Source organism: Hylaeus volcanicus, chromosome 7 (genome assembly GCF_026283585.1).
Source record: "Hylaeus volcanicus isolate JK05 chromosome 7, UHH_iyHylVolc1.0_haploid, whole genome shotgun sequence".
NCBI lineage: Eukaryota > Metazoa > Arthropoda > Insecta > Hymenoptera > Colletidae > Hylaeus > Hylaeus volcanicus.
The window spans coordinates 824339-896427 of record NC_071982.1 but is presented as its reverse complement, the minus strand read 5'-3'; the positions used below and the strand labels follow the sequence as shown (position 1 = coordinate 896427).

Sequence of the window (72089 nt, the reverse complement as noted above, 5' to 3'; positions counted from 1 at the left end):
TGAATTCTTTCATGTGCTCAGTGGATTGTTCAGATGTGAGATAAGGGTGTCTTAGTAATAGCATATTTTGTTCCTGTATTTCGAGATCCTTCCTAAGTCGTATTAAATTCTTCATAGTTGGTGGTCTTTCGAGACGGTGCTTCCTATATGGCATAGTATCGAAGTTAACCTTTAAATAAATGTTAGAAGTATTAGAGAGTCATATTCGTACGTACCCTCGATATCGATACGGTATTTTACGAGGTGAAATAAAATAAAGGAGTGTAGCTGTGAGACGCATTTTTAGTACAACAATGCTATTTTCCTCTTGTACGATTCATTCGTTGCTGTTACAGAAGGTTGTTTTTTACTTTCTTTGGTCCACAGTGTAGACTCTACACTCTAGAGTTGCCTAGAGTAGCCGGAGTAGCTTACATGTGTACAGTGTGTGGGGACGCGCCTTAAGGCTCTACCCCCACTCCTTCGCTTTCCTCTCGGATTGTGAGAGGGGAGTAAGTGCTGCGCGGGCCTTGCCGGGAAGCCCAGAACTGTGTGAACCCATGTGAATCAATGTGAACCGTTGTTGAGAGTAGTAAGAAGGTTAAAGAGTTTTATAATAAAGCACGTTGGCTTTATCCTAAATACGGCTAAGAGTTATTTTGCCTATACCATCCTTCCGCGGCTGACTTATCAGGAGTGGGCCTGAATACAGATTCATCATCTGTGATTATCCCACGAGTGTACACCAGGACTCAGAGGATCGTAGCGCCACGTGGGAAAAATTCAGCCAACTAAAATGCGGTAGTTCGGGCAATCTCGGTGAACCTCGGTTAAGTTCGTCATCCGACGCAGCATCGGTTTCAACCATTTTCCATTTTGAACAGATACTTACACAGTAATAGATTACCCTTCAAACAAATCTAATAGAATATATCTAATTTTTGACGCAAACATGTATTCTAAGTTGTGTTGGAATCGAAAAGGATATTGGATTTTGTTAGCGATGGACAGGATTATCGTGCAATAAAACAGTATTCTTGTCCGAGGATTGAAAATAAGGTTAGAACGTTACATTTCCATGAAAGAATTGATCTATTTTATAGCATTTCAAATTGAAGACAAAAAGAAAAGGTGATTCTTATAATTATTAACAAACACGTCGTCAAATTACGAAGGAGGTTTACGCATTCGGTTTCCGCGTTAATAAGCGAAACTCTTTGGTTTTAATCAGCACTATTTTTTTTTTTTTTTTTATTATTTATCGTTTGCCAATCTCTCTTTCTCTCTGTCTCTTCTTGGACTTGGCTATTCAGCTCTTGAAACTTTCGTATCTGCAAATTGCATGATTTTCGTTTGAAAAATGTTGTAAAGGTAAAACTAAACGAGACATAAACGCGCAAATATATGTGAACAGGCAAACAGGCGAACAGGCAGATAGACAGACAGAGAGATAGAGAGGCAGGCAAGTAGACAAATTTCCGGATAAATGGTGGTTTGCGCTACTCGATACGTATCGTGTAGCGTTCCATCGGCTTTCGCGATCTACGCGCATCATCGTACCTCTCTCTCGCTTCCTCTTATTTCAAATATAGAACGAATTTATAATCCATTTTGCTTCGACACCTTTATCAAGCCATAATCACGAAAACGATCTCGCTGTCGCGGTCGAGTTCGAGTAGTCGCTGTCGCTGTCGCTATCGTATCGCAAAGCACGTTCGTTTCGTTCGCTTTCTTTCGAATGTCGATACGCCTCCCGTTAATTTTCCGATCTTTGAACACTCTGTTTTTTATATACTTTTTTCTTTTTTTTTTTCTAATCGGGGAAAAGCTGGGTGCCAGACTCGCCACTCTTTCCGCTAAAGGTTATCATAAAAAATAATTAGAAAAATGTACAAAAATTCATAAAAATAGTAATAGTTACATAGTACAAATTACATCTGGGTAATTAGAGTAGTGTGATCGAGAAACGAGCATGAAAAATTACGATTCCCTACTAGTGTCACATTCGTAACACGCTTTGTTTTCCGTGTGTTGGCGTACGCGTGTTTACAACTTTTTTTTTTGTCGTCGTCGTCGTCGTCGCGTCGTCGTCGTCGTTGTCACTTTCCGATGTATTTGTTTTTGTCTTTTTTTTTTTGTTAAATCATCGTCGCGTTCGACCAGAGAGAAAACGTCTCGCGGAATAATTTAATTCGTAACTAGCAATGTTGTTGCACGCGTACTTATGCAAACACATGTACCGGTATACCTACTCCAAATGTTTGTCGTCTGAGTTTTTTTTTTTTGTTCTACTTTTCTCCATTGGTACACAACTTTTTCCCCCGTTCTTCACTTTCACTGGATTCTCTTTGCGATAGGTCACGTTACATACAATACATCTACACGTACATCAGCGTAAAGTGAGTTTCGGCCCGCTGTAGCCGTCTTTTAAACTACCGGTATCGGTACAAAATTACTTAAAAAAAGGTTCCAGTTATTATTAATATAATAATTGCGTCCGTCGATTCCGACGCTGACGGTTCAACGTGGATCTATGGAAATATAGATCGTACATGGTTTCATCTTTCTCCGTACTTCGTTTTCTCTATACGCGCTTGTATCGACGGTTTCGTTACCGGTGATAACATATTTACCGACTAAGGTACATTACTTTTTGCGCGTAACCCGCAAGCCAAGAAAAAAAAAAACGAGAGAAAAGAAAAAGAAAACGAAGAAGAAAAAGAAAATTCACGTCGAATATTTGATATATCGTTTACGATACGATTTATTATATTAACGATAACGGGAATTCTATCTGCGCTTACTAGTCTCAGGAGTTGTTTACGATTTCTACCAAAGAAATGTATAACATTAATGTTAACGACAAGTGATCGATGAAAATGCGAGCACAGCAGAGCGAATAATAATTCCTGCGTGGTACCGCACGTGTATCGGCCTCGTTCGCTAAATTTAAACGATCTTAATTTTATTAATGCCACAATACATAGCCAGGGACCGGACTGATTTTCTGCAACGTGGACGCAATGCGTACGAGCAGTTTCGATCTCGATCCTTATCCTTACCCTTATCCGCGGATACCAAGGAACTCGGCAAACAGCGAACCAACCGACGATACCTTCGTGTATTCTTTCTTTCGTCTATACTTTCGATTGTTCGAAATCGACGAGATGAGAATAACAAGGATCGTTTTTCGTTCTACCGGTCCCTTGGTCTCTTTGAGCGTTAGCTCGCACGATGAGATATTTCCTACCTTTTGTAAAAAGATTCTAAACACTTGTCCCGTGAGGTATGAAAGAACATAGAGAAAGAATCGCGTGTAGTCGAGGAGATTAATCGTTCGTCAAGTAGAGAAATTTCGAGAACTACGATTAAAGAATCGCGCGTCGCGAAGATGAAGCTACCGCTGGTAGTATATCCATGTTCGATCGGTAAGAATATACCGCGAATCAACGGTTGAATTAGCTACTCGATACTTTGAGCAGCCTAGACGGAACGCGACACGATCTTGGACAATTCGACTCTAACACGTAATCGTGCCGATCGCGTTTTAGATCTCTTCCACATTCCGGTATTCGAGCGTTCCGAGTTACTGCACGCGTAACGGCTGCTCACAGAAAGGAATAATTCCTAGCAGTGGATTCTGCGTTCCATGTTTCCCTCGTTTATCGTTGTGGCGTAAAAATCAGCGGAAAAGCGACGCGGAATTTCGCGCGTTTGTAGAGTTACGGTTAAAGTTAGACGCACAACGAAACGCGATTAAACACAGCCACCACGCGTCGAGAGCATTTTCGATCGGTTGCTTCTCGAGGCGTGCCACCCTTCCATCGCCTTCTAGTTTTTATCGTTAGACATTTTTCGTTCGCGACTCCTTTCCGTGAAACGAACTTATTCGATCGACGAACAAACCGGTTGTCCTCTATTTGATACTTTTCAAATTGGAATTGGAGCTCGTAGGAGTCGAGAGCGACTCAGTCTATTCTCTATCGTAACATTGTAAGAATTTCCGGTATACGCTCGCTACGCAAACTCACTCGATAATAACATACAGGTATTCGATATCCCGCCGCGCGGTCATCTCGCTTTCGCTTCCTTCTTTCTTGGTTCGTTTCTCGATCTCTCCCGCCAATCACCGACGATTCTGTATCCACTCCGTCGGCGTCGGCGTCGGCGTCGTCCGCACGCAACACGGATTAAATACAAGTGACTGTATAGTATAGTATGTACCTGTAACAATATTTTCTGCGACCAAAAAAATAAACTCTATCGTGTGTGTTATCGGCTAATTAAGCTAGAACGATCGATCGCTTCACAGCTACGATTACGTTTAATCGATTACGAAGGTATGTATCTCGTCGAGGTCGAAGTGAATAGCGAATACGAATACACATTGCACGATCTCGCGTTCGATGCCGCGGTGTTGCGTTACTACGATATTTTACACGTCTTCGCTTCTCTCGCGTTGTTCGGTTTCTCTGAAAGGCAAACCTTTGCGTCCTTTCTATTCTCTATGCAGTTGAACCGAAGAGAGCCAAACGACAGTTCCCAAAGACTATTCGAAGAAGGGAAAAGAAAGTTGCGCGAACCCGAAGAATGCCGTCCGATTTCAACCGTTTGCAACGACGTTTTTGTTCGTGCGATTTTCATACTCCAATTTCTTCTCCCTTACTTTTTCGCACTTTCCTAATACATACGTTGGCTTTCGTCAAGCCGATCACAGCGCAAATTCGAAAGCAATCGCGACGAGGGCGACGCGACGTAGGTGTATGGACGACAGACCAGCGAACAGGGATGCCTGGAATGCTTTATTTAGATACAGAAATTTCGAGTAACGAGTCAAAGGTCAGCAAACAGATATAAATTTCGGCGACGCCGACGTCGCGTCATCCTCGAGTACGCGTTTCGATACAACGAAATTACAGCAGACCTGAACGTTTGATTGGTACGGTAAAAATGTTGGAACCGTGCGCAGAAGAAAACGAACCTAGACAAAATTACACACCGCGTTTTCAATTCTCTCGATTATTCTCTTCTCGATTTTCTTCCTATGTTTGTTGTCTCTTACGAATTGTTTACGAATTCGAGCAACGCGACAATCGTCGAACATCGAAACGACGAAACTTGTCGCACGGATTTCGTTTGTCAGTCGCAGATTAAAATTCCAAAGCTCGTACGTTCTATCCTATTTTTTCCTTTTATTTCTACCCGGGAATATTTATTTAAAAAATAAAAAACCTTTTAAAAAATTGCAACTGTTTCTTCTAAAATCAAAGGACGCGCAAAGTATAAAAGTTTGATTGTCCCAGCTTTGAAATTCTATTCTCGCATCTCGCATCTCGCATATCTACGCTAAACACATTCGCGGAATCGAAACAAAGTTTCGCGATCCTAAGGTATCCGTCGAATAGTTTTGCACGAAATAGACAAAGAAGAGATTCTAGGAAAGAAAATCGGTATCAACGAATTAGTTGTATTACGATAAACATATCGTATAAAACGCACTTTTCGTTATTCGGTAACGATGAAAGGCGATCGATCGATTGCAACGAATGCCACCATTTTTTTTCTTCTTTCAAATTGTTTCCGTTTCCATTCCGTAACTCGTTCTTTAGATTTCGATTAACGCTAGGATCAAACGATGATGCGATCAAATGTGTACGGATGTGTGTTTGCGTGTATACAAATGTACGTTGATAGGTAATTTTAACAAGGAAACTATATTAGGTCTGACAAAGCTGTTGGCCCATACTACGTTCACTTTTGGTTCGATCGACGACCGCCCGTTTACATTGAAAATAACAATTTGAACACCATGTATATATCAAAATTAATTTCGTCGTCGTCGATTTTTATCGTAATTTCGCATGGCTAGCAAAAGAGTCGTCTTTGTACTTTCTCTGACCCGCTCTCCTTCCAAACATTCTATTAGACATAATCGCGTCTCGTTTTAATTTCTATGCTCGTTTTTATCATTGGATTTTTACACGTACGCACGGCCACGCACGCTCCTCTCGATATCGAGTTTCGACTATTCCGACAATTTTTCCGTGTACCTTTCTCTGACGCGTCGTAGAAAAAGTGTGTAAAAAATCATCTTCTTGGGATACGGGATTTTCCTGTTTCGTCGTTTCCTCCTTTCCGTTTTCATCCGCGCGCATCAACCATAATTCCCCTTGTTCCGACTTTCCGTCGGCTTTCCACTCCTTTTGCTCCGCGTCTGGAGAAGTCTAGCTAGACGCACGGTAAAAAAATATCTGGACGTATGAAAATCGTCGGTTTCGATTGCGTTCGCGATGCTTCTCTCAGGATTCTTCGGTCCGTCGGATCGATCGTGTTATCATTGCGACGGATACGTTTGGATTTCGCGCGGTGTGTAGCCGGTACGCGGATCGCTCGGCAAATACTTGGCAAAAGCTCAAAAATATTGTCTGTGAGTGAAATTTTGGGTTTTCGTTCTGACATGGGAGGCTCTCGTCGAGAATCGGTGGTAGAAAAGTTCTCGCGGTGCATTTTCTTTCGGTGACCGTAGTCTTTCTCTCGGTGGTCCTCGAGAACTCTTCCGCCTTTGTCCGCACTCGTTGTTAGAAAATACGCTTCGAGTTGGAAATCTCGTGTACTCGATAACGGGAGAAGACGTTTTATCTAGATCTTTCGACGTAAAAAATATCGCATAAATAGTATTGCTTCGACGTACTTTAAACGCTACTCTAACACGATAATGTGGTATTTAAAATTAGTTTACGTATTCTTACACGATAATTTTAATCACGGATAAAGAGAAGGTGTTGCTTTAAAAACGTTATTCGAAATGGTAAAATCGGAGATATACATATGTATACGAACGCGAGAATCGTTCTGTAAACGATACAATTCTCCGTATGAATTCACCTATTTATTTAAACTGCTACAACGATTTAAATATACGTGTCTATGTAGTCGAGTTTCCACCACATAATTTTCATTTATTCGTTACTCGTTACCTTGTAGTGAAAGGGAATGCATCTAATCGAGATGTACCGTTCCGGCGATATACATATAAATCTTGTCCACGTCGAAGACTAGCAATATTTTCACCGACTACTTGGCGATAACTTGGATCTCTTCGTTTACACGTGTAATAAAATATAAATCGTACCAGTACAATAATTAATATCTGAAAGGTTCGATAAAAACAGGTTGCTTCAAAATTGTTCTAAATCGGTTGCTCGCGTCGCGCAAAAGAACGCGCCCGTAGCTTTTGTCCGTCATCGCTAACTTTTCATTTTTTTTTTTGTTTGATCGCTCGATAAACCAAATTCGAGGAACGTTGATTGCGTACTCGCGCGCGCGCGCGCGTGTGTGTGTGTGTGACGAAACTAAATCACGACTGAAAGTTATACGTGTCGCCACACTTGTATATATACATATCGAGGTATAGCTCGGTCCATCGGCTACGCAGCGTGTTCCAAGTTCCAAGGTAATAAGCGCATCGAGACCGGTCCACGTGTACAAAAAGTTTCTTCTTCTCTTCTAAGCATAGAATAGAACATTACGCGGTAAATGTCTATATAAAGGGACTATTTCGAAAAAAGGACTGGTAAGAGCGAATTAACTAGCAACGCGACCAGCCGCGTTCGCAGACTCGTTTTGTCGATTAAACGTTCTATCGATATAAATATCGTATTATCGTCGCTACGCTAAACGCTACGCTAAACGAATAATTATCGTAAATCTACGATAATAAACTTTTTCTCTCGTTTACGCATACCCGCGTTCGTTTGTATCCCTCGTTCCTCCTCGATCTCGAGAAAAATCGTAATATCGAGTGATTCGGGGAACTGAACCGAATCAAGTTGCGTAAATAATTGTTGATCGTTAGTTCCATCAAGTGTTGATCTTTATTAAAAATTCTTAATGTAAAGTTATTCGAAAGGTAAACAAGAGGACAATTTTTTCGGTTTTCTCGTTTTTTTCGTTTTATCGTAGAATTCGGCTATCGCGCAAGTGTGGATACCGTATGAAAAATGTCTACCATTAACGGTAACAGCCAAACGGATGAATCGAGTTAACCATTAAACAGAGCAAAGTGTTGTTGTTCCACTCGAGTGTAGCTACTTACATAAGGTTACGTTAAGCGTAATGTGTGCAATATCCTAAATGTTGCGGCGGCAAATTTCCATTCCGGAAACGCCGTTACAACTTTGAATCTAACAATAAGCCTCGGACTTGTCGTTAGAATCTAACGATAAACCATGGATGATGCGTCAGTTAGCGTCGCGTTGCCTCGTGACATTGGTTAGACTCGAACTCGATTCGTCTATCTGTCGTATTAAACGATTTACCATTTGTTATTAAATACTGTGTCGAACGGTCACTGGGATGTCGTAAGAATCGTAGCGGCGGAAAAATGGAGATGTAAGAAAAGTAGCGGTGTGTAGGTACTTTTATCCCAAAAACTAATTAGATCCATCGTTGTTGATCGAGTCGAACCGTCGAACCTCGATGTCGCGTCGAAGCGCAGTCGATCGTTCCCCGAAAGCAGCGACGCGATCGAACGTGGACTTGATTCGAGTCAGTTCCGAGCCGCTAATTAAAACGCTTAAAAAAGGACAGACAGACGATGAAATAATTTGTTCGGCGACCAGTGAACGAGCGATCGTTTAGGTTTACACCGACGCCGACTCGGAACTACCCCGAGTCGTTATTCCTTCGCGTACATTTCCTCTTGGGATTATTCGCTGTTCTCTACCACGATTGCTCAACGGATTCGCTGGAACCAGAGGAGAAGGTGTAAAGGATGCCGATGGAAAGCGAAAAATGTGAAGAAACAATCGATCGAATTCGGTCATTCGGTGACCAGTGGGTGGGGTAGTTTGCATTCAACGGGAAAACAACGAAAAAGAACGTGTAAACAAAAGAGAAAAACACGAATGAAAGTAAATAAAATGAACGTTGTTATAGCCGAGTACAATATTACAAAGTAAGTAAAACTTTCCTAAACTGACGTCCAGCCGAACGAATGCGACCTCGACGTTCACGACGTTTTCGACGTTATTAAAAATCAATGAAAGAGTAAGATCGACGATACGCCTGTGACAACCATGTCGACGGACAATGTTAAATTACAGACGAACATATGTAGAAATAACGTAGAAAAAGGATCTCTCGGATCGTGTAAATATCTAGTCCCTAAATTATCATAGTAGGACATATAAAACGCTTTAACAGCTATCGATTTTGATGAAAGTTCAAGGATCGAAGATACAAACGAAGCGTCTTTTGTGAAACGAAACTAAAAACGTTCTCTCGTTCGTTCGTTCGTTCGTTCGTTCGTTCGTACGTAACTTCCGTGCAACTTTCATAGATCGAGGATTGACTAGTTAGAATCTTGCTTTCCTTTTGTCTTTTTCCATCGTTTCAGCCGCTTCTCTTTCGTTAGCGTATACGCTAGGAAAAACCTCTGTCGGTATTCAAGACGCGACCATCGATGATTTATTTACAAGACGCGACGAGCGTTTATTGCGTTTATTCTTGTCGTAGTTAACCGATGCAGCGAAACATGAAAAAGCATACGTTATGAAAAATAGAAATGCAATGTAAAAGGTGCTAGGGTGAGACGGAGGAGGATGTGGGGTGGGGTTGGAGGAATCGCGTCTTGCATAAGACAGACGTTGCGTTCGTTTCTCGTTTCTCGTTTCACCCAGAGGTGGGCAGGATACTATCATTGGTATAAAAAAATAAAGATGATCGTTCAAACGAGCTCCGCAAAAAGTTGCTTTAATAAAAAATTATATCCTTCGAGTAAGAAAACCTCGCAGTTTGGTAACTTCAAGTTAGGACTTAAGTTGCACTTGTAAGTTTCCTCTAATTGCATTATCGTTTATATTACAAAATCATAGAAATTTGCGTTCACAATTATACGCTAGGACAAAAGTGGATATCTTAAGTAATAGTTATTAGTAACAAGAGGGTTCTACGATAACTTACGAATGTAAACGGCGAAATTTTTACAATAAAAACAAACGTCGACGTATAAATGTACATAAAAAGATAGGTAGAAATCCGAAACGACATATTAAAAAATCCAGTTCCGTTATCGCTATTACAACTTTCGTTCCACCTATTTCTCCTCCTTTTAGCTTTCTCCGTTTCATTTTCTTTGTCGGTTTCTTCTCGTTTCTATGTTATATAGTGTATCTAACAGACGTTTACTATTCTCGTAAAAATTTCCACGAAACAAAAGCAGTCAGAGTTTCTATTTCTACGTTTAAAAAAAAAAAAAAAAAAAAAAAAGACATGCACTGTGCCCGCCTCTGGGATGCACTTTGCTCCGTATTTTCTGCCTTCCGCTCTTTCTCTCCCTCCCTCTCTTTTTCGCACGCGCACTCTATCTCTCGCTCTCGCTCTCCCACCTTTTTCACCTATTATCTCTTGCGTGTAAAGTCTATTTTTCGTTTCCAGGCTTTCGTTAAAAAAATAAAAAAATATCTTCTCTTTCCTTTCTTCTAGCAATGCTTCTTCGCTCCCGACATCGCGTTTCCCTCGTTCTCTCCCGCTCTTTCACTCCCTCTCTCGCACACATTCGCATTCTCTTCCTTCCGTTTCTCTCTCTCTTTTTTTGTTTTTCTTTCTTTTTTTTTTTGCTTGTCGCTTTGTTGCTTTCTTTCGTCTGGTAAGAATATTGCACGGCTCCCAGCTCCAGTTTACACTGTGTCTTATAGCCTTATCACGTTTTACGTTTTCTAAGTGTCTCCGTTAAACATATACATGTACATACATTAAGTTTATCTAAACTAGCTCTAGACGCGCGGCCAGTATCGCGGGCGCAGTGGATTGACCTCGCTCGATGTACTAATTCATTCATCGATTCGTTAATCGATCGAAATGAAAGAAAACACACGGTGTGGTATATTTGTTCCGTATGATGGTTCGATGGGTCTTGGATCAAACGGTCACGCGTCGATTAGGATAGCAGAATCGTTGGATAAGTGACCGCGTACGGATACAACCGAACCGACCGCGACCGTACCGCGAAACCGTTTACCAATTTTCTACCAAACAAACGTCCCTCTAAATCGTTTTCGACGTTCGATCGACGCGGTTTTACGATTCAGTTGCGATCCACGGTCAAAATTTGGTACCAAAAAAGAGAACGGAACTTTTGGACGATCCGAAAAGACGCTAGAGGCGCGGCCGCCGAAAAATCGTGAGCCGATCTACGCTTACGATCGATCGCGTTTCGCCGCGATTGCCTTTGCGTCCCTTCGTATCGAGTACTGCTTTCTACCCGTCTCGATTTCTGCATGCGTGTACGCGTGTACATGTGTACGTGTATACGTGCACGTGTCCATGTATATATCGGTGTCAAAATGTGTGTTTGACTATTTCTTTGGTACATGGAGATATACATACGCATATATATCTATAATAGATGCTATAATAATAATGATAATAATAATAATAATAATAATATATCTTCGTCGTCGTCATCATAATAATTATCATCATCGTTATCGTTCGGATCGTAATCGAATAATAGTAATAGTGATAACGATAATCGAAATAATAACGGCGTTAATATTAATCGCGTCAGAACATTATCAACTAATAGTAATAATCGTAGCGACAATATAGAAATTCGCAAAACGGAGGAAGGAAAGACGGGACGCGCTCGCCCGGTCTTTAGGATTTTTGAGAACAGGAGAAACTAGAAGGATGAAAAGGGGTGCGCGTTTCCAGTGGGAATAGAGCACCCGCTTCGATAGTCGATCGTTCGCGAGATGCGAAGACGGGCTCGCGCGTCGATTTTCACGCCGCGATGATCGCGACGAGTCCGCGCGATCGATAAAAATTTTTTTAAAAATTTCTTCGCTTCGACTCGATCGCGATCGGCAGCAGTAATTCCCCGTTGCGTTGCCTCGCCTCGCCTCGCCTCGCCTCGCCTCGTTTAGCCTCGCCTAGCTTCTGTCCGGTTCGCGTTCGTCCACGGTGAACGACGTCTTCGTCTACGAGATAACTCGAGAGAAAGATCAACGATAACGAACTGGAAAACTTTGTAAACGAAACACCAAAGGAACAAATGACAAATTAAACTGGAAATAGACACGTAACTTATCCCTACGAACACTATGAATGTTTGTCTCCGTTAGAATGCCAAGTATACAAGGACGACGTTTATTTAAAAAAATAAAAATCAATCGAATCGTATGCGGAACACGGTACATCGGAGGGTGAGCAAGGAAGTTGTATACGGTTATTCGAGTAGGTGGTGCGTTGTACGTCCGGCGAACGTAACGATAACCAGAAAGTAGACGTGTCGTGGACGTGTCGTTGGCTCGCGCTCGCTCAAACTCTTCGCGTTCCGTTTGTTCCGAGTTTTTACGACACAACCTTCGGAAAAACCCGTTCCTCGGGAAAGGCTTGCTCGCGAGGAATCGCAGTCGGGTTTCGTACATAGCTCGCGTTCGTCGACGATGTTCGCGAAGCGTGTACGGAGCGAATACGGTCTCGATGCATCTTCACAACAAAAATACTCGCTATACGTGTCGCGTTTATCCGAAGAATGACGACAACTCGCGCGCGGCTATTTCTAAAGTCACGCAATCGGAGACAAGTAGTATCTTGTCGTAATCGACAGGTGATGGTTTACAAAGCTTCGTTGCGTAACTCGGAAGTATCGCTCGCGGAGTGTGACATTTTACAAATGTACACGCGTGAATCGTATCAACAGACACCCCGCGTTTGCGAACCACGCAACGTCCACGAACGGCTCTTTACCGTTTCTTCCGATTCCGTCGAATATTATTTGGTTTCGCATCTGCGGACGTGACGCACGCGAGTACGCGTCAAAAGTACGTTTCTTTTTTTTTTTTACGGCTCTTTTCCGTGGTAGAAAATGCAAACCGGTCGCCGGGCCGTCAAGGATACGAGTCTCGGTTCGTCTCGTTCGGGAGAAAGAATTTCGGTACGTTGGAAACGTTCCGTCCCACGGACCGGTTTGCATTTTTTCCTAGCAAACGCAAAACGCTACAAATCCGTCGGCGACGACTGAACACTTTCGATTACATCGCGATGCGATGCAATCGGTTCGATTTCGTCGCTCGTACGATATCGCGTTCCACGCGATAATCCGTCCAACATTTTTACGCCTAGATTTTTTCTTTCGTCTCGCTCGCTACCCTTTCTCGATCAACCGTTTAACGCTTTCTCTCCCATATTTTCTCTCTCTCTCTCTCTCTCTCTCTCTCTCTCTCTCCATTGCACTCGCCACACTTGTACGAGCCTAATCGCATGTACGCTAAAATACACACAACTCTTCTCTCACGCATTCTTTCCGAACTAAGATATTTAGACAAGAATATAACAGCGGTATAAAAAACTTCTCAACACTGAAAAATACAAATCTATCGTAAATGACTACCATTGTTACTCGTTCCCCTCCCCCTCCCTCCCTCCCTCCCACCCACCCACCCACCCACCCACCCCAAATTTTTATCTTTTTTTCATTTTGTTTCGTTACCTTTCCTTTAATTATACACGCACACACACACACACACACAGACACAGACGTATTACTCGAACGACAGTATACGCGCGATACATTATAACGTTAGCATGGATTCGCGTGGAAATTCCGGCCTACAGGTCTCGCGCTTTTCAATCTTTCATCCTCTCACGAAACTATCCGGGCTCTTTTCCAACGTAAACGTTCCGCCGCAACGGTTCTTCGCGCCCTTTCTCGCCGCACTCTTCCCTTCTTTCCATTACGCTCTCGCTTCTCTCTTTTCCTTCCTACTGTCGTATCGCGCAATCGGTATATATTTTCCAATTACATACATCCGTTACTTTTGTTTTCAAGTCTGTCACAATATATTAGATATTTGAATCGTTATTATCAATTATATATTAGTACTTTATATAGATATATTATATATATATCTATAATATATATATCTATATATCTATATAATTGTCATTATATTATATATTATGCTTTATCACACATATTACAAAGGAGGTGAAGAATCATACCTAACATATTTAATATTCTGTTGTTGTTGATGTTGTAGTTGTAGTTGTAGTTGTTGTTGTTGTTGTTACTTTTGTTACTAGCGATATCGAACGATAATCCCGCTGTAAATGTAGCTCATCATCGACACCATCGTTATTGATATTATTATTATTATTATTATTATTATTATTATTATTATTATTGTTATTATTATTTTCTTTTTTGTTTCAAATTGTTTGCGCGTCACGTTTACGGATGCGTCACATCGAATGTACACGTGAGCGTTCGTATGCATAAGTTTCGCTACACGACTGCGATAAGCAATCCATTCGCTCCTACACATTCTCGCGGTCTCTTCTTTTTCGCGAACGACGAACTAGAGACTTCGAGATTGCAATTTCCGTGCGTCTACGACGACCAGACCGTTTTCGTCTACCTATTCACAAAACTGTCGAAATTATACGATATTTTGGAAAGCGAGAGATAAAGCGAGACGACGCGCGTACTCTCGCGGAAAATGAAAACACCAAGTGATATGTTCGCGTCAGCGATTATCGTTCCTGCCGCGGTCGAACGTTCGATTTCGAGAGGGCGATCTCGATCCGGATCAACGCGAGATAGGCGTACCTAATTAATTTCACTAAATTCGCATTCGACGATCTGCGATTATTTTTAACTAACTATCAGAAACATTTCAACAGCTTCGAACTCGAGTCGACGATTTTCCTTTAATAAATTATTCGTCGCAATTATACAAATTTACCGAACGAAAGATATCGTTTTAGTCTCGGTACGTACGCGTAATAAAATTAATCGAAAACATCCAATTACTGGTGCGTCGCGGATCTCGTCTGATCGCCGATCAAAGTTCTACGAACGCATAGGACACTCGTTTCGTCCAGCGATCGACGTACGAATATTTTTTTAATCGTCGTCGTCGTAGAGGCACACGAATATCGAAAACAACCGCCGACTCGCGGGTAATTTACGAACACCTCATTGGAACACTTAATACGTTTCTTGTTCCTGCTTTCGTTTCAATTTCCTATCGTGTGTATACGTGTGCCTGTGTCTGCGTGTGTGTGTGTGTGTGTGTGTGGGTGTGTGTGTTACGAGTAGCGTGTAGCGTGTTCGCGATAAAGGAACGTCGCGCCGCGAAAGAAATTCGTGGAAGGCTGCGCGAAATTACAAAACGCGCGTTCCGCAAAATTTAGCTAAATAGTTACGTCGAAGCAGTTCCGCGTACAAAAAGACGCTTACACGCGGCTTTTCCGTATCGTGTACTATGTCAGCGTAAGTGCGTGGTGTGTTCGTGTAGGTGGATTGGCATGATTCGCCGCGCCAGAAAAATGACGGTGAAAATTACGTCCGTTCCGGCGCGACCACCGTGTACGCCAATAGCAGGTTCTCCGCGTTTCGGAGTAGAACATTCTTTAACGAATAGAAAAATTTGTCTAGAAAAATCTCGGTCTCGGTCCTCGTCCAAATACTCGGTCCGTTCAAGTACTGGAACGATACTATTCTCTATATATATGTATACTTTTTCTTTAATTATCAATTGATTTAGGTGAATTGGTACCTAGTTAAGTTTCGCTACAACTATATCGATCGATTAGTGGGAGATCCTGTCCGTACGCGCGAGCGTACACGCGTGTGGCAGCGCGTGCGACAGCGATTCGGACGCATACTTTCTTCTCGGTTACGAGTAACAGATTTTTCTCTAATATACGAACCGCGTTATCGCGAGAATGCTTCGAGGATTCCTCGGAATTTCGGAATACATCGAGTTGCCCCGCTCGAAACTTTGTCGCCTCAAAGTTTTTCCGTTCGTAGCGATCAATGTTCGCGAAAGAGCGTTTCAAAGTCTTCGGAAGCAATTTTCGTGGCGGTCGATCGGATCGGAACAATCCTACCGTTAAACAATTAACGAAAAGTGAATGACAACGTTGAAAGAAACATGAGCGCGCAACAGTGATCGCAACAAAATTCGGGACAACAAGCTAGTCGAGAGGTTTCATCTTCGAAGCAATCGAGAAACCACACTCGCGCTATCAAATTTATTATTTACCGGTTGCACGCCGTACGGACTCGTTCCATCGCTTTTCGTCCACATCGGAACGATGCCTCGCGACGAAAAATTACGCTAACTAATGTTCACCTCCTTTTCTCTCGCTCGCTCGATCGTCCGCCTTTCCTTGTCTCTCCGTTCCTACCTCGATCTCTCATCCTTTCGATTTCACCTCTTCTCGCTATTCGGTCTCCGATGAACAACGTTAAATTTGTCGAGTGCGCAAGAAAAGATTAACCGTTATTTAGAATATTACCGTAGCAACGGATAGAAAAAATTCAATGTGTTTGTTCCGTCGACTCGATAGTGCATACATATACACCTATATACATAATACATATCTCGACGAGCTTCGCGTGCATTTCGACACGAAATTTCTTTTCTCCTGTATCGCACACTTCTAATCTGTAATCGTTGCCGACGTTTCATTCTTTTCCCCTTTAGTACGTTATTTTGTATCGCCTTGGGACGATCGCGGCATGTTGCGTCTAAGTAAATACCTTTCGTCTCTGCCAATGCTTTCCCAAGGGAGGTGGGCGAATGTCAAACGGGATACTCGTCTCGACGGATTATCGTTCAACAGTTATTTTCATCGCAATTATTTAGACTACTCCGTACATTCTCCGTACCCGATAAACGCTCGCGAGTATACGCACGAATTCGTACGAACGAAGGGATGGAGAGTGGCCGTTCTTACGGTTTTTCTCTCGCTTTTCCTATCCGTCGTGCACATGCTCGTACCTCTATGGTGTCTAGACGACACCTAATCTACGGCGACAAATATATACAAAAAAGAGTACCAAAAAAATAAATATATATGTATATTTATATATATATATATATATGTATATATGAATGTATGTATGTATGTATGCGCGCGCGTGTGTGTGTACGTATGTGTATTTTTATAGTTTGAAAAGTGAACAAGCCTGCGTCTCGGCACGTACGTGTGAGTTTGTTGCTAACCGTGTACACGCGAGAGTGTGACGTTGAAAAGTACTCGTGCGAGATCAAACTACGAGATTATGGTTTCGATCGATGATGCTGCAATGTGCCCGAGGCTAAACACGAATACAAACAATTAAGTTATCGGTTGGAACTACCTTAACCAGTCGAGACGCGATGCCGTTCTCGTGAATCGTCGAGCAACTTACGAAATTACAAAATTTTTTGGATGTACATTACGCGACAGTCGAGAAAGTGTCTATAAAGAATTTGACAAGTATGCTACCGCTAGCAATCCGTACTTTACACGACCCATTCGGTCCTATACTCGAGCCGCAGACGCAGGTTCGATCGGTCGTATATGCCGATTCGACATATCCGATACATAGCTATTTACGCGAAACTCGAAATAACGAGCGACGGAGTCTTCGATGCCTATCACGGTCAAGCTGCGAGCACGATCGTGCAAGCAGCAAAGCTACGCGTGTCCACGTCTCGCGCAAAGTACTTTCCTCCTCCTGCTCCTTCGATTACGCGAGCAAAATGATCTCGACTGTGGTCGTTTTCGTCGAAAGAAAAGTAGAGAAAAGGCGGACGAACGGTTGTCGGAAACGCCGCGCTAGGAATTACCATCGAGAGCATCTCGACAACTTCCCGTTGAAGAATACACGTGTCTCGATCGAGGCGAGATATCGTTTCAACTACGTCGATTGCATCATTGCGTTTGATTATGTACATCGAGCGAAAAATTTCGTTAGAATTAAGGAAACGTGTATTCGACCGTCGCCCTTTTACGAGGATCGTATCGGTAGAAGAAAAGTCGGTATTTACACAGGAGGGATTCATGCGATTTCCTACGAGTCTAGCGTAAAGAACGTTGCTCTTTTCGCACGTACGACGATCGAATCGACTACGACTTAGATTTCCGCTCTTCTTCGACTGGACGACGAACAAGAACGGACAATCGTCCGTTTCTCCCTCGAAACGAGCGATTCGCGATTCGTTTCGCGATTCGTTTCGCGCCGGATCATCGAGTCGAAATACGCAGGCCTATGTAGAAGCCGCGTGCACGTACAACGATAGTTCGGTTCGGCTATCGTGCCAATTGTTTTCTGATACGACCGCGCGCGATTTGCCTTCGAAGCAAAAACGAATTAGCTTTGTTTCCGTGATTACTTATCGTCGACGTTTTCGCGTGCACTTTTTCCACGATTTTTCATTCGGTAAGCGTCGGATACGTTTGCATTTTTATTTTTCGGAAAATAAATAACGGATCGTTCTCGCACGAAGCGAGATCGCAAGGCCCGCGTTTTCGTTTCTTCTTCCGAAGCGCGATCCCATCCCCTCGCCTCCCTCTCCTCCCGAGACGACTCCGCGAAAGGTTGTTCGGGCTGGTTCGAAGTATTGGCAGAGAATCGGATACGGTTAGACAGACGTGTCGTGCGAGAACACGCGGTCGCGCGCTAAGAAAATTCAACTATCGACTTTTAAATTGCCCATTTACGTTCCGTTCTTTCATCTTTGTCAGCTTTCTGATTCTCGTTCGCTTATCATTCGCTCTCGATATCCCCCCGCTATATGACTCTTTCCCCCTTTTCTTTAATTTTTCCTACATCTCGTATTCGGATAAGTTAATTAGTAAAAAACCATCTCTCTTTCTTCCAAATATTCCGTCTACGAGCGCGAGTCGCGTTATCCACGCGAAAAACGCATGTATAATATATATTTATATATAACGCACCTATGTAACATATTCGATAAGTCCTTAAAAAGCTAAAGACTGTGTGATACAGAGAATTATCTAATACACAGCGGTTTGAAGCGTGGATGTTTTTCATTATCTACTCAACGTTCGATCGCGAACGGTTTGCCTCCCGGACTCGCGTCTCTATTTATCTATCACTCTTCCGCGTTTCTACCAGCGCACGTCTCGGCGGCCTTGCAACTTTATCGATCAATCGCTTTCTCTATTTCTTTCTCTCTGTGTGTGTGTGTTTCTTTTTTCTCTATCGATTTTTAAACCTCATAATTTCGCGTCGAATCAGGTACTCGCTACATTTTCTTACCACATTTCGTTTCTTTCGTGCGTCTCTCGACCGGAGTTGGCCCTTTCTAAACCGACAGCAGCGTTTCGATCGACGAGCTTCGATCCTCCCTCGATCGTCTACGAAAACGTAAAACGATCGACGAGAGGAACGGACACATCTTCTCTGTGGGGTAGTCGCGTGTTCCTCGTTCGGCATTTTTCCTTCTCTGGCCTCGGTCGTTCGAACGAAGGACAGTTGGCGATATCAGGATGAAGAAGGAAAGTCTGCGTTCCGACACGGTTTCTCCGACGCGGAAGTCTCTTGTCCGATTGTCGCTCGTACGAAAAGATGAGACAGTTGGCGAAGAGTTTTTCGCTGTGGCGTCGACAGGTTGCAGGGTTGCTCGGTGCGAAAGCACGTTCTCCGGTGGTTGGTCGATGGTCGGTGGTCGATCGGCGAGAGACTTTTGGACTCTTGTCCGCCTTGGCTCGATGCACCGCGAGCCGCGAGCCGCGAGCCGCGTGATGTGGGGAAAATAGACGAGCAAAGAGCGAACACGGTCGAGGAGCAGTGGAACCGATGGATCTTGGTTCACACCGAATCAGAAACTCGACTCGACTAGACTCGAATCGCGTTTGCCAACGAATCGATAATACTCGGTAAATGAGATATCTTGTAGAGATCAAGCGCGTTTGCAACGATCCTTCCATCCTTTGAATTCGATGGGTTTTCGTTCGGTCGTTTCCTTCGATGCAACGTCTATCGATGGCGAGTGTCGAAGAGTACAGTCTCTCGCTTGCCATGGATGCTGCGAGATCGAAGGCCGAGGATCGATCGGTGTGACGCCGAGAGGTTCGACTGGCAGGCAACGCCGGGTGGTTTTGTTCGTCGAGTAACCGGTAAATGTGTTAAAGTAGCAGTGGAGTTGAAGTAACTTGTAGTTGAATAGTAATTGTGGTAGTAGTGATAGAGTAGTAATAGTAGTAGCGATAATAGTGGTAGTAGTAGAGTAGTGGTAGTACCGACGATCGAGTGGGTAGTAGTAGTGGTAATGGTGGTTTCTGGTCTGTGTTCCGGTTGGTAAACCGGTAGGTAAGCGATAGGAGTGAGACGGACTGTCGGATGGACCGGGATGTTGTATTTCAGGGGTTCGGGAGGGTGTGTTTCTTTTCGGAGGCAAAGGTGGTGAAGGAGTCGGGGCGAAAGGGGCGAAAAGGGCGAAAGGGGTGAAGGTAGGTAAAGTGTCTCGTGGGGGGAGGGGATGGTTCGTAAAAGTGGTAGTTAATTAGCTAGGGTTGCGAGATAATTAGGGACAACGGAGCTGGGGTTAACACCAGCGGTAAGGCACGGCTCGAGGCCGATCCGCGCCCTCCTTCACCAGCGGCTTGTGAAACTCGCGACCTGGTCGAGAGTGAATCGTTGCCCAGCAATGCTCGCAGTAGTACTGTAACAAACGAAACGACAACGTGTAGCGTGACTCGTTCTTTCGATCGAAGCGTACGTGTTTCTGTACAACTTACCTGCAAGCAGGTAACGTTAGCGCAGAAGAACGGCGCGAATTTACCTCCGCAACGTTGTCCCTGACACTCGTCGCACATTTGATCGTCCAGAACGTACGGCTTGACTTCGACCTAGGCAACGGAAAACAAGAAACGTTAGCGTTCGACACGTTCGTTCCCATCAACCTCGGATAAAACTACTTACTCGTTTGTCTATGTCGCCGTGCTGCAATTGAACGAATCTGGCCGATATGGCAGCTATGTAGCTTTGCTGATTACTGAACGCGACCCTGCCAGCCCCTTTCGGATACTTGAGCTCAGGATCGGTGTCGATGCCTGCGTAGCAGACGCCGCCGTAAAGTCGATCCATGATCATCGCTAGCTCGACGGCTTTCAATGGTCGCGGCACACCGCCGACGAACACAGTTTTCCGTGGATCCAGCGGCATCGATGCGTCCAGAACGAAATCCGCGTCGCTCAATCGCCATGGCCGAATCTGTACCGGCTTGTCTTTGGTCGTCGGTGAGCTTACGCACAGATACAATTTCTCCTCGTCTTGAATGCACGCGTCGATCAGCTGCTGCACGGACGCTTCGTCCTGTGTTCGAAACAAGTCTCGAATCAATCTACGTTTATTGGGACCGTTTGGTACAAAGTCGGATCGTTTTCATTGTAAACGGGAAACTAGTAGAGGACGACGCGTACGATATACGTATATTATTTATTATTTAGAGTTTCGTACGACACATAGTAGCGATCGGTCGGAAACGGGATGGGAAGTGATTCCGAACGAGAAACGAGAAACGAGAAACGAGAAACGAAATTACCTGGAAAAGCAGGAAAGCGTAGCCCTTTGGTGGAAAGTAGGATTTGCTCTCCGCTTTGTGAGGCCAATCGACGACCAATGATCCAAAACGACGAAAGCTGGTTTTGATCTCTTCTGCGATAAACAAATTTTCATAATTGTATAAAAAATCGAACGGGGATTCGATCGCGCCTTGCCGTCTCGTACGAATAAAAAGCAAAGCCGTATTTCTCGTTTAACCTACAATTTTCGTCTAGGTATATGGACGACACCGTTTCGTATAGTTTTAAGGAGAAAAGAGTTTTAAAGAAAGCGAATATACCTTCGTCGATGTCTGGTGGCAATCCGCCGACAAACACTTTTCTAGAAAAGCGTTCTCCGGTCTCGCTACCCTGGCTGTGAGGACTGCTCCGACTCGGCGACGAAAGTGGCGCAGCTTGAGAGGCGGTTATTCCACCCCCGACGCCGACACCTACACCGACGCCAACGCCGACACCGACACCGACACCGACACCGACACCGACGCCAACACCGTCCAACTGGCTCGGTGCATTCGGATCCTCCAGCAGGGTTCCGCTTTGTTCCTCGAGACTCGGGAAGAACGGTGATTTACCTGAAAACAAACCATTTTCCATGTCAAATCTCTCATTTTCCTTTACGATTTCCGTTTACGTTCTAGTTTGGACGAAACCAATCTTTCCTTTACGATCATTCATTTCCGTTTCACGTTTAGATACAAATCGACGGTACGTCGTTTGTTTTCATACCATGGACGCGGGTTTTTATCGGCAATACTCCGAAAACGATAACGGACTAAATCCTCGACGACGTTACGCGACGAACGATACCGCGTTTCACGTACAACGAAGCCGACCTTTGCCCTTTAACGGAAGAAGGAAATCATTGAGCGACTCGTATCTACGCAACCAACGACTCGTTAGCTTCAGGTTACGAAGAGAACGGTTATACTCTGCCGACGCGACGCGTCGGGGTCGTTTTCGTGAAATATTCCGCTCGGAGTTGTCAAAAACTTACTGTATCTCCTAATGGGAAACCTTGCTCTTCTGATAAACGTTGCCATTCCTGGCAAATCTTCGTTTCGAGAAATACAAAAAGTGCGGATTCTCTCGAACGTGACTGTTTGTTTCTCGTTGTTGTCGTTAAGGGAAAACAGAGAACGGATAAGGCACACACGCGCAATCGAGCGGAACCGGTCACCGCCGCTTTTACGAAACAATCGAATTCGAGCTCGCGACGATCGCTTCTTTTTCGCTTCTAGCCACGAGCACGAGTAACGCATAGAAATTTTGCGTCGACGTCAACGTCGATGGCTCTTGGAAATCGTTATCTCGGCATTTCTCGAATCGAGGCTCGCCAACCGGATCGATCGGAGAACAAATGAAATAAGAAAAAATGCTCCCCGTAATAGTTAATACTCGATCGAAATTCCGCCGAGGGTGAGAACGACCACGACCATTTCGCAGGTTCTCGAGGTTCCATTTCGATCCGATTGTCACGGTATCGGTACGAGGAACGAACGGATAACGACCAAGATCGAACGTCATTTACGTATCTCGGTTGTCGTCTCGCACCGTGAAATGGATTCGGAATATCCTATCGGAGATGATCGTCGCTGAATCGCCTCCGGCTCGGAACGTTTCGCAATCGAGCAAACCGAATTGGCGTTAATTTTTCGAGCGTCGGCTGTTTGCGATAAATTTCGATTCTCCGACGACCAACTACATTTCTGCGATGCCGATGTTTCAAATTTTGTCGAATCAAGTTATACAAACACAAATATTTCGGCCAAGAAAAGAGCCTTCGAAGATAATTAGTTCGAGCTCCGAAATGTCAAGATTCGTCACTGTACCCGCATACTCGTTACGCGTAGATATGGACGCATCTCTCAACGAGTACACGTACGCGGTATACGTAAGCGGTACACGTACCTACGTTACTCGCAGGTGCGTAATTAAATTGAAATCAAGTCGCGGATTAACGACGAGCACGTCATTATTTTGCGCCTGGACGACGAGTGGGTAGTCGATACCGGACCACTTTTCGCTCGTCTCGTTTATTTTTAAGCCAACGTAGGCTAATGTCGCTCGGAAAGCGATATAGGTCGCGTCAATACTCGACGTCGTTACATTTAGTTCGCCGTCAGCGATTCGATCGCGTATTCCACAAACGGATGTTCTTCGACGAGAACCGCGGCAACGATCCGCGGTTCGTTTTGCCAACTATTCGCTGAGTTTACAACGTAACGCGCACAATTTCGTTTGGCATTGCTACCGTTTACGTGACAATCATCCGCCGATATCGTATCGCGAACGATTTTATACAATTTGCGCGTATTCGTTTTACACCGGAATGTATCGTTGTTTGGCGTTAACACGTTCGCGCTTCTTTTGTTGGACGAACACGGCAATCCAACCGGATGGACGGTGTAACAGAGGACAATGGAAATTCTCAGGCGGTAAACCCGATGCTCTTAACGCTCGTCTCTCGTCTGTTTATTAGCCTGCATTTCGTTCTTTCGTCACGTTTTTGCATTTCATCGCGTTTCACGTGGTCGTTTGGTAAAGCGCGAGAAAAAACAAGATGGAGGAGGAGAATGCGGCGAATAAGGGACGATGCAAGCCGATAGATCGGTCGAGAAGGTTCGCCAGCACCCTCGATAAGGGGAAGCACCTCGAGGCTTAATCACGATTCGACAGGTCCTCCGACTCTTTACAACGAGCGGCCTAACCGAATAAGCTGGTGCGTGCATGATCGCGGTACGAGGATAAACTCGAGACACGAAACGCGAGTGCAGGGGTGCCGCAACGAGGCATAGAGCGTCGCATACGAGGGGTAGAGCGGCGTACCGTACCGGCTGCTAGACGTAGAATAATCTGCACGGATAATCGCGCCCTTATCGCAGGGACTCGCGACTCGTGCTCGAGGTTGCATTTCGTGGCGTGGGACGAGGCTTTCTGCCAAAATTATTTAACGCTTTCCCGCGCCGCACAACCGCACAACCGCGCCCCGGGTCGCGCGTGACTCATCGCTGCCTCCTGCGTCAGCATTGCCTCCTTTTGCATAGCTCGTGCTCATCCGCGTCGGTTCACGTTACACACACCGTAGACTAATCGAAAAGGCTTTGGACGCGCGGGGGAAGCGTCTGCGTCACCGTTCGTTTATGCGTGCGCCAATTACGTATTTGTCCATTTATTCGTTGAAACGACACATACCGTTCTTTAGCATACCGAACGGCCGAGTAAAAATATGGCATCGATAACAAATGAAAATTCCGTGAAATAATTGTAATACTTAACGATGCGGTGACGCGGAAGATACCGTCTTTTCGCCTTGATATTTGACCCGGTACTCGCAATCTAATCACGTTTCGTGAGTACGCTTATCGTTGAAATGCCCTCGTGATCGCAGCGATCGCGAATCGAAAGAGAGATTAACGGAATCGCAGTCAACGAAATAACTCGTAATCGTCGAAATCTTTTCATCGAGCTCTCGTTCGCCGTCCTACCGACAGTTCCAAACGCGCGACCTCTAACCACGTGCATGACGCAAACACGTCGCGTGAAGGTTCCTTCGAAATTTCGATAATTTACGATCGTTTAAATCTGTTCCAGTCCGTTTAAACATGGCGAGACTCTCGCGTACGTGGAATTCCCGTGGTCGTTTGTCAATTACGGAACTCGGCTGTGGTACGCGCCTTACGAAACATACCGTTGCTGCGTGAAACGGCAACTCGACGGACAAAATGGAATTCGAGCAACCTGCATTCCGGTTAATCTTATCGCGGTCGGAGCCGATGCATCAATCGTTATCGCGACTATACCGACGTACAGTCCTTATCGACCGGTGAGTAGATACTGGTACATATAAAGCGCGAGCGAGTCAAAGGTTACAGATATGTTTAGGGAAACTTTGGTCTCGAAGACGTGCCGGACGACAGCCTCGAGAGAAAACATTGTCGAAGAAAAATTCCTTACCCAACCTTTTTTTAAAAGCATAGATCGATCGACAAGCGTTACCGCGTTCGTTACCGCTTTTATCGCGTATCTTTCGCTGATAGATCGCGAGACGCTTACGGTTTCTTGTGAACGTTATTACAACATATAAACGTATGGACTGACAACGCGTGACTCTACGAAATTTACCGTTCGTCGTTGTAAATCGTTCGAGGTAAATGGATAGCGTCGTAAATAGACCTCGTCCTTGTTGTTTGTAACAAACCAAATGGTAGGTAGAATTTTATTTGTATTCGTTGTACGCTTCGAAAAGTATACCTATGTATATCGGATTCAATGGAAGAACCGCAGACGGTTTCGCGTTAGGCTTTTTCGTTCGCGACATCCTTAGCCGTCGACAGGATTTGTCCCTTACGGGATTGATCGTGACTAAGGGAACCAAGTGGTTGGTTTGCGTCAGTTTGCCTCTCTTTTCCACCGATGCGGTGTAGGCGCGGGTGCGGCGAACCCTCGGTTGGGTTTGACAAAATTAGAGAAAAAAAGAGAGAAAAAGAAACGAAGAAGGAAGAAAAAGAGCGTCGAATCGGGTCGGGGTCGCAGGTCTCGCGGCTATCTATGAACGCTCCAAACGATACCCAGCCGCCGCGACTAAAGCCAGCGGTGTTTTCGTTTCAGCGCTCAACGACAGTTATGGAACATCCATCTAACACGGGTCGGCACTAACGCTAGAAGGTTGCACGGATCAATATTACAGGTAGCTCTACCCCCTGTACGCCCGTACAGCCGCTCTTCCCCGGCTACGCTATCCTTTGTCGGCCACCGCTCAGACACCCACCGATATCTTAGCCCGAGAGTGCATATGCCATTTTACCTTGGTGCGCGCAACTATTTTACGTTTGACGCGAGGGAGAGCTTTCCTTGTTTGGTCCTCAACCGTCTCGGGCAAAAGCAAAGCACATCTGAAAAATTTGAAAACTAAGCGAAACGATCGAAACTGTATCAACGAATGGAGTTTGTGCCTCGCGCAGGTGAAGGGTACTCGCGTTGAACGTTAAACTTTTTATTCGTAGTGTACCGACGACTAAAGTCGAGCAGGTAGCTGATACGGGCTGCTTGATACGCTGGCTGATACGTACGTGTATCGGCAACCGACCGATACCATTATGCGCGCTAGACTCGAATAGGAGGCGTGTAGATATCGTCACGTGCGCGCGTTATCAGAAATTTGCTAGTAACACTCTCGATACAGTTCGAATTTACAAGGATATAGATATAGACGGTATAGATCGGTGAAAACAACGAGAAAGAAGTTTCTCGAGTTGGAAACCCTTGGGATAAAAATGGATAGCAAAGTCGGGAGACGGAAATCGATTTGAAACCGTGCTACATATCGCTTCTGGAAGGACCTCTCGTTTAATTTCCCGAAACAACGTGTTCGGAATTTGAAAATCACGCGGTATACAATGTCTGTCTCGATAGCACTCGAGCGTACAGGAGGTTGCTTCGAAAAGCGCGACACGCTTGAATGGTAGAGACCGGAGACTTATGGACGAATAAGGTTAGAAAAAAAACGTGTTTTTCTCGTTTCGCGGACGTATTATGGCTTACGAAACGACCTGTATCCGTGTAAACGCGCTGCAAAGAAACGTGCGCGGCAGTAGATCGAGGTGAATGCCCTTTTCGAGCCACCCTTCCCCTTGCCTCCCCGTCGAGAGTCACCCTTACCGCCGCCTCGTGTTTTTCTAGTTGGCCCAACATCGATGCTTCGTGTGCCATTGCGTTTGTTTCCCTCTCTTTCTGGCCGCGATGTCGACGCAATCACCGGCCACGTGGATCACGCAACCGTGTCTCCGTGTCCCCGTGTCCAGCGACGTCGTTAACATAATCGCGCGAGTACCGTTGACGCCGACGATCGGACGGAATTTCGATAAAGCGTCGAGTATCGCCACATCGAGAAAAACATCTTTCCTGGCGCGACGTATCGATCGCGAGTATTTCTACGTGATTACGGTTCGCTTCGCTCCGTTCTACAACGATAGCAGCTTCTTCTCCGGAGTTTCCACCCTCGCGTCGAACTCGTCGGTCCATAAGTTCGTTAATAAGTGGATCCGCGTTCTTCCGCGCCATCCATTGCCTCCTCGTTGCGTAATCGCGTTTCCAACGAGGCCAGTCCCTGGCCTCGACGAGTCCGATCGAACCGTTGCGGACCGATTAGCGCGCTCGACGTCGAGACGAGAAAATTCGATGATTTTGTTACGGTTAATAGGATTCTAACGTGGGAAATACGATATAACGGAAAGCCATCGACGAAATTACGGCCCGACTAATCGAATGCGAACGATTTTTCCTTGTTTTTGACACGACTACGATTACGACCGTACGTCCACGCTGTAGAACGGCAAAACCGATCGCCGTATCCTCGAACCAATAACCGAGCTAATCCATTGGAAATTACGGAGCCGCGTGAAACACGGTGCTTTTCACCGTAGTCGATTGCAAACATTCGACGAACGTGATAAAAATAGAAGTTTCCCTAACGCGTTCACCCTCCTCGACGCTCGACAGGGTAACTGGACACCGTTTATTTTGGGGATCGAGAGAGCTGATGGCGGAAAACGGACAATTGGTCACGCGACTTTTTACGAGTGGTATGCAAACGTTGAAAGCATTCGCGCGATAAACGCGTCCCCTTCTGTCGCTATGATTTTCCATTTCGATACGAGCCACGTCCGAATGTCGAAAGCTCGCGTCCGAGACTAACCACGCGCCACGCCAATTGTTTTCAGCCACGTCGTGGACGGTAACGGTCGTCGTGTACTAGCTCGATTACGTTAAAGTCGCTGAAGCTCGATGTTTTAAGGTTTAAACTTGCGTGCTAGGGAACGAGGAGAAACGAACGAGTAAATTTTTGTTCACGGTTCGAACCCGAGGAAAAATGGTAGCGGAGACGTGGCGCGGCGCACGACGGTGGTACAGAAGCTCGACAACTAATCCAATTTGAAGAGTAAAAGGGGAAAAGCCGGTTACGTAGGAAGAGGAGGGTTTATCGTAATAATCGGCCATTGTTGAAGGGAATATAATGAATGTTGTCTCATGGACGATGCCGGCCATTCTTCTCTTATGACGTTCTTCCTGTCCTATACTCTCGTGAATTCCCCGTTACGATTTACTCGGTGTCTCCTTACTACGGGCTGCCGCGACTACCGATTTCATTTTAGATAAGGGCTTAAGGGATCGACTTTCTCGTCAAAGTCCGACTCGGCCATGTCCGTCTCGCGACTAAGACGGCAAACGGTTCTTCGTCGACGTCGAGATCTCTGTGAAATTCGTAAATTGCCTTCTCTTCGAATAGAGCGGACGAAATTTCGCCGAAGCTCGTTTAGCTTTTCAAAGGAAACGTAGCCCGTTACGAGTTCTCGAATCGCCAGAGGCTTCACGTTCCGCTTATTTAAATCGACGAAATTTCGGACGGAGAAAGTATTCTCGATCGAAATTACATTACGCACCAACCTAACGAAGAACTGGTTTACGCCTTCGAGGCGGTGAAACGGATTCGTCCTCGCGCCGATTAAAGAAACGTGATCGAAAGCGACCTACGGAAGTCATTTCTGCTTTTGTTTTAAACACAAAGAGCCAGTGTGTACGCGTATACAGCCGTATTCCTGCGTATTCTAGCTATTCTTTCCGTAGACGTAGAATAGACGAAAATATATCGGTGTACTTTCGCGTAGAATTCGCAAACGGTATATAGGACCTTTCACGGATACCTTTGGAAAGCTATCGATGACGCGTTAATTAAAAATCGAAAGGCTGCGATCGCGATCGTCCGAATGAGACGGTAGACGGTAGACGGTATCGATGTCGCGAAAACGAGGTGCATCGGTGGCAGTGGCTGTCCGTGATAATGGTAACCGGGGGAAGGGAGGGGGGGAAGCAGCAATTAAAATATTACCAGAGGTGCGACATTTTTGCAAACTTTTCCATTTTTTACAGTCCTCCGACTCTGTCTAGCCCACCCACTGCTTCTTCGCCCCTTGGCTCGCTCCCCTCCGCCCTCCAGCGGCCTTTCGGTTTGCAACTTATAAAAATTCGTAATTATGGGCTTATTAACGACTTAGAAAATCCTGTAAATTAACGAGCGCGCGTCTCAAGAGCCAGCGTGTCTACGACAGCCCTCTTGCGTCCTCGTCCCGCCGACCACGACGAGTTGCCTCTCTCCGGCTCTCCAACTCCCGACTGGCACACCACCTGCAACCCTCAACCCCGAGTAGTTCGCCAACCCCTTAGGCCACGATCTAACCACTAAGAGAGAGGAAGAGAGAGAGAGAGAAACGAAAAAAGAGGACCGACTGTACGAGACGAAGAGCCAAAGGACGAAGCGGAACGAGAGACACGTCAACTGTGAAATTGCTCGAGCCATGGATACGTAGAAACATCGCGCGTTGCATCGTGGAATATGAAAGCAGAGACACAGACTGCAAGCGTACGCGCAGTTAAAAACTTTGAAGAGTAACGAATTTAGATTAAATTAGCTACAGATCAAAAACGAAAGTCCTGCTCTCGTTGGTTGGTTCGAAGCGCGAACGGGTACTCTTCCGAGCAGATAATACGTATCGCGTCGAGTGGTTGAAACGCGAGGTTACCATTTCTGTGCAGAGGAAGAGATCGTTTCGATACTTGTTATAAAGAAAGAAAGAAAAAGACGAAACAGTTGTCGTTGGTAATCGAAGTGGTCGCGGAATCTATACCGACGCCGGCGCCGACGCGACAAATCCAGTGTAAAGAAAGGGAATCCGCAACGCGCAACACTCCTGACCTTTCAAAAGTCTTGTGCAAGCGAAACCGTGGGGCGTCTCGCGTGCTTTCGACGAGGTTGCATCTCGAATCAGCTCGAACAAAGAGGGAGCTAGAAACACGGACAACGGTTCGACATTTCCAGCAATAGCGGAATCGAGAGCAAACGGGTTCCAGATTCTTTCGGTCTCCGCGTTAAATAGCTCTACTATTTCATGCGATCGGAGGAATCGTTGGTAACGAGTGTTTATAGGCTCAAGGGAAACGTAAAGTTAACGTTTGGAACGTTGCGTCGACGATCGGACAAATTTCACGTCTCGAAAACTTTCTCTAACGTGTTTTAAAAACCTTCCTCTCGTAGCAGGGAACGAGAAGCGCGAAAGTGCTCTCGATACGGGACGCGTCTCCTAACGCGTTAAGGCAGGTCTTGAAAACAGGTCTCCCTGGTCTCCATCCATTTCTTTCTCACCTTCTTCTTCGAGCGATACGTTTGACATCCGATCGCAGCGTTCGGACCGTGCGAAACGAACGAGTAATCGCGTTAATCGACTATCATTGGAATTTTTCTTTCAAAAACGGTGTACAGCAAGTTTACCTAAATTGTCGCGAAAATCATAGAAATTCGGATGCGTACGAGGCGCGTACGTTGTACGACGTCGTCCAAGTACGTAATGCGTTTGGTGCGACGAACGTGCAAACGCAAACAGTTGTATCGAGTGTACGGGTGTACCGTTACCGAGGTATCGATTCGAACCGATCGAATTACGAGAACGGAGTCTGCATCTCGCTTGTAGCGTATCCTTCGATACGGTAGATCGCGCGATTCGAGTAGCGACGGAACAAGACAAGTGAGAACGTAACCAGGGACACGCGATTGCTCGATCTCGAATCGCAGACAATTTTTCCGCAAAGTGTTTGCCTTTTGGTTCGTATCCCAAAAAACCGCGTTTCATGATCGAAACCATCCACGTTTCTATACGTTTCATCGCGTATCCAACGAATAGGAACATTTATCCTGAACACGGCAAACACCGACGCGACGCCGCGAAACTTTGCCAAGGATACTAGGAATGTGGGACAAGGAAAACCTTGCGCCTTGGCTCTGATGCGTCTTACAGCGTCCGTTCGAAACTACGATTCATCGAATGCGCCGTAACTGGAATAATCGCCAGTCGATTCTCCGACGAAATGTCTTTATCGTTTTTAACCAGTCGAGTGCGTTCGACATGTGTACAGGTCCGCACTCTGTGGAGATCTTGAAACTTGATTTTCAGTCCTCTGTTGTCGCGACGAGTCAACCGATCGATGCGTAGATACTTATCCTTTCGGTAGCTGCGGTCCGCTTGGAATCTGCATCCGCTGAATATGCAACGCGACCGACCACCTCGACCTCTCGACCGCTTCGCGTGCATACACCTATTGCTTTTTTCCCGAACGAAAAAACGGACGCGCTCCGGCAATGTTTAATTTAACGTTTGTTCGCCCAACAGCGACAACGACCAACAGTCATTCCTTTGTCCAACTGCGAGTCGAAATGTATGTATGTATCGTCGAAACGCGTGTTCCAACTCGGACAACTATACTATAGAACGAGTGCAACGGTGACGGAATGTAACTTACGGAACGACGTCTGCGAAAAGACGAGAGAATCCGTTGTATCGTTAGCGAGCAGACGCTAGTTGGTTCGCACCGGTGTCGGTCGTTCGAACGACCGCGTAACATTCCAATCGGGACAGAGCTCGTTTACGTGTTTCACGACTCGCGAGCCAGAGCTCTTCTTCGGCTGCGAGTCCGCTCGAAATCGTGACAAACTCGTCGATTGCGGAAGACCGTAGCCTGTGATCGAAAAATGATTTTCGAGCCTGGAATACTCGGAGCTCGGAACTTTGCAGGAAACTCGCGGCTCGACACCGAGGAAGGCATCGCGCGAAAGCGAAAAACACAAGGAAAAGGAGAAAGAAATCGAAGATAAGATTGCGCGACCGGTTCTAATGGGCTACCGAGCAAAGTACAGGCTTGCGGCTAGTCCTTTTCCAGCGATTACGATGTAGAAAGAGGAAGCGAACGTTGCGGAGGAGGAGGAGGAGGACCATGTTTCCCCCGACTGCCGTCGGAAAGGTATACGAGGCTGTTGCAAGGGCATTGCGCAACTATAAATTTTAATTGACCGTGCCGCGGCCCTAGCGCGCTAAACCCGAGGGAAGAGCTGATCATCCGTCAGCGAGCGCGACTACGGACGCGACTGCGGACGCGTGTCTTATCGGGAGTACGTGCAAAGGGTTCGCGAAAAATCATTCGAGAAACTCGAAGGAAGGAAGGAATCAACTATCGATCGTCACTCACCGTGTAGCTGTGCGAGCGATTGCAGTGTGCTGGCATTGCAGTTTATGTATCCTGAAACAAAAACGTAACGTTTCGATGAAAAATGCATTTCGTTTGAGAACCGGTGCCTACCTGCCTACCGAGTCGCGTAATCTTAGGTTTCGAAATTCCATAAATCGTCGATGCGGTGTCTCGTGAAAGCGTCGCGTCCAAAAGCGGCGCGACGTTCGTTTTGCAAACTTGTCCAAAGATTTATCGTCGAAAAAATGTCATCGTGTCGGCCGCAAAAAGCAATTTAATCGTCGTTCCTTTCTTCTCGGTCGCGCAAACATTTGCCAATTGATAATTATGCAGCCCGTGCGTTTACTCTTTTAGAAAATTGATTAATCACTTTTCTGTATGCGTGATGCGCAGAGTAACGGCCGAGCATATCGTGTCCGTACACTGTACAACTGTACACGTATACGTGTACGATACTGTATACGTATCGTAGCACGTTTTACGAACCAGTTACGGATATTTTCTTTCGAGACAAAAAGTTGTAATTTCAGTTTGTACAACAAATCGAGGGTTTACCGTACGTTTTTAACGCATCTATCTGCAAAGATCGCTCGAGCGCGGTGCGAAAGGTAAAGAAATGGGACAAACCGCTCGCGTGCGGTTCTCCAAGATCGCGTTGCACCGTGTCGTAAGCATCGCATCGGTTCGAATTCGCATCGAGGCGGTTTCACAATTTCAAAAAAGTCTCCGTTTTACCGTGAAAGGAAAAAGCTGACCGAGGAAACCGAGGAGACGCTTCGCTTAGATATCCTCGGTGTCATTTCCGTAAATCGATGCATACGTACGAGTACACCTACGTGTACGTATACGCGACAAGCATTCAACGTTACGACGATACGAAATGTAAATTTTGTTGAAAACATTCTCGTCGAATCGGGGAGCTTTCGTAAACGAAAACCATCGGGTATCATCTACGAACAGGCAATCTTCAACGACGAGTCTGTGCCCGGAGAACGGCGAAAAATGAGCAAATAATAAATCTCAGGTCGTGGCAGCCGCGAAACGATTCGCGGGACGTGCTCGTCGTGACTAATCTCTCGTACCGTTACCGTAATAGCGATGTCAGGCGCAAAATCATTTTCTCCGCGAGCGTGCGATACCTACTCGCAACAGAGATACATCGGATAAAAATAAGGACGTTGTTTCGTGCTCGAGCGCTCACGGAGGAGGATAGAAACGCTAGAAACGCTAGAAACGCTAGAAACGCAGGGAAGTTGCGTTTTCGCGTTTTGCGAAAGCATCGCTTGGCAGCGTTCTTGAAAGTTTCATTCACACGAGCTCGCAACAACGTCGCACGCTTACGTGTGGATGGGTATCTCCTTTTCATCGACCTTGCCAATCAGCGAAACGCACGATGCACCGATGCAGCTCCGATTTCTATCCTCGCCTATTCAAAGACAGCGTTTCATTCGATTTTCGACTGGAATTCATTTCTCTTAAATGATCGATACGCGAAACGAGAGGCTTTCGATTACGAAACGAATAAAAGGTGGGTGGCCGATTCGATCGGCTTACACGTGTCGGTAACAGAAAAATTCTCGAGCAAGACGATCCGCCCTCTGGAGCGAGCCAGTTTAAGTAACCGCGCGTTTCATTCTCGAGTTCTAAACGGTGCTCAAGAGAAAGTATCGCTTCGATTTACCGGCGATTTTGTTTTCCGTGCCGTGTGCAAACGGAAAGATGCGAGCAAGCGAGTCGACGACGTCTACTTTGCTTTCGTCGCGTACGCAACTATCGAAAACTATTCTATCTCGGTTTTCAGTAGAAATCGTGAATTCGAACTAATTAAAAAATGTACAATTTGCATCGCGAGTGGCGGTGGAATCGGTGTCAGCTTCAACGAGTCGGCGCGGCGCGGCGGTCGATGTATTTGCGAATCGTTCGCTCTCGTTCTTGTCCGTGCGCGGATCTCATTTCAGAAACGAAACGCTTGTTTCGAGCGAATGACTCGCATTTTCTTGCCGCGATAAAGCCGGGCCACGAAACCGTGACAACTTGACTTTTTGCCAAACGAGCCCGTCCCGTGTCGCACCGCGCGGCCGTTTCGATGAAATTTCCAAACGCTTTCTCCTCGGTCTCGCGACCGAAGCCTTCGTAATTCACTCGTCGCGTATCTCCGTTAGACCAGGCCGACGAGCGGTGCTCGAAGATACCAAAAACATCGGCAAAATACCGTTTCACGATTATTTTACATTTCGAATATCGTATTCGCGTGGTTCGACTCGAAAAAGCTGCGTATACGCGTAAGTAAATAATCGAATTCGATGCGCGACAAAGGCTTGCGATTGCGCGACGATATCGCGTCCGACCTACCGTACGTCCGAAGTAGTTCCTCTTGGATCGTTAACCGCGCCAGCTAATACGCCGAGCCGAGACGCTAATCTATAGAGTAAACCGGTTCCTACTCGGATGAAGTTCGAGTCGAGGTTTAAGCGTCCGCGTGGAATCGAACATGGCAAGGCCAGAAAGCGTAATGGTAGCGACGCGGACGGCTTGCTTTCCACGGCAGATTTACCGGATACCCCTGGCTACCGGCTTAACGAGAATCGACTAATGGCCTTGTAGGGTCCCGTCGACGGATGTTCGGTGCTCGCCACTCTGTCCCATCTGACCGAGCACCGTGTAAATCCGATCGCGATCGCGAGCCACTCGAACGCGGAAGTTCCGCGCGATCACCGACCGGACCAGGCCTCGGCAAACTATTACGCTCCGCTACCTATATTATTACGCTTAACCTTCCAAATTACAAACGATTATTATTCCAATTCACGCTCCGATAAATTATCTTTTCTGGGGTCGATCGCGAGTGACGTTCAATGCACGCGGAATGCACGAGCCACGACTCGAACAATGTTTCTGCGCGCATCTTCATCGTCGCTAGGTTGTCTGTCTACGTCTATCGTCTATTTGGCCGGCAGCGCGCGACTTGCTCGATTCGAATAGCGGTATCCGTGCAGCATCGAAGATGGAGATGGAAAAGTATCGAGCTGTCCCTAACCGAGCATCGACCTTCTAACGTTTCTTCCATCTTCTCTCATTCGCGAAACTTGGCTCGCGTCGAGGCTAAAATATAATATCGTACTAGATTATTCTCGCGTACCTATATCGACGTGTCGTATACTATACGTGTATAGTATTTAGCTCGAACGCATGCGTTACAATTACGAGAAAATCTGTACCGAGCACAGAAATCCGCTATACGCGTATAAATAGCTCAGCTCACGATCGACTCGCAAACGAAACGTGTTTATCGCGTGTCTCTCTCTCTCTCTCTTTTTTTTTTTTTTTGCAGCGTCGATCAGCGCACGCGTAACCTGTTACAGAGAAGCTGAAAACACGTTTTTGTTACTAAACGCGTTAATAACTCGCCGCCGCCGACGCCGGCGCTGACGCAGAAAGCCCTTGCGCAACGATCGTTGAAGCTGTGCGCGCAAACGATCGGCAGGTGTGCACAATGGTATCGGTGGTTTTACAACTCCGAGAAACAGGTACGCAGATATTGGAAGCGAATCCGCGACACCGTTGCGAAGAAAAATTAACCGTACGTTATTCGTTACCAATCGTAACAATAACAATAACAGCAACAACAACAGTTCTCCCGTAATCCTATTTCCGTAGTTTTTGTCCCAATTGTTGGCCGTTTTGAATGCGCAGTCTTTCAACGGAACGCGGTAGATTCTCTCGAGATAAAAATATCCGCTGGATGCCACGCTCTACGCATTTCAACCTCGCATCGATCCCGGTCGGTGCGGTTCGTTTAAATACAGTTTCTGCTTCGATTAATTCTCCCGATGAACCGCAGCCGCGTTCCCAGAACGGTGCACTCTTCGACGAATGCATCGCCATGCGCGCTTACATATTTCAATTGCAAATCCGAGCGAACCATAGAAAATAACGAAACAAACCAACGCGCATTTCCTTCTCGACTTTAATATTTTTTCGGACTAGACTCCTAGACACTTTGCGACACTTTCGATGGTAACTTGTCGCGCGAGCAAGGCTCGTTAGCGTCGGCTCAATAAGGAATGAAAATCGAGAAGAATCGTCGACGATGACAGATCCTTCTTCCGCACCGCTCGCGATGACATTTAAATACCGTTCGTTCGACTCGTCCGACGCGACGCGAGTACACGATACAAAGCTGTTCGTCGTAAAATTGTTTGCTACGAGAGAATTGACCAGCACTTTTCCTACGTCCGCTTCATCGTCTGGCTCGTTGCAAAATCGTAAAAAAGTGAAAGATTACAATATAATCGCTGGGAAAAATTGAGAGCCGCTACTTTTATTTCTCGATTTCGCGATCGTTATAAAAGTAATCGCAAAACAACCGCGACACTGGCAAATATCGCGATGGAAACGCAAACGACAGATGCTAACCGAGATTCTTGGTCATACTCGACGATGATCCGCGTTTCTTAGTCCGTGAGGTTCGTACGCTCGGCTGCGATTCCGCTATTTCTTGAAACTTGTCGACGTTGCCTTCCGTCTTCTCTCTTCTGCCTCTATCGTTCGCGTCGACGTGAACGCGTAAATTCCAAAGATCCTTACGTAAACTAGACGCGGGGATAGAATATCTACGTGGAATCGCCATTGAAGCACTTCTATATCGTTTCTATGTTTTGTTTGAACGGTTAAGAAAAATAAAGAAACGGCTGTTTTCAGGTCGCAATCGAGGATACTATTGTTTAAACGGTGCACGTCGACGCGAGGCGACGTGGTCTATTTCGCTCGGTGATATCGATTATACTTTTCGACCGGTTGTCTTCGAACTTTCTTTCGATCGTTGCCGTCCAGTGACCGAGGATCGCACACGCTCGAGTCGCAAGTGGAAATTTACCTGTTGCGCAACACTTTCTTCCAAGTTCGAATACGTTATCGTTGAAATGGCGACTTACCGATTTTTATCCCTTACCGCAACGATAGTAACCAACTTGATACTAACCTGCAACAAAAAAGAATACCTATCGTTATTTCTTTGTTATCGTCTCGTCTTGAATCGAATCGTCGATTCTACGAGAATGGCCAAGATTGTCGGACAACGACTTTTAATTCGTTGTTTATTCGATAAAAAATGATGGTCCGAATTACGTAACACGCGAGACTTTCGCGACGCAATCTTTGGCGAACGTTGTTCGTTAGCGCAGCGATTCAGCCGCGACGCGGCTCCGAGGAGCGTAAATGGTGTAAAGCGTCAAAAATTGGGGAATTCTTGAATCTCGAAAAACAATCCCAGTAAAAGACAATCGCGTGGTGCAGCGGGACCAGTGTGCGCAATCGCTCGGTCGAGTTGTATAATCGCGAATCTTTCCAACAGTACCTACACGTACGTATACATACGTACGTCGCGTCGCGTCGCGTCGTCTGCTCTTGCGCATTACATACCTTTGCCCCTCTGGCTGTATAATACTACGTACTACGTGTATCGATACGCGTTACGCACACGTCGATACGACGACACAGTCTCTCGCGAGGGAACCTTGTAATAGTTGCATCGAATTGCTATCGCTCGTGCTCGTTCTCTCGCGGAAATTCGCATTCGATCGGCCGCTAGAATTCTAACCGTTGGATCAGTGGGCCGCAAAACCAGCAAGGTAATGTTAGACAAAAATTGAAAAATATTTTTCTACGAAATGTAACAGATAGATAGAGGAAGCATTAGGTACGTCCGATAGAGATGGAGGTAAGAGGTACGAGATTCGTTACCGTTCGGCTAGAATTAACGTGGAACGCTGGTCTGTTCGGGCTATGAATTCCACGACTATGGATCGTATTTCTAGTAGCAAATTTTATTCCTTTACACCGGTCAATCGAGTTGAGAAATACTTTCCAATAAGGTGCGGTCGTGTCGCCAGAACGTAGACGGTGATCGCGGTATTATTACAGCGGAGAATACCGTAGACCGACACCCGCGCGAATCCACGACGAATCGCTAAATGCAGATTTATTAATCAGAGGCGTTACGAGGCAGCAAACATCGTTATCGTTGCATCGGCGCGCGACGCGGCGCGGCGCGGCCTCTCTGGCTCGAGGCGTCTCGTAATAAAATCCATGACAGTTAACGACCCGCGAGGCAAACGAATCAACGTTTGCCCGGTGAAAGCGTTAGATAACAATTTCAGTTGGGCCACACGTTCAACTACTTTGGACAACCGAAAGCGACCTTATTCTCCCACTCGTCCTCGCGCTCGTCGCCATCGACGCGACGCCGACGCATCGAAAGCCTTTTCGATCGACTTTTCCTATCGCGCGTTTCTTACGGATGCGGTCGAAAGACTCGAGACACCCGATAGAGCTCGGCCTATTCAATTAGGCTGGCATCGGTGACATAACGCGAGCTACGATACGGATGTGCATATTAACCCATTTAGCTCCGTTACACACGGACAATGCATGATACGCGTTGCGCGCGATGCAGCCGACTTGGATCGTTGAAATGGATGCGGAAGAAGATTCGCGGAACGAAACAACCAAACAAACGTCGTTAATTATGGAGAGACTTCGAATGTAAACATCGACTGTAAGAACGCAAAGCTGCTGTAGTCCGATTAAGTGCCAATCGAAATTTACAATTTATGCGTATCAAATTAAATTACCTAAGTTTCGATCCTTTGGATAATTATGTTTTATATACAGTCAGTCTCGTAAATACTCGCACCGTCTATGTCTATTTGAGACATTTGTCGAAATTAAACGATAGGTTTGGCGTTCCCAAATTGTCCGTGTATCGGTACGCATGATTTCCAATTTAACGAGTGCACGTTGACCGATAACCTTCCCGAGTTGTTGTCGTCGTCGAGTTAGTTCAGTTCCTCGAAAACCTTCGAACAATAAAGACGATACAGAGCGATCGAGCGTTGAACCGAAAATCATCTTAATATTATCTAACTTGTGATTTTCATTTACGTACCGAGCGCAGTTTTTTTTTTTTTTTCGTAAATCTCGACCAAGTGCTAACGGCAGTTGAAAATAAATTAGGTACAACGAGGTTAGTGCAACTCTTAAATCAAACACAAATATTCGTTATAGGTGTATATGTGAAAAGAAACATCAGACTCATCGTTTAATTTAGACAAATTTGTTTAATAAACATAGAGGGTACGCATACTTATGAGACTGACTGTATTACGACCAGCTCTGCTCGTACCTCCGTTCGGAGTAAGTTAACCTGTTCTTTTAGTGATTCGAAAACGTCCAATGTTTCCGGTTACCGCAGGTTTCGTTATCTTTCAACATTGAGATTACGTCGTGCTGTATTTTTTTTTACTAAAAAGGAAACACGATTACTCGCGTTGGCCAGGATCCAGAAAGTCCGCGCGCGAAATAGCCGTGCATAGAAGCGAAAGCACGTAATTGTTTGCCGTTTCATCTTTCGGATACGCGACTCGTTGCGTTAATTTAATTAAACGGAAGACGGAGGACTCGAATCCAATTATCGCGGAACGTCGCTTCAGCGTCGATCCTGCATTTAGACCGCGCGCGCGGGGGCCAAACGGCGAACAAAAGTCGTCGCGTCGTTCGAGAAAGTCTTTTTACGAGAGGCGTGGTCCGTCCGTGTCGTCGAACATGTTGCAAGAATGCAGGCGTGCCCGAAATCCTATTCGATCGGTCGCTTTCGTTGTTGAAATTTGCATACGAATGCAACTCGGTCGTACCGAGCGCGTACCTGCGAAGATGAGCCCGTGCGAATAATGCCTCGTTAGACCGAAGATAACGCGAATCGTATCTTTCTAAAGGAACCGAACGCACGTGTCTAGATTTGTACTTTGAAACGATCGAAGAGCGTCTGTTTCTCGGTGAATCGCGTTCCGTAAGAATGTGCAGACTCGCGGTCGACATCTGTAACGATCGCGAGAGCCGAAAGCGAATCGATCCGAAGCGTGCAGCGGCGAGAGATGCTCGCGGCAAACGCGAATCGTCGAATATAGGTCGCCGTACTCGAGTTTCGTGGCCAGTTCGGAATACGCGTTTCGTTTTGTGTTTTCGTTGCTCTCCGAACAAGTTTTTCGTCTGCAACGGTTCGATACGATCGCGTTGGAAAACGTTCTTTCTTCATCGAGGTGATCGCGGTGTTCGCACATGGGTCCGTCGAGCAGATTCCCCGTCAACGGGGACCATTGGTCGCGCGACGCGAAAGTGGAAAAAAAGTAGCATCGACGGAACGTAGATATCCCCTGCAGTCGGTTTCGATTCTATTTCCATCTGTACGAGCCAACTAAACCGCTAGATCTTTGGACGCGCAACCACGCACGCGCGACCGTTCCGAGCAAAGTCTCGGCTCGGACCGAGCCGAGATTGCGAGCCACGATCGGATCCATCTACGAAACCGTGTTTCGAATATTTCGTAGGTCGCACGGGGATTTCACGTAATTTAATTTCCTGCAAGCTTTACCGCATTGTCCAAACGATCGCGGCAGGGATAAACTCGGTCAACCGGAAGTATCGTGCGAGCACGCGCTCCGCGAACCGTTAGCGAGCGTAGAATTTTATCCAACAATGGGCTTCCCACGTTTTATACGCGTTAAACGGTGGATAAGAAGGTGGTAGAAGCGCGGGAAGGAAGAATGAAAGAAGGAACGCGTGTTTCAGAGGACGTTTCGTCGAAAATTTACATAAAACGCACGCAACGGTGGTGGTCTTGGTAAAAATTAGAATCGTAATAGAGGTCGGTTGGACGGGAGTCCTCGGCCACGAAAAGACATTCGAAATCGCGATCGTTATCCGGCAACGGTTCGTCCCAAAGGACATCGAGAGCCTAGGGATGCGGGCAATTCGGGGAGCTGGGCTAAATTTAAATGGCCCGGTGGTACTCGTGTATCGTCAACGAAACGCACTGGCAACCGTCCACAGCCGGCTCGAAGCGTACACGTGCGACGCGTTTACCGCGCCGCGCCGCGGCTATCAGCTGGCCCGCATACGCGAGCACTTCCAACCCTCTTTACCAATTCTTTCGATCCGATCCCTTTCCGTCCTGTGCATCGCCGATGTCGTCGCGTCGTTCTAGCTTCGAAACGTTCGTTTTTTTAGGGGCTCGAAATCAGACAAATTACCCATACCGAAGCAACAAAAACGTGATTTCAGAGCAATTCTGCCAGAATTCATCTTCTTGACGGCTAAAAAAAAAAAACTTTAACTGAATCTGCCGAGCCTCGAGTATGCGCTCGTCCTCGACCCTCGTGTCGTAACATCCGTTACTATCGGTTTCCATAGCGGTTCGTTCGTTGGTGCGAGATAGATGTTCCGACTGGTTGCGAAAACGGCTCGGCTCGGCTCATCTAGACAGTTGACGACAATTCCACGCTTCGCGAAAATGTTTTGTATCGCGGAAACGCGCGCGCATTCAGCGGCGAGCAAAGGGTAGAGACGGTGCAATTTTCTAGAGTCTGCCGGTCGTTCGTCGTACCTGCGTCAATTGCGAGAGAGGCTTCCGGATGCGTTACAGGGCCGTATGAATACGTTCTCGTGAATGGAGTTATTGCAGTCGAGGTGGCTCATTCTTCTCGCGTCTGTTTCCGCGTCGCTCGATACGGGAGCAGAAAAGACCACGAGGAGGCGAGAAGGGTCGAACAAAAAGTGGGGGAGAAAAGGATGAGGAAAGTTGACGCAGCGGTGAGGCGGACCCGTGTTGCTGGATCTCGCGCGTGCAAGCGTGAAAGAACGCGCCAAACCGTCCGGATACTGACGTCACTGGACATCCGTAATCGCCGGTTATTGACGTATTACCTACTAGGGGGAGGATGCTCGAAACGACAATTGCCGTATACGTCGTAATTCGTTCGATCGCGCCGCGCCAACGCACCTGTCCGCTCGTGCCATCGAGTATGCTACCCGACGCGACCTTTCGCCGCGGAGAACCGTTCGAGCTTGTCCATAGCGGAATTTTGGGGAAATTCCAGTGAGACGTGGCAGACTAACGGAACTGAAAAGGTGTTCCCCCGATTTACTCGACCGCGAGCAAAAACGAAGAATCGTCGTTAAAATGGAAGAAAATGGAAACGTTTGGAAAGCACGGAAGGTGACGGGTGTGGGAGAGAGACGAATGGGAAGTGGAGGTGGAGGTGAAGATGGCGGTGGTGGAAGCGGAGGTGGAGAAGGAGGAAGAAGAACGGCGGATCTGGCTCGGCAGAGGGTGGCTGAAACTATGCGATCGATAGTTGAATGCCCTCTAGTTGACATGCGTAGCCCGTACCTGTGCTCTCACCTACGGCTCGCTCCTGATACGTAACTCTTTCTTTTTTCCCATAAGCCAACCCGTCACGGCTCTGCCACTATCCACTATCTTGACCAGCAGCGCGCGTCCGTACCACCGTTCTTCCTCTTTCTTCGCCTCGACCTCCTCTTTTCTATCTCGATTATACGCGCCACGAGAGAAAAATCATTCGATAGCGCGTAACACGTCGCTATCGACTCGTCGACCGCGTCCGTCTCCCAGCGATGGATGAGTCGCTTGGAAATTTCCGTCGAGGCGTATCCGTTTCGCGTCTCGGCTTGAATTCGCGCGCTTATTTCGTGGCCGAGGTGGCGCGGCGCAGCGGGGCGATCGACTACAATTCGAACGGCAAGAACGTCGAAGAACAACCGAGCGATGCGGTCCCCTCTTTTCGATTAGTACCTACGTTTGATTAGTTTGCGCGAGTCTCCTACGCAACTATCCGTCCGATAACGCGTTTCTGTATCATTGTAATGTCGCAGTTTTGCGAAATAAGTTCGGAGAAAATATCGTTGCGCGTCAAATTGTCTTCTGAAAACCAACTAATACAAAATAGGGTATTCCCGTTTGAAATATTTCAAAGAAAATAGAAACGAGTCTGGTACGTATCTTTGCGGTAGATGGTTTGCTTTACGATCGTGCAAATATTTTGCGTGCGATACAATTGTTTGCCGAGTAAATCCGGTCTATTACGTTATTACCGTGTCGTAGTCGAACGATTAAAATTCGTGGCTCGACGACGACAGCTTTTCACCAACGTAAGCGACCGACGATCATTTTGTACGCAGTCCGTGTACGTGGCAAACGATTGCGTACAATTACAACCGATTACAGCGTATTTAAATAGCTGGCTTTGTCGCGCGTCGCGATTCCGAAGCTAGAACAGAAACGTGGCCGCTATTGCTCGACGATCGAGTCGATATTTTATCAAAGTTTCGCGATAACGATTGTCCGGTATCTTTGTCGAAAGTTGCAGGTTCGATCGAGGAACGTTCCGCGACAGGACTGGTCGTGAAAAATGAACGGAAACGGTGATCGAGTAATTGTACACGCGTTTCGACGCGATCGTTTCGCGACGCGTAACCCTCGAAACATCGAGGACGTTACGTGCCCGTCAGCCTCGCTACGCTTATGCATTAAACATACGCGTTACGTAATTGCGCATCGTTGCTTGCGTAACGTCGCTAACGTTGCTGAAACCGAAGAAACACGAGCTAACGGGAGGAGATCCGTTCGTTGACGAGACGCTACACGTCGAGCGGAGAGTAATTTCTCGAAGCGGATCGATCGGGACAACACTTGGCGTTGAGAAACACACGCGCGAATGGGATGCCGAAAAAGACTCGAGGTGTGTGGTTGTCGACGATCGATACGAGCAACCGAGCCATCATCGCCATCGGCGGAAAATTGGAAAAATACTCTACCGCTCGCTCATTTCCGTTATTTGCCAATCGGTCGATCGACCGAGTATAATTTTATCCCATCGATATTCGACGATCGACAGTCGCGCGTCGTTCAACGAAAAATTAAACGTTCTTTCTGTCGGCGACCAAGATTCGAATGCGATTCACGCGCGCTGTTTATGCAACGAAACCAACGATTTCCTCGATTACGTCAGATCGCGGGTAACGATGCGTCATCGGTGTACTTGAAACGAACGAACCGTCGCCGATCGACGGAATTTGCTCGCAAGTATATCGAAACGTTGCAACGTTGAATAGTTGGTTCGGGAACCGTTCTCGAAAGTCGGTCGAGGTTATCGAGCTGCAAGGGTCCGGTTCGATCATTAAGAAACGATTAAGGGCCGCGGAGCGTTTCGATCGAAGGAAGAGACAGAGAAAAAAGTAGAGGAATCGCATTCGAATAAAATAATTCTCGTTGAAATTGGACCAACCGACGAAATATCTGTTTGCTACGCAAACTTGCCAGCAGAAATGGCCGCGTTTAAACGCGGAATGGAACATCGATCCAACGAGTAATCGGACCATCACGATACGCCCCCGAGCCTAGCGGCTCTGTCCCATTTACGATGCGATTCCTTCTGGCAACGTAAATGGCCAGGACGAACGGTGACAGTTTCAACGGCGCGGCCGGTCGATACAACACCCTTCCTCGCGTTCCTGGCAAAAGAGAAATACGTCCCATTTCTGTCCATCGAGCAGCTAGCGCGGGGGTAGAAGCGAACAAACGGTGCCAGGACAACTATCGATTACCGGGATACGCGACACGGTCTCTTCGTTCTAGGTATTTTCGCTCGACGAGATTCGTCCGCGTCTAGGATACGGGATACGCGCTTCCTCTTTATCTTTCCGTGGTCCGTTGTACCCATTGAAAAAAATGGACATAAAATATTGTATAAATACAAACAATAACGTTCGAACGGATTACGCGGATATGCGCTTCCTCTTTATCTTTTCGTGGTCCGTTGTACCCATTGAAAAAAATGGACGTAAAATATCGTATAAATACAAACAATAACGTTCGAACGGATCACGCGGTTAAGTTACGAGTCGGGCATATCGACTCGATATCTTTCGATTCGAAAAGAAAACCGGTCTCGCCTTTTCGAGGAACTCGGGTCTAGCGTTCCTCGGGGTTTCCGTAGTTCGCGCAGCGCGCGATAAGAAACGACGTAGAAGCGGATACGATAACAGACGACGCAAACTGTCCGCTTCGTCAACGAGTATATTTACTCGGAGCGTTACACCGCGCGATCGACTTTGCACCGTTCAACGACTAGTCGAATACAACTTTTACTAACTAATCGTATCGGCGCGTCGGCGCGTCGTCGCGGCGACTCGAGAAGCTGATCGAGTTTACGTGCACAGTTCGCACTTTACGAATGTAAATTTCGATCGGTAACACGGAAACAACGTTTCATCGAAACGTTGACGAATACGGAAAGCGCGCGATAGAAGAGAATACCTGGGTCGATCCACCGACGCGCGACGAGGAGCATAGACAAAAAAGTATCCCGTAAAACGCGGCGACGGTACGCGACGCGAACCGGATAGACGGATAAAAGGAGAAGGGGGGCAGGCAACCCGGAACGAAATGCGTTCCACGGTTCCGCTCGAGCAGGGGGAGAAGGAGGTTTTCCCGAGGGGTAGGGTGAAAAGTTGCGCAGGTCAGGCAGGTCAAGGCACTCCGGCGTATCGGTGGACGAAATACAGGGTGGGCCGAAAGTTCAAACAAACACGTCCGACGATTAGATATCGCTTCCGAGGGAAATCGAGCCGATAACGTGGAATTTTAATCGGTAAACTTTCTTCGAGGATCGGAGGTTCGCACACTGGTTCCGTCTTACGCATCTTCCGTCTGATGCATCCAATTTTCGGTAAACGCTCGTTTCTCGATAATCGAACGGACACGAGCAAAATCTACAAACGAAAAAGGTCTCGTTCGCCGCGATGGACTACATCGCATTCCCGAGAAATAGAATCGTCGTTGTTTCGTCGAAACTCCAACTTTCGTATCACCGTGTATTTCCTGGCCCGTGGCCTGGGGCTCGATCGAAACGGTTCGCCGTTTTGCGGTAGCGAGCGCGCGTGCTCTGCTCGACTCGAGCGTGGAACAGGTGCACCGCACCTGACCCACCCGAGAGACCTTTTAAACTTTAAAGGGCCCCCGTTTCGCGAGAATCTACGAATCGAAGCGTTCGAGCGAGAGCGTCCCGACACCAGACGCGAACCCGACATCTTCCTTGGCACGTGTACGCGCAAGCGTCCTGCTTTCGGTCTACCTTGGTCGTGACTCGGTACCGAGAAACCTCCCTTCTCACCGCCTAGCTCGCGGATCGAATTCTACGCTCGCGTTTTTTCTATACGTTCTACGCGCGTCGAAGGAACGATCTCGACGCTTATAGCGTTCGAAAATACCGGATGTTTTTCGTCTACGCGACAAATGTACTCCTCCGAACGATTTACAAAAACTCGACATAGCGTATTCGGAGCTCTTTGGTTGCATAGTCGGAACCATAATCTTGTAAAAGTTGTTTTGGAACGATTGCAAAAGGTTCGTTCGGTACCGGAACGCGAGTAAAACGTCGACGTCGAATATTTGTTTATCGATACCTCCCACCTATGGCCGGGGAGCGTAGGCTAGTCGCGAGTCGCGAGTCGCGGGCACGATCACGTGGCGAGACACGCGCCGGGTCTCGGCTCGAGCCGAAAACGGACAGGCTTGGAACAGTCGTTGCATCACCGGAGCGACTCGACTTGGCGGCCGCGGCCGTGGTCGCGATGAAATTCGAGAGAACGGAGCGGTTGTTATCGGCGGAAGCGCGACCGCGACGTGCGGCCACGAGAAGCTCGATGCGATAATAAGAACGAGTAAAAGCACCTTTGTTGAGGAACGTGGTGGTCCACGGATAAATATCGGCAGTCGAAGGTGTCTCAGCCGGCGCAGCGCCGTACGCGCGAAACATCTTCCCACCGAGTTTTCTTCTTCCGGTACGAGCCACGAACACTACACACGGTCCGAGCAGCTCGGTCGACACAATCGCGAAACTTCACCGGTGTCCCGTGCTCGCGAGCCCAGCCCTCGTTGCCCGTAAACTCGTTCTCGTGCAAACCCGCCCACCGTCGAACCGGCCACCGATCACCGACCACCGTCGCGCACTTTGAACTTTTCGTTGGCGATCGAACTCGATTCTCGACGCGTTCGACACACCGCGGACGACACGGACCGACTGAGCTCGGCGGGACCCGCTGGCGGCTATCGGAGCATCGGAAGTTTCGAATTCATGCACAACACACATACGGACAGGAGCGATACACTGGTGACAGCGAACAGCCTGAACCGGACCACCGAACCACCGAGGTACCGTTTGCCGATCAACCCTAGATAAGGCTCCTTCCTCCTCCGCTATCGGGACACACGGTGCACAATGCGAAGATGTACGATTCCACACCGTCGTGGTCGTGGTCGTGGTCGATTTTTCGTCTCGGACTCCTCTTTTCGGACCAGGAAATTCCCTCGCGATCGTTGGCCGCGAGTCACGGTCCAGAACACGACAGAGGGTTTGTTGCTACCGAGAGGTTACCGCGCACTGGCTCGATAGAGCGAATCGTCGCAACTCTTCCTCGCGGTCTTGCTCCTTTTCCGTTTACGCTTCGCCGAATACGATTTCTTTCCGAATAGTCGCGCGATCCGTCGACTTCCGACCAGCGACGATTTGTTTTCGGAAAAAGGCGTGGTTACGGTTGCGATTACGGTGACGGTGTTGCGAGTCGAAGCGCGAGTGCGATTGCGCGATACGCGAGCACGAGATACGATGCGCGCTGTTCGAAGCTCGCTGTAGGAATGGCCGCTCCGCGATGGTCCCCGGCCCCCAAGGCGTGGGAGGAAGCGAGTAGCGCGGCTCGGCGCGGCGAGGCGAGGCGAGGCGAGGAGAAGCTATCGCGAAGCGTGCACGTACGCTGCGCGCTTGTCTACGTGCCGTGTCCGCTCGTGAACGAGCGGTCTCGTCCGGAGCAAGAGAGCGCGCGCGCAAGACGAATCGATGGCGCCGACGAAGCCGCTCGAAACCTTTCCGCCACCGGATCGAGCGAGAACGAGCTACTCCACGGATAAAGACTTGCTGTTCCACAAGCGCGCCTCCGCACACCCACACGCAGACACCCGTCAGAGAGACGAAGAGAGGAGAGCGCCATGGGCAAAACAACCGGACGAGAGAGGGAGAGCAAGAGAGTTGGGACGGCGACAGGAGCGTACACCGTACACCGATCCTCGGGCACCCTTCGAACCGCAAACGATCGAAGGGGTTGCTGCATACTTGCTACCCTCTCGGAGACATTGATTTTTCAGGTTTTTGAAATTTCGAAAATTTTCGATATTTCCGAAAAGGAAACAATACCAACGCGGAAGCGGAAAAACGTCGGACGATTGGTTTAGGCCGGTTAAGCCGGTTAGGCGTCCGCGATCCAGCTTACGCGCCTGAGCTCGAGTGGTGGTCGGCGTTCGCGGTTGCCATGGGGTTAAGGTGGGGTGCGTGTCAAAGCGGTCGAGGGAGGAGAACCGAGAGCTTTGGAAGGGGAATCGGTCGGAGATAAAAAAGAGGAAGACCGTAGAAGCTGCACGCATGTGCGTATAGGGGCGCGAGCGAGTTGGACGCGTAGAGAAGGAGCAAGTGCGACGAAGCTAAAAATGGGAATCGTCTACGTGTGCACGCGCGATCCCCTGGTGAACGCGCTCGCGTTGCGTCGCTCCTACCGGTTCAGCATTAAAACGCGATGACTCAAATAACGCGCGTGTGCGACTCGACGCGATTCGACGCGACTCGACTCGACTCGACTCGACTCGACTCGGCTCGGCTCGACGCGACGCGACGCCCGCCGCTCCGATTCGCTTCGCGTTGGCGTAGCGCACGCCCTGCTCCAAAACTCCCGATTTCGGTCATTTCATTAAAGTCCGTTCTTTCTTAATCGTAACAGTTTCTATAAGATACTCGACGAATGGTTAGATAATCGTGACCATAGTCGTCTATCTCGATCGCAATTGTCGATTTCGGTGGACTTTGAAGAGTTTCCAGCAACGGGAATTGAAATTCGAGGGATAAACTCCGATAGGGGTAGCTGAAAGGTCAGCGAATTATTCCACCCCAGTCCTGCCGAACCTTAATCCTTGTATGCAAATCGTTGCCAGATGGCACGATACCCGCCCGATTCCGCGTTGATATTTGATCGCGATTGAATAACAAACATTCTCCATCGAACCTGTGCAACAACGACGCGAAGGAACTCGATAATACACTCAAGGTTGTCTGCACGCGAGCGTGCGCTTATGCGCACATTTCTGCTTACACGTGACACCGTGCAATAATACGCGAGCTTCGTTTCAGCGCTGTGATCTTTTTAGACGCGTGGCAAACGAACGCGAAACGTCCTATCCGTCCAACTTTATTTTCCTAGATAGATCGGACGGACGAGGTATCGCAACCGTTTCCGCGACGAACGGATAGCGCTCTTTATTCCGTGCACTGCTCGGATTCGAAAGTTTAACATATTCTAAGAAACGCTCCTCGTCCGTGGTTTACGCGTCTCGTATCCTCTTTGGGCCCGCTGTGCGTCGAAACGTACGTGGACGAAATAATTCATTTTTCAAAATCATACATTTCTTTCTATACCTACCAACGATCGATTTCTTTTTAAGCGTTTTTTCATGGCCGACTCTGGACGAATGTGAAATCAGCGTCCTCGTTTGCATTCGCGTTTATTGCAACGCGAATGCGATGCAGCTACACGGCGCTGGCAAGATAACATTTACAACCGTTACAAGTTTTAATAGGCGTCGACGCGTTGTTACGCGCATTTATGTAACGTTTACGCGCCGCGCGCGCGTTTACAATCTTTGCTTTCGCGCGATGGTGCAAACAAACGTGTATCGTCGTTTTCGTTGGTTGGCGCGCACATCGCACGCGAAACGTCGACGTTGAGGTCGATGTCGGGTCGAGAGCGATCCATAGTTAATTACAGTTACGTTTTCTTTGCAGTCTTGGCGCTCTACCATTACGCGCAGGTACGTGGACGTTGCACACACCGGCCAGCGTTATCTATGTGTCACAGTTGCTAGAGGTGTACCGATACGGAGGATGGTTCGGTTTAATCAGTCATCCAAGGTTAAACGACGGAATTATTAGCGCGCGCGCTCATTGCGACATCTCCATGCACGCTCGAGACTCGAACCTGCGTCGATACACTCGACCCGACGCGACGCGACGCCGACGCCGACATTCGTGTGCGTTTCGTGACGCACACCCGTTACATAACCACCGAGTGTCGGAGTAACCGTGCAAAGCGACTTACTATACATGCCCTGGCCGTTTGCCTCTCCATCGGAGTTGTCGCTTCTCGCGTTTCCGCGCCTTCTACCTTCCACCTTCCACCTTACGTTTACGAGCCACCATCGTTAACCCCTCTCCGGTTCCCGTTCTCTACAATTTTTCAAAGCCACGTTTCCAAACGAACGTTGCTTCGAGCACCAATTTCATTACGCCAGCTATCCACGAGGTGAGAGTACCCTATTCCCGTCTAACGATAAATCTATCGGTATACCAACGATATATCGATCTGAAACGTGTACGAATTCATTTTCGAGTAATTACTTTAACGGAAATTGTGAAAATGGTAACACGGACGGGCGCAAAGTATCCTTCCCCCTTGGTATCGCGAGGGTTAACGACCACTGTCTACAAATTGCCTCGGTCTTCTTCCTGCGCGCACTTAACGAGTGGACGCGCCGCATCGCTAATAAGTGGAAGCTAGTCTTCGTCTTAACGAAGGGGCGATGATTGCGGACGAACCATGATACGTTACAAGATTCGAGTCACGGGAACTCGTTATACATATACGAGTGCGCGTAGATGCGGTATCTCGAGCGTCGAAGAAACGCGGTCAAAGTAACGCGCGAGATCGACGCTTACGACACGCTTCTTCGTCGACAACCGTACGCCGCGGCGTGGCGACCAGACCAGACCTGACCAGACCAGACCAGACCAGACTAGCCGAAGGAAGAAGACGACACCGATGTCCGTCGCGTCGAGTACAACATCGGGATACTCGATAAATTATGAATCGAAGAGGAAGGACAAGAAGAATTCAAACACTCGTCTCCGACCTCCGCCTCGACATCGTATAATGTAAGTTATTATCGTACCTTGTCGTTCGAAGCGACTACGATACCCCGATAAAACGTTTCGTAAACGAAACCGGTACTCCAGAATCGATCTCGGGAGGATCGGGTCGTTAGCTCCAACTTGGATTAATTCGAGATACGAAAGAAAACAGTTCGGGATCGAGCAAGTTGACGCCAACGACGCAGATGTTGAAAGTTTAAGCGAAACTGAAACACGGCCCGTTCGGGTTTATTTTTCGAAGCGCGAAAATACCTTGCTAGTTCCTAGCTAGACTTTCTCGAAACGCTTCTCGACGATACTTGTTGTAGGTCCGCGTGAATATTTCGTAACGCGACCTAGTACCTACTCGCTCGACGCTCCAATGATTCGTTGTTAATGAAAACTTTAAACACGACCGAGAAGAAGCGAAGGAATTTGCGCGCAAAGCTCGCTCGAGAGAATTAGTGTACTCGTAAACGAATCGCTCGTCCGCTTTTCCGTGATGCTTGCTCATAGAAGAACCTTTTCTGTCCGTAGCAGACGCGAGATCGTTTTGGTTTTTTTCGCAACTTATTTCGCCGTGAATCTCTATGTTTACATAACGGTTCGAACTTCGGGAACGGTTCAGTTACTTCGGGAAGAGGATCGGACTTTGAATCGAACGCGGATAGATCGTTGCTGCAGCGGCACTCGAACGGTAAAAGCCGCAGCGAAGAGCGCGAAAGGCGCGTGCTACGGTACGGTGCGATCGCGGATGAAAACGGGCGTCGTCGAATATTTGCAGGCATTGTTTGGAGGTCGCGCGAGCGAAACGATGGAGCGACAAAAGAGGAAACGGCGAGGAGGAAAGTAACGCACGAAACGTTCCTCGGGCGAAACGGCTGCCCCCTTAGCTAAAATAAGCGGAAGTAAGCAGCGCGAGCGCTTCTAAATTTAGCCGCCGCGCCGCGACGACGTGTGCTCACTGCTCATCCTTCGGTCTCTCCGTAATTACGTTGCCAGCCTTGTCGTTAGCGATGGGAACGATCTACCGAATTCGTTTCATCGATACTTGTCCGCAATCCTGGTATATCGAACGATATCTCGGCATTGGATGCTTCTGTTAAAGTATCGATACCTATCGCTTTCTATTAGGCACTTTGGTATCAAACATTGTCGATACCTAACCGTATATCGGTTCCATCGTTTTTCGCTGTTGCATGTCGACGCGGCTAGGCGAGTACCGCTCCCGTGTCGTTTTTCGTCGTCTCGAGTTGCGTTCTCCCAGACTCCAGTTCTGGCTCCGACTCTGACGCATAAGCGATACCCATACATGCAGGCCTGCTTGCTTAGGCTGCATACATAATGAATATTAGGGATCCCGCATCGCGGAAAACTAGTCCTATTTGCATTTCGATATCCCGACCGTTTCTACGTCTCGGCCCGTCTTTGGTCTTTCGTCGAGCGCGTAATCGAAGAGGAAAAAGGCTCGTCGTTCCGGTGCACGAACATTACAGCGAAAAAAGTTGAGTCGTACGAACTGTATCGCGAGTTGTTGACATTCTCGCGTCGCGTCCTTTGATTTGTCCCGACGTTGGATTACTTCAATTCGGTATGTATGCGGCCTTAATGTTTCCGTTCGAGGAACGACGCGTGAGCGTGACCGCGGCCACGCGCGAGAACGGGAGACCAGCTGACTGCCAAAACAGCTGTAGCGAAGCGCGATGAATGCATCGCGGCTCGCGATTCGTTCCTCTCCTCGTGTTCTACGTACAAGGACCAGCTGTGATTCACGTTTCAGCGTTTTCGACCGGTCGATAATCGAGTATAGGAGCAGATCGCCGCGGTTAAACGCGTTTACCCAGGAAACCAGACGCGTCGAAACAGACAAAACTACGGTACTCGATCGGATAAGGCGAAACACATCCAGAATTTGTGATACGAGCGAGCTACGAGAGGGACCACGAGACCCTAAAAACGATTCGAGGCGTTTACACGTTTACCTACGAGACATTACGATTTCTACGGACAGATTACCCTGGACCGACACGAGAAGAGCTCGTGTAAATATTAAAATGTAACATTATACACAATTTGCATCGTTGATATACGCATCGGATTACAGGAATGGAATTGAAAGGATTTTTCGCGAATCCAACGTAACGTTAAAGCCACGTATCGAGTAGCTATAGAAGATTGCGCGATTCTTCGAGAAGCAATTAAACACGGCGTAACGTGCATGTGTACGCACACGTTGTACCTACGCGATGTCGAGTCGGACATATAATATATTCGACGAATACAAATACCCAATACTGCACGCGCGCACGCGCGGTATCCTTGAATTTATGTAACGGTCGTTCTTCCACTATTTCTTAGGCTTCTTTAGCAGCGGCGGCTATCTCTCTCGACGAAGGCTACGCGATAGAACGGTTGTGTAAGAATTTTTGTCGTTTGTTTTCGTTTACGTTTTCGTTTACGTTTTCGTTGTCTGACCAGTAAATGGACACAGAGGGTTGACAAGTGTAGCGACAATCGAAAGATTGGCACGCTTTTCGATCTACGACTCGCCGATGGGCGCGGCGAGGATAGTTGTTGTTCTCGGATTCGGAGAAATGAAAACGTTCCGAGAAATGGAATCCGCGTAAACACGGTCTCTCGGGTGGTGGTCGTTTTCGACAAATATCACCGAAACCTTGGCTGGGATATTTCGTTACGTTGAAGCGAAACGAGAATCTATTGTTTGTACAAACGTTAACGTGGCAAACGTTATCGCGCGGCTAGAGACCGTAGCTAGTTCGCTTCTAATTTCTCTGGAGACGTACGAAACCCGCTCCTACCGTCCGAAGGGTTGCAATTTTTACGACCGTTAGCCGTGACTCCCCTTCGTGCAGGGTTTCTCCAACTCGCAAGTATCGTAACTCGTACTCTGATTGCACCAGCGCGGCAACGCCGCCGTCGGCGCAGCTTACTTTCCCAAAGATCAAACGATAGATGCGCGTTACAGTTATTATTCTCGAGTAAAATTGTCGTTGCTGCGAAAGCGTTGGCAGGTATCGGAAACCTCGAAGCGCACGGAATAGTCGAGGCTCGTTTGAGAGACACTGGCGTCAAAGTGTCGGCAAAGAGGGTCGATGCACTCGGGAGCCGAAAAAGGATCCACCCCTAGTACACGCGCAAACGAGTGTTGTCGACGGGATATCCAGCGAACGGTTCGGCTCCTGCCAGGAGAAAAGTTGATCGATGAAATTCGTCGACCGGACCTCGGAATCGTTGTACGCGTCCTACCGATACTCGACCACTCCCTCGTTTCTCCCTACTTTGAATATTCTGAAAAGCACGCAACGCGTCTTACTTTGTCGCTACGTAAACTTTCTATCGGCACGCGTTCACGAAAACGACAAAGTAAAAGGATTCGAAGCGATCGCAAAAGGGAAGGATGAAAAATGGGAAAAAAGGGGGTTCGGTCGCGTTCCAAAAGAGCGCGTCCAGGAACGAACGAACGAACGAAAGGGCGCGACGCTTGGCTGCCAGCAAACGCGGCGAATGCGGCAAACGAGAGAAAACGAAGCGGAACGAGAAGAATTTTCTTGGTGCGACAAAAAATATTTAATTGCTTCGCGATCGGACCAAGCTGCTCGATACTCGTTTACGCTCCGCTAAATGACAATCGGATGGATCAGTAAACCTTTCCGCCTGAAATTTCTTTGCCAAGATTCGCTAACTTTCCTTTGGCTTCGCGCAAACGAGGCGTACTGTTTCGAAAGCGAATACGAACACGAACAGAGAAGAAGGCGAGCCAACGACAACGCGAACGCCAACGCGAACGCCAACGCCAACGGATCCGTCGCGATACGGTTAGCTAAAGATTCTCGGTCGAGGTTGCGCGTTCTGAAATTTTTAGTTGGCCGTGCTTCGAGGCGATAGCTCGACCCTCTCTTCTCTCCGCTGGCGAGAGAATTGATTTCGTTAGCAAGTTTATCGGATACCTTAACGAAGCTACCGCAGCCCGCGGCTCCGGTTGAATCGTCGATAAACTTGCCTTCGATCGCGATTCTGGTTCGCCACGAGTAGTCGCGGCATATTTTTTTCGTCGGTGTTTTGCAGGACCACAGAGAGAAATCTCGCGGTTTCCCGAACGAGTCGAGAAACTATGGAGAAAATAAATCGCGGGGCGTGGCTTCGCCCAACCGTTTGACCCAAAAGATCGAACCAAGTTTCCACGGATACTAATCGCGGATTTTTCTAGATTTCGTCGCGCGTCGATCAGACGATGCCACGCACCGACTGAAAAAACGATGTAAGAACGCGATTGAAAACGCGACCTTGCTAGGTTTCAAGCGCAAGGCCAAGCAAGGGGTGGTTTCCGCTGTTCCGGTGCGAGTCGCATCGTCGCGTCGGGTGTATATCGTTCGTTCGTCTGCCAAGCGCTTTCATCCACTCTCGCTCTTTCGCTCTTTCACCCCTTTTACCCTTTTTTTTATTCTTTGACGTAAGCCTTTTGTCCCCCCAGGATATTTGCGGGGCTTTGTTTCGACGATGAGCCGCGTACCGGCTTAAACATACGTCGCTAATGGCACGGGACCGAAGATACAAAGAGGCTTGCCTGGATGCCGACAAATGTTTATTTATAATTTGAACGTAGTCAAGAAAACAACCAGTGGATCGGTAGAGGCTAAGGATCGAGCTGCCAGTCGTTTCTCGCGGGTCGCGGCGCGGCGTAGCGAGTCTAACGTCTAAATAAAATAACGACATTCTCTGAAACGTTTTTTAATCGACCACCAAGCAATCGGTGTAAAGTAACGACGCGAGCGTAACGCGTCGAAAGGTTTCTCCAAAAATATTTATCCGCGATCGAAAACAGGTTTTGTGCACGGAAAATATAAATACCGGTTGAACCAACGCAACGCAACGCGATGCAACGGTTCCTTTGGGATTTCCTCGAATTCTGACCAGACAACGGTGTGCAGGTCACTGCAATGCGGCTGGTCGTGGCAGTTGGTCAATAGGCACCCAGCCAATTCCGATCGAATCTAAATAAGCCCTTGTGCCATTTTGCACGGTCAGCTTCGAATATATCATTTTCGAACCAAGCCCTTTCCGTACACGAACGATTCCATAAAAAATCAAACGATCGCCGATGTACGCGGTTCTCTTTCACGGAAGCAGATTCGTCGAGTACTCGTCAACTCTCGACTTTCTTCTCGTGGTATCGATTCTTTTTTAATTTCATTTCAACGAAATCCCATGGCTACGTATCCGTTATCGACCCGCGACGAACGAAACGTTCAAACATAGCGCGCGCATACACGATACAAAGCGTCTCTGGTTTCTTGAAGAGACGACCTACAGATGGCAGCATATATCTGTTCTGGTTCGCAAATCATTCGGAGAGAACGCGTACTCGGTCGGTACTCGGAGAAGCGACTGCTAATCCACGCGTATCTTACGCTTTACGATACGTGCGATCTACGAAGCGGAAAAGAAAACGAGCAAACCGATGCGCGTCTGTACCGATAGTTGTACCAAAATATAAACCGCGAGTTTTGTTTCGAGTAGGATTATTCGTTTCGTCTAGCTCTGCTTGAAATTCTATTCTTAGTCTAATCACGCCTTATCGCCACGCGCGGTTACTGTTTGCACCGTTACTCGTTATCGGACGTTACCTTTATTTTTCGACGCGTTACCTACGATTCACGCTCGCCTATTTTATCGTGGATTACGCGGAACGACGTTATTGCTACGGGAACTCGTCGACTCAATTCCACGTGACGAGTAACTTTTGAACGCGGGACGCTGCGGTTACACGGAAATAAACGTTTCCCCTTTTTTGTCCGACGCGGCGACGGAAGGACAGACGGAATCGAAAACAACGTCATCGACGACGAAAGGGAAACATCGTTCGGCCGATACTGCCGAACGAAAGGAAAGGTAGTGTATAGGGAGACACGTACTTGGCGTTAAAATTAATCGTTCTTTTTTCAAGGCCGGATCTCGACCCAACGCTCGTTCGTATTTACGCGGCTGCTCTCTTTATTCATTCACCTTTTCAATTATACGTATTACGCTTATACATGCCGCAGCGAGAGGGATGGAGGAGGAGGAGGAGGAGGAGGAGGAGGAGGAGGAGGAGGAGAAGGAGGAGGAGAACGAGAGGGAGGTGGAGGCGATGGAAAGGAAACGAAGGGGAGAAAGTACGATCCAATGAAACCCTAGATGGCTCGAGAGCGGCGTTAAAACCACCCTCTACGAATCCCGGCGGCGCGGGCGTTACTAACCGATTACGCGACACGCGCAGTCGCGATATAGGTCAGGGAATGCAATCGTAAAGCCCGCGGCGTTCAAGGACGCAAAGTTGGCCGCTACTCATTGTCAGCCTTTTGCTCACCGTGAAATACCCACGCACGCGTTTCATCGTACGTCGCAAACGAGCAATCGATCGGAAACATTTGAAACATCGCGACGCTTCGGTTATCTCAGCCGTTAGACGATCGCGGAAAGAGTAACCTTGTATTTTTAACGAAATTCTTAACGGAGGTTAAGTTTCTCTTGTATGCCATAGCCATATGGAACCTCGAAGGATACTTTGGACGTTCCGTTCCAGCTCCATTCAAACGAAAGTCGGCCAAAAGAACAAAGGCGACGCTATGGGTTGCCTCGAACATGGCTAACATATCCGAACAGTGTCGCGGTTCGTCATCGTCGTCGTCGTCGTCGTCTAGGTTACGCTCGGATTTTCTGGGACTTGACCTACTAGTGCAGTTTAAAGTGCCGTGCTGACACTTCCAAAGATGGCGTCGCAGCGAAGCACGCCCACTCACCGGAGCCTTACAATGCCTCGAAAGAGGTTTTTGTTCCAGAATAAAAACCTGTTCACGCTACGATGCTATCCTATCGTACCCTCCACTCTACTCGTCCTCTTCTCGCCGAGAGGGATTTTCTGTATCGATACGAGCATACGATTCTTCTTTTTTTGAACCGTTAGCCCACGGTCGCGATCGCGGATACTTGCAAACATTCCTTGATCCACTCCTCCGGATTCTATCCACGGAAAACGAGAGGTTGTCAATTTTGACTGTGCAATCTTCGCTGTTGACCTTTCCACTTTTCGTTTCGTATCTCCCTATTGAAAGTTATAGAATAGTTGAATAGTTGTCTCCTTTGCGGCGGCGTGTTCGTCGTGTCGCATCTAACAACGAATCGTTGGTCTTGATGGTGCGATGTTTCGATCGTAACCGGATTTTAATTGCGCGGATAAGGGTCTGCGGCAAGCTAAAAAGAAAAGACTATCCCGACGGGAAACGATAATTATGCGATACAATGAAGTCGCCGGTCTGCGGAGGTGTCACCTTCCGCGACGCTTCTTTCGCATTCTCTTGGACGGGCGTCGTCTCGTCTCGTCTCGTCTCATCTCGTCTCGTTTTATTCTCGCGCTTCTCTTTAGCCGGTTGGGAACCGATAACGAGAATATTGCCGAATAACGAGTCCATCTCGAAAAGGCATGTCGTTTTACTCAAGCACCTTGTATAACAAACGAAACCGTTTCCGTTCAAACAAACTTGACCGTTATCTTCCCGGAAAGACGCATTCGTAACGAGGATCCATTTATTGTATAGTCTGGGCTAGAATCGAACAGCGAATGTAAGCTCGTTCCATTAGCGGTGAATGCGATAGCTGATAAAACGAATAGGAGCATCCGTTGGAAAAATACTCGAGGGAATCGCGCGTAGCGAAAGAAAGCAAACCCAAACGATTCGTAAGAAGCTCGAACGGTGTACTCGAACTGTCGAATTCGGCAAGTTTGCCGAGGGTGCGCCGCGAATTGGCTGGGGTGTTTTCGAGTCACCGAGTCTTGTCCGCGAACATCGTCGAACCAACTCCCCTTTCTTTGTCTCCATGGTCGTCGTACGGTTTCGGTGTGGACGAGCACTGGAAAGAAGAGGCCTCGCGATACCACCCTTGCCCTTGACTACAAGCGCGAGAATGCTTGTCTGAGGGTTCCCGGAGCTCGCAGACAGGGTGGGTAGACGGGAAAAAGAAAGCTAGGGAAGAGAGAGAGAGAGCAGCGAGACGCTTTGGCGTACGGGAGCCTCTTTTTTCTTTCGCTTCCGTCCCGATCTTCTTTCGCGGTGCGAGCCGGACGCGTGGAATTTTCACGGCGAGAATATCGCGACGAGAGAGAGTAGAGCGAGTAGCGAGTCGCGTCGAGTGGAGGGTGACGATAAGGGCCGAGGTACGTTAAGTGGTTGTCGGCTGGTTGGCTGTTTCGTTAGTCTTGTCGGTCGAACAGTTGGCTTCTTCCACGCGATCAGCCCAAAACGTTACTCAAACGAGATCCGTACGAAACGTTACGAGTAAATCGAATTCGAGTCGTTCGACGGATGGTAGCTGTGTAAATCGTAGAATGGAACAGAGATTCGCTGCTGAATTCTTAACGCGTTCCCGACAGCTGAAAGCGAATCGGATAAGCACGTATCATCGAGACGAGAATAGAACGGATTCTTTTGATTTTTCGCTTCGAAAGAGTCCGCGCGCGACGTACTCGACGATGCTTACCTTTTACGTGTTCAGGTGTATCCGCAGCGCCGGTTCGCATGATATCGCTCAAATAATGTTCCAGAGTTCTCATGTTGTCCAACGGTGAGTTTCCATTGGCCGTCATACGATCCTGCAACAACATCGTAAGAATCAAACCAGGCAATTTTATACCGCTACGTCGTTATCGATACGATATTCTACGAGACGATTCGAAACAAGCGAAAGAAAACTTATCGATCGGCCAAGTTCCTCCACCGCCCGCGCCGTTTTATACAATACCAACGTCAAATCCTTCGAAATCGCTTCTACGCGAGTTGAAATTCTCGGCTTCCTATCAGGCTTCGCAACCTACATTCTATCGTTTAGTTCCATGTATCGACGAGACAACAGCCTCGCGCGTTCATCTCTTTGCCATCTAAGCCCGTTAAACCAAGTCGTTCCGTTATCGTTTCAACGTTTCTTTCGAGAAACGACGCTATTTGTAATTTTTATCTTCTCGAAAATAGACCAATTAGAAAGAACGGTCGACGCAACGAAGAATAACGGATGCTATCAGTCGCTGCCGTGGCTTTACTCGTAAGCCGGGGAACGCGCTCGATCCCTCGAGCACGAAACTGGCTGACCGATTGCCTGGCCATGCACCGTTCCTTACTACTTGCCAAGCCTCCGAGCCGCGCCGCGCTGCGATCTACCAAAACGCGGCTCTGACGCGACGCGACGTACACCGATCGTTCCTACGTATACCTATTCGTAACGTATTTTCTCATTAAATAACGCAAGCTTACGAATCTCGCAACCGTGCTCTCGTTGGATCGGATGCAACGAAAACTAAAGTTTGACTCATCGGCATCGTTCGAGACGAAAAACGAAACGACCGTGACACTTATTTCTCGTCGAACGAACGAGGACGAGAACGAGGACGGCGAAATTCTGCTTGGAAAGTATAAAAAGTGTGAGAGAGAGAGAGAGAGAGAGAGGGAGAGAGAGGGTGGCTCGAAGAAGCCGGAGGACAGGTCGAAAAACGAAGAACGCGTACGCGTGCTAGCTCGATGTCGGATAATCCTCCCCATCTTTCTCGCAGCAGCACGGCCGGAGGTGTAAAAGGTATAACCCCACCTTCTCCGTTTTCGCGTCTTCTTCGCACTGCTTCCAACCCCTAAACGTTCTTCTCTTTCCACCCTCTTGCGCGAACCCTCGGCTCTCCCCAACCCCCTCTGTTCCAACCCACTTCTCCTTCTCCGATTTTCGCAAACTCGTTGGCGCAAGCGTGACTTACACACCTTGGACGAGTACCCGCACATACGAGCAACGGGATAGCCTATTTCCGCGTAGGAACGTATCCGTGTGCGAGCTCGAGCACGAGGCAACCATTTCCCTCCTTCTCGTTGCGTCGTTCTGTTTCCGTCTAGCTGGAGGCACGCTAGAAAATCAATATAGGGAAACCAGGAAGCAGCGGTAGGGCGTCGACGGCAACCTCTGTCCAGGCTCCATCGCGGTATCACCCCTACTCTATCCTCCTAGCCGGTATTACATTTACATTTTCTTTTAGATTACTTTAGTAATTTTTTACCAGCTAGATATCATCTCGTAAGCAGGTCATATTATTTCGTGTTCTCGAGTCAACGAATACCTCTATCCCTCTTTCTCCGCTCTCCTCTTCCATACATTTATTTGCAACCTACCCCCCTCTATCTCACATATTTCTCTTTTCTATCGGCACGCATTTCGTCTATTCGATCGCCCATTTCCGTCAATTTTTAACAGGGACAGCGGTTGCAGTCTCGATTCGCGTTCGGCCATCTTCGATGCGTGTCCCGATTATACATATACTATATCCTCCTCGTTGCACCGACACCTTTCGCTAGGTGGTTGCCACTCCCGGAGGAGGTCACTGCGCAAATTTCACTCATGGAGGGATGAAAACGTGGAAGGGTGTGTGTAGGTATCGAGTAATGCGGAAGAAGCAGCAGCGAAGAAAACAAACCGCGACTCGTGCGCGAATTTCGATATTCGAAGGCAAAAGTAGATCGTTTCGCGTTGTCGAGCGAAATAATCGATCTTCCAATGACCAAGGAAAGATACGAACGTAGACGCGCAGCCGTGTCTGTCAGGAATTTGTTGCGTGCGAACATACGCGGTGGCGAGCTAGGATTCTGCGCTGTCCACCTACGATTACAAAGCATGTGCCCGCAACGGGATTGGACCGCTTCCAAAGTTTGCAGCTCGTAAAAAGCAACGACATCCTTCGAGCAACCGTATAGCGGTAAACTCGGTTCCTTTGACCGAATTCGAGGATCGGAAACTGGACTCGAATCGCGAGGATCCTAGCCTCGAGTCTCCCGCCTTCGTCCCTATACGGACAGGCGTTTTTTTTACGAAGAATCGATACAAGAAACTCCGCGACGTAATAGCATATCTTGAAATAAGAACCGTTGAGGCGAGACGAGGCGAGGTGGCGAGGCGAGGTGGCGAGGTGGTTTCTATCGCGAGACAAGACTAAAAGAGGAGGCTGAAAGGGATTGTTAGCGAATGTATGCGCGTATACGTATTCGGGAGTACGGCCATCTTTGACTCCTCCATTTCCGCGAATCCCGTCGGTCTAGACGCGAGAGTTCTCGCAGTGTCAGCCGTTGTTCTACGCGCGTTTTTCTACCCTTCGAGACCCTTTATCTTTCGCGCGACGCAACGTATCAGACACGCACAATCCGCCGCGCACCCCCATAGATCCGCTAAAGCGCGTCTCTGTTTTCTTTAAAAGTGCGTGGTCGTTTCGCTCTCGTCCGTGCGAGAAATAAATAAAGAAAAACAAGCAGCTCGATCGGTGGCCCGTTGAAACAGGGTCGCGTCTTTCCCTTGAAAGTTGCGCGAGCGAACGGTCGCGGTCAGCTGGAAAATTGGCATCGCCGATGCGACGGCGAACGAATGTGGAACAAATGGTCGTGGCGGATCGACGAGAGGGTGCGAAAACCGAACACCCAGAGACGAGTGCAGCACGACGCGACGCGGAGTAACCTGGATCCCGAGGCGTGTGCGGAAGAAACGATTCCAGCCGGCTACCGCGAACTAGGTCATCGTTGCTGGAAGCACGGAGCTGTCGAGAGGAAGGAAGGGCAAAAGGGGTGGTGCAGCAAAACCCAGAGGGTGGATGCAGCGGAGGGGCGAAGAGAACGGAGAACGCGGAGCGCTGGCGTCGGCGTCGCAACCTATCGTTTCGCTCGTTTCTACTTGATCGCAAAGGCGAACCCGTTCGTTCGAAATATGTCCAGTCTGGTCGAGACTCGATCGAACGAGCGACATGGTCGTTGCTGCGTTTATCCAAGGTTACGACGAGGATACGCTTCGGCCAATCGCTATTTACGCTCGTCAGGGAACGGAGTCGCGTACGCTCGAAAAAGATCGATGGCTGGCGCTGCAACTTGCGAGCACGACTCGTCGTCGACTTTGCGCGTTAGAAAAACTGTTGGTTCGTTGGAAAGTTACTCGACGAACGAGCAATCGCGTTAGCCGGGATTAACCGGGCTGGATCGTACGCGTGCCATTGATCTTGTTACGAGTTTTAAGCGAATTACAACAAACTCGTGCTTCGACTCGTCGAAGCTACCTTTCTTTCTACTCGTTAGAGCACGAAGAACAGCGACAAAGATATAACCGAGCGGATCGAAAGAGAAGCCGAGCTAGAAGGAACATGGCGTTTCGAAATGGTAAAAGCGAAGCGAGACTACGAGAACGTTGGATGGATAGCGCGCGGTTAATCGGTAACTGGTAGCTCTCCGCGAAAAATCTATATCCCGCGAAACTGGACTGACCTATAAACCTCGCACCGGCGGTGGCGCGGCCGCGCCGCGTGCCGTGGCACAGACCTCGATTCGAATAAGAATTTGTTCAAACAGTTTCTCTCGTTCCTTGCTTCTGGCTCCTGGCTTCGCGCGCAAAAATCACTAGCGTAATGCTAACCCGTGACGCGAAGGTACACGCTTCGCGACGCGAGCATGCTATTTTGTTCGTTTAGTGACTGTTTCAAGGACCAGACCGCTACGCAATTAACGCTTCCGACCGCACGCGTGCCACGCCGCGGCGATCTCGTCGTCGCACGTTGTACAAACAGTCGAGCGAGCCGGTATTATTTACTTCTTTATTTACGGATACCAGACGCAATCGGTCGAACGTCCGTAATCGTGTTCCGTTTCTCTCAACTTTTCAGTCTTCGATCGAGACAATTACCGTGTCTTTAATTCGAACGCCTACTTTTGAAACGCTTCGTATCTGTTACACAGCTATCGGCCGGCTCGTTACCAGCTAAATAGTCTTTTATCAATTTTCTCGCATGGTTTCCTAGCGTATCGCTCGCCTCGAGTACCAGATGCCGCTCGCCTCCGCCTACATTTCGATATATCTAGGCGTGTGTCGCGTACGTGGTCGAATAACAGAGATAAAAAGATGTTTTGGATTTTCGTGAAAACTCGTGGATCGAGAGAATTTTGCTAGAAATGGACAAGCTCGAGCAAGAAGTAATCGTTTAAGTAAGGTCGCGAGCGCGAGGATTGCGTGGAAAACGGTCGCGATCGTAAACGAGCTCGCGGTTGAACGAGAACGTTCGAGCGTGGTTATACCGCGTGGCCAGCGGTATCTGCGTTCTATGTACATACATACATATTTCGTCAGAGCCGCGCTACCACGGAGTCCCGTTTCGTAACGAAATACCTCGACGACGATGCGTAACGAGGCTCGGTGCGTCAAGGTAACGCCAATAAAAATCTTTATCTTCGCGCGTCGTATTTTTTCGAATCGACGCCGACGCGATGCTCTCTTGGATACTCTTGTCACCGCTATCGCGTTCCGTTAACGATTTCACGTAAACCTACGGGAGGAATGTCTAGACTAGGAGTCAAGAGTAGCGGAAAAATCGGCATCGAGCATTCGAGTTGGCAAAGGATGGACTCATCGTCGATCGGTTTGCTTTGGTATCGTCGTATCCGCGTATCCCCGCGTAGAGCGACACGAGTACGCTGACTTGGAAAAAGAAAAGAAAAAGCTAGTCACAGGTCTATAAGGAAACGTAACCAGAAAACGTAAACAGAATCTCGACACTTTCGACGAGGATGCGTAACAAGGTCGACGAGGGCTATCGATGATACTCGTTATGGCGCCGAGTAATCTCGGACAACCGCTGCACGGTTTATCCTGTACGTTCTATTTTCCCATACGCGAAGGGTTAATTCCGTAAAGTGAATTCGATAAATCGATAAAATACACCGTAGCTCCGTTTCGTTGGCATTTTTTACGACGTAGCTTTTACGCGCTGTACACGCGTCTCTTTTTTCAGCTGATTCGGCCGATTCGCCGATCAACCTTGAAATTCGTCGCGAGATATTGTCCTTATCGCGCGTCGATTCCTTCCTCGGGGAAACAATGGCTAGGTTTCTTTCGGAATGCGTCGACGTAAACGTATAGTACGGTTTAAACGACATGTTTGTTTTCGAACTAATCGCATTCGCCCGTGACGCGCGATCGATTCAAACGTTAAGGTTACACCGACGTCGATAAACCCGACGAGGCTCGTTCGACGTTTGCCCGCGTCTCGTAAACTCGCGATGCGAGCACTAAAACTGCTCGAGTAAGAATACGTAGCGCGCTTTGTATCTATGAACGCATCGATAACACGGTGCTTTTTCGTATCAGTTTTTAAGAAAACTCGCGTCCGCGCGATCGCCTCGAAACGAAATTAATTTTCGCGTTTCGCTCGACGATCGTACGCAATTTAGTTCGCGTAACATCTTAACGATAGCGAGCGGTTGGAAGGTCTAGATAACGAACGAAATCAAGCCGATATCGCGGTGATTCTTCGAAAACGAAAAAATCGAAGATAAACGCGCCGATCGGTGTTTATTCGAGCGATACACTCGTTAACTGGTTGGAACCGGATGCGCAAAGGGCGCGAGCTCGCGCAACGAAATCCGTCGTTTCTCTCGGACGGTATGCAGGTCTATTTTTGACAAGTGGTTAAAATAGCTGAGGCTTAAACGTCCGCTAGACACCGTTAGAGTTGCCGCGCAGGAAAGGAATTGGGTCAGACATCGGTGGCAAAATAAGTATCGGAAAAGGTTTTCATTTTCCGGGCGCGTTCGTGTTCGCGTTCGCGTTTGTGTCTCGTGGAAGCGGTCGATCGTCGATCGACGCGCCTCCGATCGAGTATATTCCGGGAAAGTTTACGAAACGTCAAAGATAATTGTTTTCTCCGTTGGTGGGTCGCGAATTCGATCGGACGGCGATCGATTCGGTGGCTCGGCGAGCCTGGATCGGTCGAGAATGGAAACAGCGAGAACGATTCGAAGCGGAGAGCTCGAGGTGGGATGCGTCGATCGAGTTTCGGGTACTCTCTCGAATATTCGACAGACGATGTTCCGTTTAAAAACGATCGTGTCGCGGCGTATAGCGACCGACTGTTGAAACAGCCGTTGCGCCGTCTAAATTTAAATGCGAGTCTCGAAGCGGTTGCATAACCTGGCATCGAGTGCGTGCACCAACGAAACTGCGGAAGTCGAAGCTATCGGCGTGTATAGTTTTTCGAGTGGCGTGCACGATTACCGCTGTTGCTTCGCAACGTAGCCTTTATCGTGGTCGGTGGTCAACGATCGATAACGGAGCACGCCAGTGTAAAAACTCGGAGAAACGCGTACGTCGCGCTTTCGATTCGACGACGAGAGAAACCGCTTCGTTCGAAAAGGAACGTCGTCGTCGTCGTCGTCGTTGTCGTTGTCGTCATTGTTGTCGTTGTCGTTGTCGTTGTCGTTGTCGTTGTCGTTGTCGTTGTCGTTGTCGTCGTCGTCGGCAACCCACCTGCTGAAACGGTGGCAATTGCAGCAAGTCCCTCTCGTCGGCGGCGGTGACCTCGAACGTGGGCGCGGGTTGGGGCGCGTATATGTTGCCCTTTCCCGGATACGAGGTACTCCTCCGAAACTTTACCGGACTGATGCAAGACGGATGAGACGGTGGTCCCGGATGACCGGGAAACGTGGGGCTCGGTTTCCTTCCTTGAAGTCCAGCGGCTACCGCTACCGCGGTTGCGGCGTGTAGGGACGAATGCAGGGGAGGAATATTCGGTACGGATCTGCCGCGACTCCACGGCGAGAGTCCAGGATTCGCGACCGCGGCCGCTTGCGGTCCGGCGCCCCACTGTTGAGGTGCTTGAGGGCCACCGGACCAGGCCGCGTAACCTTTGCCGGGAAGGTAAACACCCGGATGCGAAGTTGCCTGTGGCTGTTGCTGTTGGTGCTGTTGCTGTTGTTGTTGCTGCTGTTGTTGTTGCTGCTGTTGTTGATGCTGCTGCTGTTGTTGTTGCTGCTGTTGCTGTTGCTGTTGCTGCTGCTGCTGTTGTTGTTGCTGTTGTTGTTGCTGCTGCTGTTGTTGAGCCGAGGAAACCTGGAGACCGTGTCTGCTGGTAGGCGTTCCGGCGTTTCCGTGCTGTTGAGGGAAATTGTGACTAGCCGTGATTGCTCGACGCGCTCCCGTCGACACGGTGGGTCCGCTTCCGGCAAACAAACCGGCCGGACCACCGGTCGGAAAGTTTTGAAAGGCGGCGATGGATCCGTTTACGGGCAACGCGTGGAGTCCCGTGTCATCCGGAGCGGACCACAAGCTAGGCACTCTGCCGGGATCGGAGAACGCTTGAAGGCTGGAGCCGGTGTTGCACGCTATGTCCTTGTCGACGGAGGAGGGCGTCGTCGGCGTGATAGCGATACTCTCGACCTCGACCGCGTCCTTCGTCTTGTCTTGTCCAGCCACGGTTTCCAGGCCGCTGCTCGGCGAGAGCGGCGCGGGCTTGCCAGCGGCTTGTTTCTCGATCAAGAGGTCGTCCTGCATCGTCGAGGTCGTCACGGTTACGGCGTTGTTGTTGGCGCTGCCAGTGGCGGGACCGATCGACGATTTCGACAAGGCGTTCGAAAAGAGACTCGAGGCGCTAAAGTCCCCCATAAATCACGGGACTCGACCGGGATCGGAACGTCCGCGCGCGCGATACCAACGGCAACCACGGGAAAAAAGCCGTGCACCAAAGAACGCGAACCCGGACCCGGACCCAGACCCTGGGACCCGTTTTCCGCTGCTTCGATCCGCTGCTTTTCCTTCGCTTCTCGGCGACGACGTCGATCGACCGTTTTCGACGTAACGCGGTCCTTTTCCTGCTGACGCGAACCTCGGCGTCGTCGAGCAGACCAGCCGCGAGACCGGAGCTCGCGAGACACCTATCGATCCACGCTCTACGCGTAAAAACACCCACGAATCCCGGAAGCTGTGCGCGTACCACGTCGATCGCCCGATCCTCCTTTCGTTCCAGCTGCTGTTCCCTCGATTCCTTTTCTCGACGACTGTGCCGTTCTCTCGATCGGATAGCCGCGTTCGCGACCTCCTCGCGGTTTCTCCTCTCGTCTTCTCGCTAACGTCGAAATCGATTAAGTAGCGGTAACGAAGCGTCGCTCCCGGGTAACGCGGCAGCGACTTTGCTTCCGTAGCATTCTCTTCGTTATCGAGAATCGTCGACGTTCATCGTTGGCGCGACGCTCTCGCCAAACGAGACTTCGATCGGTGGTCCAAGCTCTCTCTGATCGAGGCTCCCTCCGCGATACGCTCACTCGTTCGCGGTGGACATATGTTTCCTCCTCTCGGTTGTCGTCGGAAGCTCCGAAACGCGAGCTTTCGGTTCCCAGCGGGCCGCGCTGCCAACGCGCGGATACGACGAACAGCGGGTTCCGCGGGTTCGCGCACTCGGAAGCTTTCGTTCCTCGTCGCGACACTACGAGTACATCACTGGACACTCAACGTTTCGGCCACCATCGGATCTTATCGCGAGAAGCAGTGCGCGTGCAAAGATCGCGACCGTTTCCCGGCGGTGCGCGATGCGCGGTGACGGCGATCGGTAGCTCGGTTTTCTCGCTCGATCACCGCGAACCCGACCAACCGCGTCGACGCGCACACACGGATCACCGTACCGACACTGCTCTGTGCGCTGTGCGCGACCGATGCGCCGGTTAGCCTAGCTTGGCTCTGCACCGACACCGAGCGAACGCCCGAGCCAAATTTCTCCGCGATTCCTCGCTTTCGGACGGATTTCGTTCGACCCCTCGCCGACCGCTCTACCCTCGCGTCTTCGCGGCAGCTCGCATATTTTACGCGCTGGTTACGTTGCTACCGTTGCTTCCACGGCACTAGTAGCCGACTCGCGATACGACCAATTGCGTACCCAGACTCGAACTTCGCGTCACCGTCGTTCACGGTCCCCGGCCTCCGGTCGTAGCAGTAGATTCGGCTGGTCGGTCCTCGGACAACCGGCTGCCTGTCCGCGTTCTCTGGCCGTACTCGACGGGGCGGCTCTTGATCGTGCGTCTCGTCGTGCCGACTTTTCAAACACTGTGCTCGTGCCGCGGCCCACACCATTACCAGCCGTAGTCTCTCCGCGTAGCCGTGCACTCGGCGATCTTCGGCCCACCGCTTCGTCCTCGTCCACGTCCTCGTCCTCGTCGTTACGTCGCTGCTGCGTCGCGCGGCGACGTCGGTCACGCACGCGCGTTCGCCTTCGAACCACCGCCGCCGCTGATACCGACCCGCCCCCTTCGCTGCCGCGATACCGTTCCTTTTCACCGAATCTCCAATCTACCGACTACCACGCAAACTCAACCGTCGAACACCGTCGATACCGACATCTTCGAGCTTTCCTCCGTTCTTGCTAATTTTCTTCGCGCTTATCCTCCAATGTCTTTTTCCTTCCTTCGCCTACTCGCTTATTTAGTCGATATTTATTCGTTATCCGTTACTACAAATTAACACGTTTAATCCTCGAAGTGTCAACTTTTCAAACTTCACGCCATGCTTTTGACTCCCGGTATCGGGAGAACGTGACGAGCAAAGAGGTACTCCAAGAATCGAATGCCTTCAGAGGCGAGACGCGTTCTCCCGGTACCAGATCTGATTTCCTGCCAGAATGTAAAATTATGCGAGCTACCTCTTTGCCGATAGTGTTCGTCTGATACCAAACCGTGACCGTGTCCGTCGTACCATGACCGAAACCAACTTCTGCTTCCAGAACCCATCGGACTCTGACGATGACCAATGGAGCCCGACGATGCCAACTACGCTGTGATATCGACTGTTATGGAAGCATTAAAGCAATTTCACATTAAATTGCACGGTGTCAAGGTGGTTTGCTCAAAAATAATAACAGTTCGGATCGTCTCGTAACTCAGAAAACTTCAAATTTACATCTTCAAATTTACATTTTCATACACATCTCTCTCTCTCTCTCTCTCTCTCTCTCTCTCTCTCTCTCTCTCTCTCTCTCTCTCTCTCTCGCTTTTGCGTTTCTTGCGTTTTACTGGTTTCTTTTTGTTGTTGGTTATAGAATGTAAGTGTAAGACAAGGACAGAATAAAGTATTATAAGTTTTTAACAAATTTTAAGTTTTTAACAAATTTATTTGTGACCAAGTACGCTCGAATTATACCCCTGTTACATGGCAACCGATGTGTAGGCCCGGTTGCTACATCGTAGGCACCTATTATTCGGCAATCTACAATAGCCCGTTCGCCCGATCGGTTGTCACCTTGTAGGCGCAGGGTTGCCCCTGATATGCGGCAACCAATACTAGCCGACCTGTCGGTTCGGTTAGCATATCGTAGGCGCAGGGATGCCCCTAACACGCGCCAACCAATACTAGCCGTCGCGTTAGTTCGGTTGTAATATCGTATTTTTCCTTCATTTTCTGTGACATTTCCCCTATTATTTCACCGCACTTTCTGACACATTTACCTTTAATTTTCCCTTATTTTCTGTAACATTTCCCTTTAATTTCCCTTCATTTCCCTTCAATTTCCCATCATTATGCGTAACATTCTCCATTACTTACCCTTCATTTCCTGGTACATTTCCCTCCATTTATCGGTATCCTGATCCTTAACTTTCATTCTGTTCAATTTGCAACGTTATTGAACTTTTAAGAGGAGAAACGTTGTGCTACCTCTACGCATATCATGTTCTCCTGATAACAAAATGTAAAATTTCGCCAGAATTTGGTACGTACCAAAGATTCCTTGTGCACACGTCCTCGCATATCGTGTTCTCCTGATAACAAAAGGTAAGTTCCGAGCCAGAATTAAAAATTATAATGCCCCGTCACTCATCACGTTCTCCTGATACAAAAGGTAAGTATCGAGATTCGATTAAAAGTTATGCCGCCTCTTCACATATCATGTTCTCCTGGTACAAAAGGTAAGTATCGAGATTCAATTAAAAATTATGCCACCTCTTCGCATATCATGTTCTCCCGATACCAGGAGTAAACTTTTGACCAAAATTCGATACGTACCAAAAATTCCTCGTGCCATCTCCTCGCATATCATGTGCTCCTGATACCCGGAGTAAAAATCCGTCGTTTCCCGTCACATCTGAGAGGAGCGATTTGCAACATTGTTGAAGTTTCGTGAGGAGCGATTTGCAACATTGTCAAAGGTTTGAGAGGAGCCATTTGCAACATTGTTGACTTTTCCAAAATGCGAAATTGGCCAGAATCCCGAAATGTACCGAAAATGTGCCCCTTGAATTAGGCAACCCCTACTGACAGACATGTCGGACCGGTTGCCTGTCCGTAGGCGCAAACGTGCCACCGCTTGGCATATCACGTGCTCCTGATACCAAAATCCAAAATCGGCCAGAAGAAGGATTTTACATTTTTGTATTAGGAGAACATGATATGTGAAGAGGTGGCGTAACTTTTAATCGAATCTCTATACTTACCTTTTGTATCAGGAGAACGTGATGATCGAGGAAATTTCATAATTTTTACTTATGTCTCGAAACTTACCTTTTGTATCACGAGAACATGATATGCGAAGAGGTGATATAACTTTTAATTGGATCCCTATACTTACCTTTTGTATCAGGAGAACGTAATGATCGAGGAGATTTCATAATTTTTACTTATGTCTCGAAACTTACCTTTTGTATCACGAGAACATGATATGCGAAGAGGTGATATAACTTTTAATTGGATCCCTATACTTACCTTTTGTATCAGGAGAACGTAATGAGGGGACGGGGTATATTACAATTTTTAATTCTGGCTCGGAACTTACCTTTTGTATCACGAGAACATGATATGCGAGGAGGTGGCACGAGGAATTTTTAGTACGTATCAAATTTTTGCCTGATTTTTACTCCTGGTATCAAGAGAACATGATATGCGAAGAGGTGGCACGAAGAATCTTTGGTACATGTCAAAGATTCATCGCGCCATCTCTTCGTATAT

At 48.2% G+C, this 72089-nt stretch overlaps 1 protein-coding gene across 1 annotated transcript; it reads right to left on the bottom strand.

Annotated features, from left to right (window-relative positions):
* Positions 1-14674: 14674 nt before the first annotated feature.
* LOC128879155 (cytoplasmic polyadenylation element-binding protein 2-like) lies at positions 14675-69861 on the bottom strand. Its single transcript, XM_054128042.1, has 8 exons — positions 66636-69861; positions 59817-59928; positions 32422-32472; positions 21633-21923; positions 21333-21445; positions 20711-21103; positions 20527-20637; positions 14675-20450 (listed from the first exon to the last, which is right to left on the bottom strand). The coding sequence occupies exons 1-8, from the start codon at positions 67767-67769 to the stop codon at positions 20334-20336; spliced, it is 2322 nt and encodes a 773-aa protein (XP_053984017.1). The 5' UTR covers positions 67770-69861; the 3' UTR covers positions 14675-20333.
* Between the last annotated feature and the right edge of the window lie 2228 nt (positions 69862-72089).

Bases quoted from the DNA above. Each gene is read 5' to 3' on its own strand.
- LOC128879155 (XM_054128042.1), bottom strand. From the start codon at position 67,769: ATGGGGGACTTTAGCGCCTCGAGTCTCTTTTCGAACGCCTTGTCGAAA. The intron at 21,924-32,421 runs GTGAGTGACGAT...GTTTGTTTTCAG, and splicing joins ATCGCTCGCACAGCTACACG to GTAAATCACCGTTCTTCCCG. The intron at 21,104-21,332 runs GTAATTTCGTTT...TTTCGAACACAG, and splicing joins ACGCTTTCCTGCTTTTCCAG to GACGAAGCGTCCGTGCAGCA.